Source organism: Schistocerca cancellata, chromosome 2 (assembly GCF_023864275.1).
Source record: "Schistocerca cancellata isolate TAMUIC-IGC-003103 chromosome 2, iqSchCanc2.1, whole genome shotgun sequence".
Lineage (NCBI taxonomy): Eukaryota > Metazoa > Arthropoda > Insecta > Orthoptera > Acrididae > Schistocerca > Schistocerca cancellata.
In genome coordinates, this window is record NC_064627.1 from 239,087,263 (window position 1) to 239,159,351 (window position 72,089).

The 72,089-nt window shown below is 41.4% G+C and overlaps 1 protein-coding gene across 1 annotated transcript; it reads right to left on the reverse strand.

Moving 5' to 3' along the window:
* Window positions 1-11,636: 11,636 nt before the first annotated feature.
* On the reverse strand, window positions 11,637-48,005 carry LOC126152715 (alpha-1,4-N-acetylglucosaminyltransferase-like). The gene is made up of 2 exons (XM_049916024.1): window positions 47,979-48,005; window positions 11,637-11,960 (listed from the first exon to the last, which is right to left on the reverse strand). The coding sequence occupies exons 1-2, from the start codon at window positions 48,003-48,005 to the stop codon at window positions 11,637-11,639; spliced, it is 351 nt and encodes a 116-aa protein (XP_049771981.1).
* Window positions 48,006-72,089: the final 24,084 nt, after the last annotated feature.

Sequence of the window (72,089 nt, forward strand, 5' to 3'; positions counted from 1 at the left end):
CCCTCTCGCAGTGTCCGGAGCAAGTATGGTGGGTATGACACACCGGTGTCAATGTGTTCTTTTTTCCATTTCCAGGAGTGTATTAGTCCTACAGAAATAATTAACAGTAACTTTTTTTTGCAGGAAATATAATCTACTTAAATTTTTTTACAGTGACAAGTTTTCCCTACAGGCCGTACATTTCAAGTTATTCGAAACGAACGTACAAAAGTGACCTTCAAACGCACCCCCACTCCGACAACCAGCGCCACCCCTCAGATTTCCAGTATGATGTTCATGGCACTCCCTCATACGGCTGTACATTCGCATCTGCACGAATTATTTCACAATTTCGACCTTTTTTTTGTTTTTCATTGATTACGCTACCGGCTTGGTCGAGCACTTTCGATGTGTGAAACTGACGTTTGTGTAAATTTTACATGTTAATTTTGTGAATTTTAAAAGTTTTAAGTAAACAGTAACATCGTTGTATTCGCCAGATGTCCTGACCACGGAATTACTTTGCTTGTAAGGGTCAAGTTTGGCTCGAATTGACAACGTAATTAATTTTAGCATAACGATCATAAATGTCTATTTTAGGTCATTATCCTCACGGGCACGTTTAAATGAATAATGTTAAAGAAGTGTCCGACTATGATTGTCGTGTAATAGCCCAGTCAACAGAGATTAAACAAGGTCAAATATTGGGAACAGTTCGTGTAGTCGGAAATTTTTGTACAGTGGTAAGGAAGAGTACCACGAACAGCATACTGTACTAGAAGTCCTGATTGGTGAGGGATGAGTGTGGTGTGGAGATGCGTTTGAAGGTCACTTTCGTGCATTTTTCTTGGATAACTGTAAAAGCGTGGCCACCACCGAAAACGTATTCTACTACAAAATTTAACTACATTAAATTTCTGTTTATCCTGAGATAGAAAACTGGGGTTCTACGGATCGGAGCGTGGAATGTCAGGTCCCTTAATCGAGCAGGTAAGTTAGAAAATTTAAAAAGGCAAATGGGTAGGTTGAAGTTAGATATAGTGGGAATTAGTGAAGGTCGGTGGCAGGAGGAACAAGACTTCTGGCCAGGTGAATACAGGGTTATAAATACAAAGTCAAATAGGTGTAGTGCAGGAGTAGGGTTAGTAATGAATAAAAAAAGTAGGAGCGTGGGTAAACTATTACGAACAGCATAGTGAACGCATTATTGTAGCCAAGATAGACAGGAAGCACACGCCTACCTCAGTAATACAAGTTTATATGCCAACTAGCTCCACAGACGATGAAGATATTGAAGGAATGTATGATGAGGTAAAAGAAATTATTCATATAGTGAAGGGAGACGATAATTCAATAGCCATGGGGGACTGGAATTCGATAGTAGGAAAAGGAAGACAAGGAAAAGTTGTAGGTGAATATAGAATGGGAGTTAGGAATGAAAGAGGAAGAATTTTCCACACGCTTAACTTAATCACAGCTAACATTTGGTTTAAAAATTGTGAAAGAAGGTTCTATACGTGGAAGAGGCATGGAGACACTCGAACGTTCAAAGGGCTCTTAGCACTATGGGACTTAATATCTGAGGTCATCAGTCCCCTAGAACTTAGAACTACTTAAACCTAACCAACCAAAGGATATCACACACATCCCTGCCCGAGGCAGGATTCGAACCTGTGACCGTAGAGGTCGCTTGGTTCCAGACTGTAGCGCTTAGAACCGCTCGGCCACCCCGGCCGGCACTCTCGAAGGTTTGGGATAGATTATATAATGGTAAGACAGAGATTTAGAAACCCAGTTTTAAATACATTTCCATGGCCAGATGTGGACTCTGAGCACAATATATTGGTTATGAACTGTAGATTAAAACTGAAGAAACTGTAAAAGGGCGGGAATTTAAGGGGACGGCACCTGGATAAACTGAAAGAACCAGAGGTTGTAGAGAGTTTCAGAGAGAGCATTAGGGAACGGGGGAAAGAAATACAGTAGGAGAACAACGGGTAGCTTCGAGAGATTGAATAGTGAAGGCAGCAGAGGATCAAGTAGGTAAATAATGAAGGCTAGTAGAAATCCTTGGGTAACAGAAGATATAGTGAACTTAACTGATGAAAGGAGAAAATATAAAAATGCAATAAATGAAGTAGGCAAAAAGAAATACAAGCGTCTTGAATCGTGACGAAATGTCACGGTTGGTTCTCTGCGTTTTCTCCTTGTCTGTAGGGCGTTCCTTTTGAAATTCCCGCTTCGCGCTCTGCTGTTTTCTTGCCCTGGCCAAAGGGCGCTGTGGCGTTGCTGCGGCCGGCTGCCTGCCGTGTTTGCGGGAGAGCGTTGGTCAGGAGAGAAGGAACTCTGATTGCAGACGTCTGGGAGCGTACATGAGGCCACGTCGTTTTGTTGATGGTTTGGCGTGACTCGTGTCAGGTATGATGCATCGTTAGAGCCGTGAAAGTAGCCAATGTTGCTGTTTTGGGCACAGGTGGATTTAAGGGGATGAGGCCTGGTTGTCCATTGAAACTCCTATCCTACGGATGTCATCGGACTCGAAGTAAGACGTTTTGACCATTATTTACGTATTGGCAAGCAACTGGGGATTCCGACGTCTGCAATAATTCGGAGAAGATTATTTGTTTCTTCGGTGTGTAAATGATTAAACAAGGAGCAGTTATTTAATCTTCACCTTATGCTCGTGTTCTGTGTGTGCTGCTTGCGAGTGTAAACTTGAGCCTCACCTCTGTCTGTTGACTGTAAGCGCATCGTCCAATACTGAATCCAAGTAATGACTTTCAGTTAATTAGCTGGATTCTTTCTTTCCTCGTCACGACACGTGTTAAATGGCAGAGTAGAATTGTAGACCTTAACTTGTTACCTGATTTGCTTCGCATCAATAACAGAGCCTAACTTGTTATCTAATTAAGGCTTGTGGTAAACAAAGGTATTTAAGTATGTTGTTTTAAAATATTACCTGAAATGTGTTAATGATTTATGTTGCGCTAGTTGACTCTGGGGTATGAACAAAAGTGTTGGCACGTCTGCCGTGTAAGGGAATCCTGCTAGTTTTGATTGATTTGGAAACTTTAATTGAGCGAGAAACTAGTGTGCTTTAGACTTGCCTTGAGTTTAGGCTATATTCGGGCTCTGGCATTTGTACTGCAAGCTGAAACATAATCCTGTTGTTTCATCGTTGTTTCGTTCGCAAACTAGCTGTTTGTCCTAAACATGCTTTGGGTAGGGCATTTCGCCCCTCAGCATTACACTTTGGTTTCAGCTGAGTGTTCAGCCTACTGACTGTCCATCGTACACCACATCGGTAATGGTCAACCTGTCATCAGTTGTTTCAATGCTGTCGTTAGTTGTAAATTAGTACTGGTTCCATTACCTTCGGACCAGGGTTCTTGCTCGACGCTTGTCTTTAAATACGCCGCCAACCTGGTTAGCGTATGTTGTGGCTAGCTTAAATTACACTGCTCAATAGCCCAACACAGTTTGTCGGCCGTCGGAAGCAGTGTATGTGTTATTTATTCCTTTATTCAAGTCACTCTAAAGCATGCTATTCTTAATTTTATTACTCTAGGTAGCCATTAAGTTGCCATTTTTGGGGTGTTTCTATGGAGTGCGACTCCTTTGAGTATATTTCGAATTTAGACTTTTTCCACCAGTTTTAATCGTGCTTATGCGCGCATATATATATATATATATATATATATATATATATATATTCGGTGCATTCTAAATTTTTTTATTACTATTGAGCTGTGATTATTGTCATATCGTAAAGAAAGGAACTTATTGGACGTTAACTGTCGCCGTAAAGTGTTATGGACGGTGCACTTTCCTGTTATTCACCTTAATGTTCTAGTCAATGTGTAAACTTGCCAATTATTTTCCCTTTAAAAGGAATGTGCCTGCCTTGATGTTATAAGTGACTGTTTCATAACCAGTTCTTTAACGCGCCTACGCGCAAGTTTATATTTATGGGAAAACTTAAATTGTGTTCGCCTGTAGAACTTTGACTAAAGGGCAGAAAACTGAATCAGGTGTTTATTATTGTTCTAGTGCTATTATCTGTCAAGTGTAACACGTGACATTTCCTTCGTCTGTTATCAAGTGTTACAATAAATGCAAATTGCAGTGAAGTGATGCGCTATTTCAGTTGTTCCCGTGATTTCCTATCTCCGCATATAATATTTAATTGTTTGATATACGACTGATTAAGCCTTTGTTGAAATATTGGAGGGAGGTACCCTCGTCTCACGTCTCAAAAATGAGACCAACAGTAAGTGCAAAATGGCTAAGCAGGGATGGCTAGAGGGCAAAGGTGAGGATGTAGAGGCACATATCACTAGGGGTAAGATAGATACTGCCTACAGGAAAATTAAAGAGACCTTTGGAGAAAAGATAACCACCTGTATGAATATCAAGATCTCAGATGGAAAACTAGTTCTAAGCAAATAACCGAAAACAGAAAGGTGGAATGAGTATACAGTGGATCTATACAAGGGCAATGTATTTGAGGACGATACTATATAAATGGAAGAGGATGTAGATGAAGATGAAATGGGAGATATGATAATGCTGAAGAATATGACAGAGCACTGAAAGACCTAAGTCGAAACAAGGCCCATTAGAACTACTGATAGCCTTGGGAGAGTCAGCCGTCACAAAACTCTATCATCTGGTGAGTAAGATGTATGAGACAGGCGAAATAGCCTCAAACTTCAAGAAGAATGTAATAATTCCAATCCCAAAGGAAGCTGGTATTGACAGGTGTGAAAACTACAGAACTATGAGTTTAGCTAGTCACGGCTGCAAAATACTAACACGAATTCCTTACAGACGAATGGAAAAACTGGTAGAGGCCGACGTCGGGAAGGATCAGTTTGGATTCTGGAGAAATGTTGGGACACGTGAGACAATACTTATCTTTGAAGATACATTAAGGAAAGGGCAATCTACGTTTCTAGCATTTGTAGACTTAGAGAAAGCTTTTGATAGTGTTAAATGGAATGCTCTCTTCCAAATTCTGAAGGTGGCAGGGGTCAAATAAAGGGAGCGAAAGGCTATTTACAATTAGTACATAATCCAGATGGCAGTTACAAGAGGCGAGGGGCATGAAAGGGAAGCAGTGGTTGGGACGGGAGTGAGACAGGGTTGTACCCTATCCCAGATGTTATTTCATCTGTTTATTGAACAAGTAGTAAAGGAAACAAAAGAAAAATTAGGAATAGGAATTAAAATACATGGAGAAGAAATAAAAATTTTGAGATTTGCCGATGGCATTGTAATTCTGTGAGAGGCAGCAAAGGACCTGGAAGAGCAGTTGAACGGAATGGACAGTGTCTTGAAAGGATGATGGACAGTGTCTTGAAAGGATGATAGAAGATGAACATCAACAAAAACAAAACGAGGATAATGGAATGTAGTCGAATTAAGTCGGGTGATGCTGAGGGAATTAGATTAGGAAATGAGACACTTAAAGCAGTAGATGAGTTTTGTTATTTGGGGACAAAATAACTGATGATGGTCGAAGTAGAGACGATATAAAATGTAGACTGGCAATGGCAAGGAAAGCGTTTCTGAAGAAGAGAAATCTCAACGTATTTGTATGGAGTGTAGCCATGTACGGATGTGGAACATGGACGATAACTAGTTTAGACAAGAAGAAAATAGGAACGTTCGAAATGTTATGCTATAGAAGAATGATGAAGATTAGAAGGGGTAGATCACGTAACTAATGAGGAGGTACTGAACAGAATTGGGGAGAAGAGGAGTTTGTGGCACAACTTGAGTAGAAGAAGGGATCGGTTGATAGGACATATTCTGAGGCATCAGGGGTACCGGAGGGCAGCGTGGAGGATAAAAACCGTAGACGGAGACCATGAGATGAACACACTAGCAGATTCAGAAGGATGTAGGTTGCAGTAGTTGCTTGGAGGTGAAGAAGCTTGCGCAGGATAGAGTAGCATGGAGAGCTGCATCAAATCAGTCTCAGTACTGAAGACCACCACAACAATAACAACATTATTTTCTGAGGATCTCATACTGTATCATCTTGTTGTTATGGTTCAAGCTCATGTAAGATCCGTAAAATCCAGATACCTTGCACAATCCGTCCCTTCCACATTAATTTTGTTCTGCTGTGATCAATGGATGAGGCATTGCTCATTCAAATGGTTCAAATGGCTCTGAGCACTATGGGACTCAACATCTTAGGTCATAAGTCCCCTAGAACTTAGAACTACTTAAACCTAACTAACCTAAGGACATCACACACACCCATGCCCGAGGCAGGATTTGAACCTGCGACCGTAGCAGTCCCGCGGTTCCGGACTGCAGCGCCAGAACCGCTAGACCACCGCGGCCGGCGCATTGCTCATTGCAGTGCAAGACCACAACAACAAGTTTCCTAAAAAATCTTGTAGATTTTTGTATTGCGTAGCATCAGAATATTAAGATGTCCCGCATGGTTTTTCAAGGCCACATATAACACGGCGCGCTGCTTAAAACGAGAGCTGAATCACCCTGTAGAGCATATACTGAGTGATTCAGATAATCGATTCTCCGCTTCGTGCGTGGCAGTCCGAGGAGTGAGAGTGCGGACGGTTGCAAGCGAACTAAGAAGCAAATCATCGTGTTGGAAATAAAGAAGCGATTTGAAACATTTTCGATCTGATAACGTTCTCTAACCATACATTAGCTCCCCTCAAAATCCACCCGGGTAGGATTTTTCCGTGCAGCACCGATCAACACACCCATCAGAGCGACGTAACCCACCTTCGGGTCCTGTCACCGCCAATGCAGGGCGCCAATTGAGCGGCTTTCACCGCCATCATAAGCGGCACCTGCCGACAGCAGCTCCAAGCGGAGCCCTCTAATAGAGAGCCTGTATAGGGAGACAGTGGCCAACAGGACGATACGGCGGTCATTTTTCTGCCAAACTGCGAGCGGGACTTTTGAATGGCCAGTAGTGGAGTACACACTCAACGAATCAAAAGCACAAGACAGTATGGCGAAATCATTCGTTAAATGCCTTTGTTTATAAGAATAATGTGTTATAATAATTTTCACACAGCCAATCTACAGGTTTGTTTTCAAATTTAGCTATGTATATTGCAAGTTGTTTTATATGTAGTAAAAAGCAAAAACGACTTACTTCGCATAGATAAGAGTACTTGTTTGGTTTCCACAAGGCTCCTGTTTATGTCAGCCCTGTTGACTGCGACTGCCCACTGCTTTCGTCTTTCTTCATTGCGTGGAAATGTTAACATGCGAAATCCACCTTCGCCTCTATTGGAACAACCAAATGCAGTACAACCTGGCATCGTTTACGAACGTCTGCAGAACGAATTACACATGTCAAAAACAATACTGTACAATTACTAACGTGTTTACTTCAAACACGTAGGCATACCGACTTCATCACAAAACGCTTCATTATTTCAACTCGTACACTCCTGGAAATTGAAATAAGAACACCGTGAATTCATTGTCTCAGGAAGGGGAAACTTTATTGACACATTCCTGGGGTCAAATACATCACATGATCACACTGACAGAACCACAGGCACATAGACACAGGCAACAGAGCATGCACAATGTCGGCACTAGTACAGTGTATATCCACCTTTCGCAGCAATGCAGGCTGCTATTCTCCCATGGAGACGATCGTAGAGATTATGGATGTAGTCCTGTGGAACGGCTTGCCATGCCATTTCCACCTGGCGCCTCAGTTGGACCAGCGTTCGTGCTGGACGTGCAGACCGCGTGAGACGACGCTTCATCCAGTCCCAAACATGCTCAATGGGGGACAGATCCGGAGATCTTGCTGCCCAGGGTAGTTGACTTACACCTTCTAGAGCACGTTGGGTGGCACGGGATACATGCGGACGTGCATTGTCCTGTTGGAACAGCAAGTTCCCTTGCCGCTCTAGGAATGGTAGAACGATGGGTTCGATGACGGTTTGGATGTACCGTGCACTATTCAGTGTCCCCTCGACGATCACCAGTGGTGTACGGGCAGTGTAGGAGATCGCTCTCCACACCATGAAGCCGGGTGTTGGCCCTGTGTGCCTCGGTCGTATGCAGTCCTGATTGTGGCGCTCACCTGCACGGCGCCAAACACGCATACGACCATCATTGACACCAAGGCAGAAGCGACTCTCATCGCTGAAGACGACACGTCTCCATTCGTCCCTCCATTCACGCCTGTCGCGACACCACTGGAGGCGGGCTGCACGATGTTGGGGCGTGAGCGGAAGACGGCCTAACGGTGTGCGGGACCGTAGCCCAGCTTCATGGAGACGGTTGCGAATGGTCCTCGCCGATACCCCAGGAGCAACAGTGTCCCTAATTTGCTGGGAAGTGGCGGTGCGGTCCCCTACGGCACTCCGTAGGATCCTACGGTCTTGGCGTGCATCCGTGCGTCGCTGCGGTCCGGTCCCAGGTCGACGGGCACGTGCACCTTCCGCCGACCACTGGTGACAACATCGATGTACTGTGGAGACCTCACGCCCCACGTGTTGAGCAATTCGGCGGTACGTCCACCCGGCCTCCGGCATGCCCACTATACGCCCTCGCTCAAAGTCCGTCAACTGCACATACGGTTCACGTCCACACTGTCGCGGCATGCTACCAGTGTTAAAGACTGCGATGGAGCTCCGTATGCCACGGCAAACTGGCTGACACTGACGGCGGCGGTGCACAAATGCTGCGCAGCTAGCGCCATTCGACGGCCAACACCGCGGTTCCTGGTGTGTCCGCTGTGCCGTGCGTGTGATCATTGCTTGTACAGCCCTCTCGCAGTGTCCGGAGCAAGTATGGTGGGTCTGACACACCGGTGTCAATGTGTTCTTTTTTCCATTTCCAGGAGTGTATTTAAGATCGCAAACGCTAATTACGTACTAAAAACGATATACAACTAAATCTAACATGCATGCACAACGAATAACAAGTCTCTCAATAATTCAAATACCTTTTTAATCGTTTCCAAAAGTCCTCTGAACTTCAATTCAACTCAAAAGCACGGCGAACATGGGAAGCGCGAGATACGTTTGGCCGTTTTTCTGCCAAAGCTAATCAACCAATCACGGGAAACTTCACCTGTGGCCACTCTCACTGTATACAGGCTCTCTACCCTCTAACTGCAGATAGTGCCGCGCAGCGTGTGCCTCGTGACTCACAAGGACCACCGCTTATCTGCAGACGCAGCGACGAGCGCAAACGACGAGTCGCGTTCAGCTCAAATGTTTAAACAGCCGCGGAGCACCCTCTCGGCCCCTCCCGCGCAGAATAAAGAAATATTTCCTCTAGGCGCCATTAGTTGGCTGGATACCCGCGGGCATGTACTATAGAGCCACCTAAGCCAGCACACCCAACAAGTACGATGCCAAATCGATACCACAGCGAAAGATGATAGGCTTTACGGACATGATCCAGTATTCTAAAATGGCGAAAAGCAGCAGAACAGAGCCTCACGATCCGCAGCCTGCCAGGGGAAGACGACATTCGAAGCCCTTAAACCGCCACACTTCACATTCACTCACAGAAGTACCCTCGTCCTCCTCTCCACCTTCGGCCGCTCGGGGTAGCCATGCAGTCCAGGGCGCCTTGCCACGGTTCTCGCGGATCCCCCCGTCGGAGGCTCGAGTGCTCCCTCGGGCAGGGGTGTGTGTGTCGTCCTTAGCGTAAGTTAGTTAAAGTTAGATTAAGTAGTGTGTAAGCTTAGGGACCGATGACCACAGCAGTTTGCTCTCATAGGACGTTACCACAAATTTCCCATTTTTTCCTCCCGATGATCATTCCAGTAACCCGAAATAGCGCGCAAAAAATGAATTCAAGATTTCCAACCTCCTAGCCAATACTACCAGAAAATCCTTGGCAACCATCCCAACCAGTCAGGCCAAACAGTCAGGCCAAACAGTCAGGCCAAACAGTCAGGCCAAACAGTCAGGCCAAACAGTCAGGCCAAACAGTCAGGCCAAACAGTCACGCCAAACAGTCAGGCCAAACAGTCACTGTCATCTTGACAAGAGACGGCTTTCATTACCACAAGCATAGCCCATCAGACCATTGATAGCCAGAGGCTACTGCGTAATGCTAACCTCACAGCAGTTAGCACACCACCTACTACTAAGACAGAACCACACGCCTTCCCCAAACATATGCTTCTCCCTGACCACCTACAATGAGTGTGATAATTAAAAAAGTTCCGGTTCAGTATTGTTCAGAAGATGTCATGCAAGGGTTACATACATCAGTATACAATGGGTTCAATACCTGGCGGGTCTGGTTACGTGAAATGGGGAAACCTGCCTTGCAATTTCGCGGCCTCAGCAGCTGACACAGTCGAACGTCTATTCCACTACAGGGTAAAACTCTTCCTGCACCACCACCGGGTGGAACCCTCACATCTGCTCTACTGCCAGCCCAGAACCTCCGCTGCCTGTCCTTCGACCATCAGGAGGAGGACTGTCAAAGTCAAGACTTTGTACGGTACAACCAAATTTTCAACACTAAAGTAAATTTTGAACATAAATATCAACCATTAGAACACAAAACCTTACATTTACATAGCAGATGAAACGTAGAATCAAATGCGTTGGTTCTTAATTGCAAAAACAACCACACTTGATACTTGTCTATTACAGTACCATCTACCACGAATGGAAAACAATTGTTTGAGTAAGCCGACCATCGTTTTTGGCGAAGAATCCGAATATACAGTACAAATTTGGGGGCGGGAGAAGGGGAATTTTCGATTTGAGAACACGAAGTTGACCCCGCACATGCAGAAGGTGTGGTTAGGAGATGGCCAGTTGTAGCGCAGATAGATGTCCCCTTCAGTGCTATTAACCTTTCATCTAGAACATTGTTTTCGTACGAGGCATCGTTTTTGAGATATTTGCCAGTCTCAGGTTCAAACCAGCACCATGTATATCTTCAAGATTATCTTTCCTAGTATTAACACAGTCCGCCAACATGTCCACCTGCGATGTTTTCTCCTTATTCTGTGCATATCTTAATCCACAGCTGGTAACTTACATTTAGCACAAATCGCTATTCTTGTGCTTTTTCGTCTGCCACTGCTCTATCATCAGTTAATCGTATTGTGCTGGTTTTACGTCTTTCCTAAACAATAACTGTCCACGTGGTGCTGGCAGAGTTCTTACGCGACAAGCCACTATACACTCCACTCATCCAAATCCAAATGAAGCTGCTTCAGTGTATAGTGCCACAATAAACTTCGAAATACGACATAATTTATATTGGCAAAGTGCTTCACCGCTCAATATACACAATTGTTTCGCGCTATGTTTACATATGCCAGCCACTGGGAGGTGGTGCAGTAGCGCAGTTGCAGAAAAACTGTAGGAGTTCCATGAGTCATTATCTTGGACTCTGGTAGAACGTTCAAGTACTTTCACGAAACCCCTCCTTCAGCCACGGTATATCGGCCACTAGATAAACTACATACGATTCCAGGCGTCAGACTTTCGTGGCTAGCAGTCACGTGGTCTAGTCACTGCAGGTTTGAGGAGGGAAGGAAGGGGGCGGGGTCCCTAAACCTATGATGTTCATAGTCTCCGCTATCCTTGTCCAGTGATTTGAAAGATATGAGCACATGTAATATTCTGCCGATGCGCTGTAGCTAAATAGTCGCTTTCTCACCTCAGTACGACGAAGTCCAGGTCCAGGTAGAGGCCACCGTACTTCCAGAGCGCGACCAGCCGCATGACGTCAGAGGCGTGGTGGACGGGCCACCTGCTGGCGGCGAGGGCGCCGTTCTCTATGAGTGGAGTGTAGAGCGGCGTGTCGCGTAGGAACTCCTCCGTCGTCACGTGCACAGCTGTGGCTCCGGCCGGCAGCCACATGCCCGAAGCGGGCGCTTCGCACGTGTGCAGCACGTAGATGGGTCGTCCAGGGTTGTGGCGGGCCGCAGACTCCACGGCGCATGCCTGCCGCGGGCGCAGACCCGACCACGGCACGTCCTGAAACGTACAGTGCGAGCAGCTCTGTACAAATAATAAGAACAAAGGCCCTACACCCCTACGGTTAGAGGTCTTAATTCTGTCCTTGCTGCTGATTTCGTTCTCGTAGGTATTTCCGGTTTCCTCATTTGGTAACTAACATTCAACTGCTTGAGAATTCGTCTCCGCCTTCCACTGTCTTGTTAAAAGTCTGCTGTGTGCAGCACGTTTAGCTTCCGTTTACGAGAGAATCCTTTTTTATGCTGATGTGTTGCAGTGCAGCATTAGTCCATGCATGAGCACGGATTTGTATTCCAGTAAAGGGTTGTGGTTCAGTCGTGTGTTGTAGATGCAGGTAAGTAATCGCTAGACTCAAAGATTTGGCCTGTGTCACTGTAGCGGCCATTACAATAAATCAGGATCACTCCAGTCCATGACTACCCCAGTGACACTGGTGCAGCAAACGTAATAGATCTTTAGAACAGAAAAAACAGTCTTGGTTGTACAAGAAAGAAAAAATGTAATCTTCACATGCGACGCGTTTCGCCTTTTCTAGGTATCATCCGACAATCGATAACATTTTGCCAATCGTAACCGAGACGTCGAATCTAATTAAATCAGTCCCAAAGAACTGTTACCTCCCAGAAGGAGAGGTAAGGATTAACAAGTTAGAACCCTGCCTTCGTAGCGAAGATATCGGCGCTCGAGGATGTAGAAACAGCATGTGCAGTAATGCGACTGCAATCGCTGCACGCTGCAAAAAGAAAAGCAAGAGGAACAGACCATGTCCGACAAAGTAGCTTGGAAGGCGTTCTACACACGGCCATATTAACATGCTAAGATAACATGCGGAAGAATCAGATGACTATCGGCGTAACTTAAGAATGAACTACGAATCTTTAACGAATCCGTGAACAACGTTACCCCCTATGTGCTCAGAAAAGATATTTTTCATATATTCTCTGGATTCCATTTTCGACAATCCTGCAAGCGAATTATAAACATGAAAGATGTAAAATACATTGTTGTAGAGGATCTTTAGGTATGCCGTTATATACTTCTGCAATACGGTACATAATCCATGGTTCTGAAACTAACAAATAAGCCTCGGCAGTGTTAAGTCCCTACACATAAACAATTTCGTTGTATATTTCTACAGCTGTTCACTGTCAAGCGTAAAATTTGTGACAAAACTATTCTCCTCACTGCATTTCAGCTAACGATTCCTGCCATGTGTCTTTCCGTATGTACTCATATTGACATGGCGTCGCTGTATCACTTGGTTAAACGTCCAAAAATCAAGAAGTCGAGCAATACCAGCCCTTACACGGAACAATATATTGTGTAACACATTAAGCGAGCGTCAACATTTTTAAAGCTCTTCAGTCTCTTTCAATATCCTGCGCAGACCGTCGGTACCGCTCTCAGACCGTTAATATTATTGCGAAATATTCAGTGTTCTGCAATAAATACTGAGCGTCAGAAAGCTCATTGTGACGCTATCTCTAAGCCCACTAGAGGTATTGATTGTTCACAGTAATACGCTCAATTGATTCTCGTCGTCAAAGGACCGTAGCTCATCTCTGAATCAGCCATATTGCCCTGATTGTCGTTTTTGCATATTAAGGTACAATAGTGGAGTCAATGATAGCAGAATATGAATAATGTACGTTTACCTTTTCTTTGCAGAGTACTTTTTCTTCACATATGTTGTAAGTAGGCTGATTAGGTATTTATGCTGGTAGCGCCACGTAGCTCTCTGTATGAAAATCACTGACTGTGTTGTGTGCAGTCTGTGGCTAGTTGGCATTATTGGAATATTCTCTATGGTCAGTTGGATGTGAACAGTGCGTAGCGTTGGGCAGTCGGAGGTGAGCCGCCAGCAGCGGTGGATGTGGAGAGAGTGATGCCAGAGTTTTGAGAGGTTGCTATAAGCGGACGACCTGGACCTGTGTCCGTCAGAAAAAGGAAATTTGTAAAGATGGATGTCATGAATTGAGATATATATATATATAATGATGACTTTTGAACACTATTAAGGAAAATACATTGTTTGTTCTCTACCAAAATCATTTATTTGCTAACTGCTAACTGTGCCTATCAGTAGTTAGTGCCTTCAGTAGTTAAAATCTTTTATTTAGTTGTCAGTATTGCCGCTCTCTGTATTGCAGTAGTTCGAGTAACGAAGATTTTTGTGAGGTAAGTGATTCGTGAAAGGTATAGGTCATTGTTATTTAGGGCCATTCTTTTGTAGGTATTATTGAAAGTCAGATTGCGTTGAGCTAAAAATATTTGTGTCAGTTTAGTGATGATCAGAATAAGTAAAGAGAAAACTGTTTAAGTACGTTCAGTTTTTGCCCAGCTATTTGTAAATCAAATAATGTAAGAGGTTTTTCAGCACTGTCATTTATAAATTTTTTAAGGGGACGTTTCATATGACGACCTTTAGCCGAGGGTACCTCACTGCAATCTACTGGTTTTTTCTTGTAGCCTGTGTAATTAGTGAAGCTATTGTTTACTGCTAGCGCGTAACTGTAGAGAGAACCTCCTTTGTAGTTGTAGTTTTTCGTTGTTGTAGTGTAAAACAGTTGTGGCATGCATGTAGATATTCACCAAATATTTCGCAGCTGTGCTTGCAATTAATTAGATATTATTTTCAGTGCTATGTTAATGTGTTTTTTTTTAATTTTACTCTTCAAATTGCGATTTTCTGTGTTATCGTGTGAAATATTGTCAATTATGGCGTGTGACCCCCCCCTCCCCCCATGAACAATGGACCTTGCCGTTGGTGGGGTGGCTTGCGTGCCTCAGCGATACAGATGGCCATACCGTAGGTGCAACCACAACGGAGGGGTATCTGTTTAGAGGCCAGACAAACGTGTGATTTCTGAAGAGGGGCAGCAGCCTTTCCAGTAGTTACAGGGGAAACAGTTTGGATGATTGACTGATCTGGCCTTGTAACACTAACCAAAACAGCCTCGCTGTGCTGGTACTGCGAACGGCTGAAAGCAAGGAGAAACTACATCCGTAATTTTTTCCGAGGGCATGGAGCTTTACTGTATGGTTAAATGATGATGGCGTCATCTTGGGTAAAATATCCCGGAGGTAAAATAGTCCTCCATTCGTATCTCCGGGCAGGGACTACTCAACAGCACGTCGTTATCAGGAGAAAGAAAACTGGCGTTCTATGGATCGGAGCGTGGAATGTCAGATCCCTTAATCGGGCAGGAAGGTTATAAAATTTAATGAGGGAAATGGAGAGGTTAAAGTTAGATATAGTGGGAATTAGTGAAGTTCGGTGGCATGAAGAACTAGACTTTTAGTCAGGTGAATACAGGGTTATAAATACAAAATCAAATAGGGGTAATGCAGGAGTAGGTTTAATAATGTATAAAAAAATAGGCATAGTGAACGCATTATTGTGGCCAAGATAGACACGAAGCCCAGGCCTACTACAGTAGTACAAGTTTATATGCCAACAAGCTCTGCAGATGATGAAGAAATTGATGAAATGTATGATGAGATAAAAGAAATTATTCAGGTAGTGAAGGGAGACGAAAATTTAATAGTCATGGGTGACTAAATTCGAGAGTAGGAAAAGGGAGAGAAGGAAACATATTAGGTGGATATGGATTGGAGGGAAGAAATGAAAGAGGAAGCCGTCTGGTAGAATTTTGCACAGAGCATAACTTAATCATAACTAACACTTGGTTCAAGAATCAAGAAAGAAGGTTGTATACACGAAAGAACCCTGGAGATACTAAAAGGTTTCAGATAGATTATATAATGGTAAGACAGAGATTTAGGAACCAGGTTTTAAACTGTAAGACAATTCCAGGGGCAGATGTGGACTCTGACCACTATCTATTGGTTATGAACTGTAGATTAAAACTGAAGAAACTGCAAAAAGGTGGGAATTTAAGGAGATGGGACCTGGATAAACTGACTAAACGAGAGGTTGTAGAGAGTTTCAGGGAAAGCATAAGGGAACAATTGACAGGAATGGGGGAAAGAAATACAGTAGAAAAAGAATGGGTAGCTCTGAGGGATGAAGTAGTGAAGGCAGCAGAAGATCAAGTAGGTAAAAAGACGAGGGCTAGTAGAAATTCTTGGGTAACAGAAGAAATATTGAATTTAATTGGTGAAAGGAGAAAATATAAAAACGCAGTAAATGAAGCAGGCAAAAGGGAATACAAACGTCTCAAAAATGAAATCAACAGGAAGTGCAAAATGGCTAAGCAGGGATGGCCAGAGGACAAATGTAAGGATGTAGAGGCTTATCTGCTTATCTCACTAGTGGTAAGATAGATACCGCCTACAGAAAAAATTAAAGAGACCTTCGGATAAAAGAGAACCACTTGTATGAATATCAAGACCTCAGATGGAAACCCAGTTCTAAGCAAAGAAGGGAAAGCAGAATGGTGGAAGGAGTATATAGAGGGTCTATACAAGGGCGATGTACTTGAGGACAATATTATGGAAATGTAAGAGGATGCAGATGAAGATGAAATGGGAGATACGATACTGCGTGAAGAGTTCGACAGAGCACTGGAAGACCTGAGTCGAAACAAGGCCCCGGGAGTAGACAACATTCCAGTAGAACTACTGACGGCCTTGAGAGAGCCGGTCGTGACACCATTCTACCATCTGGTGAGCAAGATGTATGAGACAGGCGAAATACCCTCAGATTTCAAGAAGAATATAATAATTCCAATCCCAAAGAAAGCAGGTGTTGACAGATGTGAAAATTACCGGACTATGAGTTAATAAGTCACAGCTGCAAAACACTAACGCGAATTCTTTACAGACGAATGGAAAAACTGGTAGAAGCCGACCTCGGGGAAGATCAGTTTGGATTCCGTATAAATGTTGGAACACGTGAGGCAATACTGACCTTACGATTCATTTTAGAAGAAAGATTATGAAAGGAAAACCTACGTTTCTAGCATTTGTAGACTTAGAGAAAGCTTTTGACAATGTTAAATGGAATACTCTCTTTCAAATTATGAAGGTGGCAGGGGTAAAACACAGGGAGCGAAAGGCTATTTACAATTTGTACAGAAACCAGATGGCAGTTACAAGAGTCGAGGGACATGAAAGGGATGTAGTGGTTGGGAAGGGAGTGAGACAGGGCTGTAGCCTCTCTCCGATGTTATTCAATCTGTATATTGAGCACGCAGTAAAGGAAACAAAAGAAAAATTCGGAGTAGGTATTAAAATCCATGGAGAAGAAATAAAAACTTTGAGGTTCGCCGATGACATCGTAATTCTGTCAGAGACATCAAAGGACTTGGACGAGCAGTTGAACTGAATGGACAGTGTCTTGAAAGGAGGATATAAGATGAACATCAACAAAAGCAAAACGAGGATAATGGAGTGTAGTCGAATTAAGTCGGGTGATGCTGAGGGAATTAGATTAGGAAATGAGACACTTAAATAGTAAAGGAGTTTTGCTATTTGGGGAGCAAAATCACTGATGATGGTCGAAGTAGAGAGGATATAAAATGCAGACTGGCAATGGCAAGGAAAGCGTTTCTGAAGAAGAGAAATTTGTTAACATCGAGTATAGATTTGTGTCAGGAAGTCGTTTCTGAAAGTATTTGTATGGAGTGTAGCCATGTATGGAAGTGAAACATGGACAATAAATAGTTTGGACAAGAAGAGAATAGAAGCTTTCGAAATGTGGTGCTACGGAAGAATGCTGAAGATTAGATGGGTAGATCACATAACTAACGAGGAGGTATTGAATAGAATTGGGGAGAACAGCAGTTTGTGGCACAACTTGACAAGAAGAAGGGACCGGTTGGTAGGACATATTCTAAGGCATCAAGGGACCACCAATTTAGTATTGGAGGGAAGTGTGGAGGGTAAAAATCGTAGAGGGAGACCAAGAGATGAATACACTTAACAGATTCAGAAGGATGTAGGTTGCAGTAGGTACTGGGAGATGAAGACGTTTGCTCAGGATAGAGTAGCATTGAGAGCTGCATCAAACCAGTCTCAGGACTGAAGACCACAACAACAACAACATGGCGTGTGACAAACGTAATACTAGGTTCCAAACTAAACTGAGAAATGAGAGTGAAGACGAGAGTTTTGTGTTAGCGCCACCGTGTAATGAATTAACTAATGTTAAACATAGTAATTTGGTAATTGTGCATAGGGGAATGGACCAGGCAATAAATAATCATGTAGACAGGGAAACGCGTAAAGATTTAAGTGCAGGGTTACTTAAAATTGAATCTAAATGTCAAAAAATCTGTAATGACGTAAAAACACAAATTTGTGAGCATTTTCAACCTATTTTTTCGCGTCATGAAAATGCATTACAGAATCACGAAGCAGCCATAAGAGCTGCAAACTATGAAAAACACGACAACTTGCAAGCTAAAATTGACTCAGTTGCATCTACCGATTCGGTTACGCAACTTGCAAAAACTCAGGAAAACTTAAAGGTCACAGTAGATACGCTTTCAACACAAATGGGCACTCTGAAACTTGGTTCAGAAAAATACACTGAAGAAATCAGTTCATTATTGGAGAAAGTAGGCGAACTTTCGGATCAGTTCACTAACTTATCTACAAAGGTACATGATGATTTGAATGACCCAAGACCAGTAGCCTTTGCTGACACAGAAGGGTACAAACAAATTAGAAAATTCAAACAGAATCAGAATCAAATTAATACGAAACATACAAGAAAAATCCGGAAAGTACAAGATCAGTTGGCACAGGTATTAAAAGAATTACATATTTCAGCGGAGACTCACGCTCCGACACGGGAAGAGGGATTCAGAAATAAGGAAACGTCACAAAGTAATAACACATAGTATTTTGAAAATTATGAAATAAATTGGCATTGTGCACCGAATTTTGAGGTGGAACCGCCGACACGACGTAACAGTGACCGATATACGACTCGCTGACACGATAACTTTGACTACAAGCTGTTCATTACTACAAGTAAATTCAAAACATTTCAGAATTCCGGCAACGACATTCATCCACAAGCATGACTTCATCAATTCTCTTATTGTTTTACTCCCAACTGGTCATTATAGCACAGTCTGGAAGTTGTGTGTGGCTATTAGGAAAATGAACCTGCTGTAAGATCGCGTTCGATCATTCGCGATTGTCACAGTGAAGGAGAATGTTATCATAGCTTCTTCTCAGCATATTGGTCTAAAGCTACTCAAGACCGAGTAAAACATAGTATCATAATTATGAAACACTTTGAACAACCTGAATTCTCCAGTCTTGACAAATATTTTGAAGACATGTTGCACAAAAATCAATGCCTGTCAAACCCATACAGCCTCTCAAAACTCATTCACATTTGCTTTATCAAATTGCCTGAACATTTGAGACATATTATTTTGGCAGGACGTTTCAAAGACGACATTGGAGCTTTTCAGGGACTCTTACAAGAATTAGAAATTGACACACAGTCACGGGACACGAAACCAGGAGAACAACAATGACAAAAAAAAATTGTTCAAATGACTCTGAGCACTATGGGACTTAACTTATGAGGTCATCAGTCCCCTAGAACTTAGAACAACTAAAACCTAACTAACATAAGGACATCACACACAACCATGACCGAGGCAGGATTCGAACCTGCGACCGTAGCAGTCTCGCGGTCCCGGAATGAAGCGCCTAGAACCGCACGGCCACCGCTGCCGGCTAACAATGACAGGTCACATCCATCACAGTACCGTGACGACAGAAATAATAACTGGACTCGACAAAGCTCTTCTTACAACGCAAGTCGTGACCAAAACAGACACCACCCGTATGACAACCGTTGGCAGAGTAATATTAATTACAGGGAAAGCTCACCTCCCTGTAGTAATGACTGTGACAGAGACAGAGAAACAGACAATAGGTGAACCAAAATAATTATTATCAAGGGAGACAGAATAACTTCAGACGCAACAGTCCACCGTGCAGTTATGACTCAAGGAGAAATTCTCCACCACGTGACTGACAAGAAAGAAATTACAGAAACTACCGACATGACGACAGACGATATAATCTTAACAATAGATCAGAATTTAATCAGACCTGGAGGGATTCTTACAGGGCAGGGCCCTCTCGACAAGCTGAAATTGTAGAGGGTAGATCTCCAAATTCCAATAACGACTCGCGAGAACAAATAGACAGAAGACAATGACCCACACCGCTGGCAGCCACAAAAATACTTATGAAGCTGACGACGCAGCTGCCGTGGCTATTAATTACGTAAAAGTGGAAGACATTAGGGACAACTTACTCGAGGAACACGACGTAAAACATAACAACACTGCCAATTCTGTAATTCACATTACAGTAAATGACATAAAATTTACGGCAGTACTTGACTCTGGCAGTCCCATTTGAGTAATTAGTGAAATAGCCTTTAGAAAATGCAACAAATCGAACAATCGCCCCACACTCCCGTTTATGTAAGATTAAATTACAAGGTGCAATCTTTGGAAAAAGTGTAGATGTACGCCAACAAACCAACATAGAATTCTGTTGTCAAAACCACAGATTCACTATGAACTTTCTTATCGTTCCATTAATGTCGACAGAAATTATATTGGGAGTAGAATTTTTAATGAATACAGGTCAATCTTAAACTTGCTGAAACGATGCTGAAATTAGTTGAGAGAACGAAGGTAAGTCAATAGCTTTGAAATTTGAAGATTGGCTCTCAAACCATGACGAGGGAGTTAATCGGGCTTACGTCTTGTTAGACAACAGTTCGGAACTTTCGATGGAACTTGACACTAACGATCACTCGGCAAGTATTGACAGGGATGATATCGACGGCGTATTTAATACTAATGAGTTAATTCAGAATCAAATTCAAACCATTGAGAATTGTAATGACACTGATAGGCAGGAACTTTTTGAGAATTTACAAGCACATTCCACAGTTTTTACTCACAAAACCGGAACAATCAAGGGATATCAATACCAATTTCGTGTTCGTGAGCATACTAAATTTTGTGTTAGACCATACGTAATTGCGGCACATTATAGGGACCGTGGTAGAACAGAAATACAATCTATTCTTGACGAGGGCATTATTGAGCCTGCAGTAAGCTCATACAATAATCCATTACATGTTGTTCAGAAGAAAAATGGATCAGTTGGGTTTGTCTTAGATTCGAGACAAATCAATACTGTCATCATTCCTGAAATAGACAGGCCGCAAACGTTGGAAGAACCTCTTCAAAATTTTAATGGCGTAAAAGTGTTTGTCTTCTATTGATCTCAGATACAGCTTTTTTCAGATCGACTTCATCCAGAATGTAGAAAATACACAGCTTTTCTTTGTTTCAGCGTTTGTTGTCAGTTTCGGAAACTTCCTTTTGGATTGAACATTTCTTCGGCAGCATTCATTCGTGGGCTAAATTCCATATTACCTGAGTTCTTAAAACGTCACATCACCTTATACGTGGACGATATTCTAATAGCAGAATCCTCATGCGAACAACATAATCGCATCCTCAACAGAGTGTTACGTATTTTTGAAGAATCTGGAATTACAGTTAACTTGGAAAAGTCTGAATTCGGTAGGACAAAGGTGAAGTTTTTGGGACACATTATTTCTTCTGAAGGCATTCAGCCGGATCCTGAAAAGTTAGAAGCAATCCGAGCCACTCCAGTTCCATCCACAAAAAAATAAGTCCACAGTTTTCTAGGCCTCGTAAATTTTTACAATCGTTTCCTGAATATGCAAATTCTAGTTACACCAAAACTTTGTTCTCTCACTGGAAAAAAACACTATATGGAACTGGGACGAACTGACACATTTGGAACTCAGTTCTTTGAAAGAAGCGTTACTTAAAGCGCCAATACTAGCTCATCCAGATCTGTCACAAGACTTCTAATTTAGCACGGATTCTTCTAAAGTCGGTCTTGGTGCCCATTTATTTCAAGAATGCATAGAAAATGACACTATTATTCAGAAAAAATATTGATTTTGCTGGTCGCATACCAATAAAATCTGAAAAAACATTATTCCATCACTGAATTAGAAGCTTTAGCTATCATTGGGGTATTTAACAAATTCCGTTTCCTACTTTCTGGTAAGCACGTAAAAGTATACAGTGATCATAGTGCATTACAATTTCTTATGTCTTCAAAATTAAATCATGATAGGTTAAAATGTTGGGCATTGTTTCTGCAAGAATTCCACTTCACAATAGTCTATATTCCCGGCAAGGAGAACATTGTTGCGGACGCACTATCACGTGCACCGGCTGGGCTTGAGGAAAGTAACAAAGGCAACCTCGAAAAAAATTTCTGTATTCTTTACATTCATAAAGTCGCCTTTGAAAACTTCATCACTACATTTTTAAAGCACAAGATAAAGATCCGATTTGGAAAGACATCAAAAGTAAATGGCATAGAAAGACACACACACACACACACACACACACACACAGATTTGGCATTATTATCTGGTTAGTAACTACATATTCTTCAAACGCTGTACTGTCGATGACAAGCTATGAGTACTTCGCATTCCTGACGATTTTGTTAATAAGCTCATTTGGTACATTCATTTCAGCTACACACATTTTGGTCCACGAAAATGTTATCATATTCTTCGGAAGACTTCTTATTTTAACAATGTGGAAAAGAGAATTCGAAGAATCTTGTGTATTTGTAAACCTTGTCAAAAGGCTAAACCATCTACTATCTCACACCGTGCTCAGTTGTTTCCTATCATTCCTTCTAAATTAAAAGAATTTGCTGCTGTTGATCTCTTGGGACCCCTTGACAGAACATCGAATGGATTTTCGTAGGTTCTAGTTGCTGTTTCTTTCACAACATTACGTAAAGCCACTGGACGGTCTGTATCCAATGCCTTTGTTAAAAATTTCTTAAGTGAAGTTGGACACACCAGTAAAGTCATTTCAGATAACGGACCGCAATTCAGATCTGCTGTTTGGTCACGCATGCTTCAGAATCATAAAATCAAACCTGTTTTTATTTCATTGTACTCACCACATTGTAACCCCTCCGAACGGATTATGAAAGAAATCAATAAGCTTTGCAGACTTTATTGTCACAGAAAGCATCAGCATTGGGATAGATATTTAAACCATTTCAAAATGTGCTCAATGAAATGCCTCATGACTCCACTGCTTTACACCTATTCTTGTACTGAAGAATGAAGAACCACCAAACAGAATCAGAGAGCTTGTACCTTTTCTGAATACACGTAAACTTGGACACAAATACGTAATTGGTTTGGCTATTAAAAATATAAATTCTGCAGCAGGCAAAAGGAAAAAACTACACACTAAACAAAATGCAAAGAAACTATATATTGGTCAGAAAGCTCTCATTAAAGCTCATTCATTGTCACATGAGAAGAAACACTTGAATCACAGATTATTTCTGATTTACAATGGACCTTACAGAATCCAACGTATACCACATGATAATTGCCTTGAAGGTGAAACTCTGCATATTAGGAAGAGTAAAGGATTGCACCATATTTCACATGTCAAACGGTTCATTGAGAGATAATCTGCTTTTTAACTTAGACTTTGCCATAATATTTTTCACTTTACTTTAATAGTACGCTTTATCACACTTAGAAACTGTTAACATGCAACAGTGTTTTGATGTCAACTATCCAGGGAAGAACCTAGGGAACATATTTAGACAGTAATTACGAATGAATCTTTATAGTGAACAGACGACACAGTATTATTTTGTGTACATTCTTGCTTGTTGGGTTGCACGATTACATAACGACTATAAGGATTACATGTTTGGAACATACACTGCTAATGAGATTTTAATGCAACATTTTGGATTACTTGAAAATACATTCTGGGTTTAAAGTACTTTCTGTGAGATTACAGATGACTTAGTATTTGGTTTATTTGACAGCTACACGATTATATCACGATGCTACTAATGAATGACACAATTTATATTATTGCTTTTGCGCTGAATCTGTTTTATATCTGCACAGTTTTTCTGAATTCTTCTGGAAAGTAATATATGTTTTAGTAGTAGCTTTTGTGGCATAGCTACAATGAGACAGCCTTTTCTGTAGCACAACAATACATTGCAGCATAGTACTTTCTTGATCACGGCAATAAGCGTAATAACTACGATATCTATACTCAAAGCATTTCACTTTTGTTTATGACAAGGTAAGTACACTGACTTCTGCAGAACTTTCCTTACAGAGGACGGTAACTACGACACTTGGCATATTTTTAGCATCAAGTAATGACAGAAATTATCTTACACCAAGACGCACAGTTCAGCTCTACAGGACACTCATTTGAGTGATTAATTTTTGTATTAAAAACATTTATTTTTAATGATTTTTTGAATTACAAAGATACAGAGAGGGTTTTCGGTGATACATTTCATTCCATTGCTGTAATGTGTAACACCTGAGGGTGTAATTACATTAATCCTCAGGGGGTACACGTTTACTTGTGTACTAAGCTTGTGGCAAGCGCTAGGAGCCCTAGCTAATATGGTATTTGCATATACAACATTACACATTGGTACCATATTTCTCTAACACAGAATTCCACAGCTATCTGATCATATAAGAAAGACAAACATTTTTTTACTACATCAGTGAATTCACACTTACGAAATTGTATTTTGTCTGTGCTTTGTGAACTGTTCATATCGTTTTTGGAACCAGTGTGATACTATGAGAGCTTTGAATGATGTATTTGGTATGATCATGATTTTTGAAGTACGTTTGAGATAGATGACTTTACTGAAACGAGCAGAGAGCATTTTTTATAGGTTTTGAGATCATTGGAGGAAGCTACGACGATTTTGAGATTTGACTGATGTGCTATGATGATATTATTATGACTATGATGTGTATGTAGAATGTAGTCAAATTAAGTCGGGTGATGCTGAGGGAATTAGATTAGGAAATGAGACACTTAAAGTAGTAAAGGAGTTTTGCTATTTAGGGAGTAAAATAACCGATGATGGTCGAAGTAGAGAGGATATAAAATGTAGACTGGCAATGGCAAGGAAAGCGTTTCTCAAGAAAGGGAATTTGTTAACATCGAGTATAGATTTAAGTGTCAGGAAGTCGTTTCTGAAAGTATTTGTATGGAGTGTAGCCATGTATGGAACTGAAAGATGGATGATAACTAGTTTGGACAAGAAGAGAATAGAAGCTTTCGAAATTTGGTGCTACAGAAGAATGCTGAAGATTCGATCGGTAGACCATATAACTAATGAGGAGGTATTGAATAGAATAGGGGTGAAGAGAAGTTTGTGGCACAACTTGACTAGAAGAAGGGATCGGTTGGTAGGACACGTTTTGAGGCATCAAGGGATCACAAATTTAGCATTGGAGGGCAGTGTGGAGGGTAAAAATCGTAGAGGGAGACCAAGAGATGAATACACTAAGCAGATTCAGAAGGATGTAGGTTGCAGTAGATACTGGGAGATGAAGAAGCTTGCACAGGATAGAGTAGCATGGAGAGCTGCATCAAACCAGTCTCAGGACTGAAGACCACAACAACAACATGATGTGTATTATGCTGCTGAGGTATGTTTATGATCAATAAGATAATGTTATATGAGGAATTTGATTACGTGTTTATATGTATATGAATAATGAGAACAGGTTAGGGACATTGGTTTGTGAAAAGGATGTTGGAAACCAAGAATTGTACTTTAAGAGTTATGATATGTGTGAATGTATCACAATGCTGGCGGAAATTTTTGGACACTGTTATATTAATGGGATTTTGTTTCTACACATATGTAACCTAAATTTTCAACCTGTGAAATTTTTATATAAGACTGTCACTGTAGCAGAAACTACTTCTGTAAATATTTCGGTAAGGAAGGTAAGTGACCTTAATGTAACGCATTGTGGGCGCCCAGCAATGCGACAGTTGCCTGAAAAAAAGCCATTAGGTGGAGAAAAAACAGGCCATTAACCTCGCTATTGACATTTCTTTGTAGAAAGCACCTCAAATACGACGCGATCATACTTGAAGACGTATAATTACACTTTGGAGCTCGTGATCGCTAATATTTACTAAAATACCATACGGGTAGCGAATGACGTTTCATGCCTTGCCTTATGTATATATTTGCTTATTTTGTTTAATATCTAGTTTCTAGCTGCACTGCAGCATTGGTTAAAATAAAATTTAACAATGATTTTATGAACTACTTTCTTAAAAAAAAAGACAGCACAAATAGACATTTCCCTTCACAGGAATTGCATACATTATTTTTTCAACGATTTGGTAACTTGTTTGGTAGAGGTAAGTTATTGTGCTGCATCACTCTAATGTTAAGATGTGACATAGGTACTGAACATTTCCTATATTTACTGTAACATTTTTTCTGCTTGAGCTTCATCATATTTAGGTATAAGTTATTACCAAGCGAGGTGGCGCATTGGTTAGCACACTGGACTCGCATTCGGGAGGACGATGGTTCAATCCCATCTCCAGCCATCCTGATTTAGGTTTTCCGTGATTTCCCTAAATCGTTTCAGGCAAATGCCGGGATGGTTCCTTTGAAATGGCATGGACGATTTCCTTCCACATCCTTCCCTTACCCGAGCTTGCGCTCCATCTCCAATGACTTCGTTGTCGACGGAACGTTAAAAAAACGCTAACCTATAAGTTATTGCATTTGCATGGCACAGTTATACTGAATTTTACATTGTATTAAGCCAGTTTTACTATTGATTTATTTTTCTTGATGCTGCACATTGGCTCATTTTAGTGGTAATGTTGCATTTGCTTTGCTAATTTAGATATACTGTTACTTGCTTTGCCAATTTGCATTTTTTTGGTCATTGCTGTTTGTGTTAATTGTTTTGTGCTGCTGCATTGTTTCGTTTTCTAGTATGAGCGTCACTCCAAAAGAAATGCATACTATTTTTTTAAGTTCAACTTTTATTCTACATGTTCGAAAGTTTTACAGTGTGTAGATACATCCTTTAGGAACAATATTTTCATTTCACCACATCATTTCCATCCCTCTCAACTGCCTTATACAATCTCGGAACCAGCGCCTGTACACCCGCATGGTAAAATTCTGTACCAACCTGTTGGAGCCACAGTTTGGCAACGTGCACAAGAGAGTCATAATCTTCGAACCTTGTTCCAGGAACAGAGTCTTTCAGTTTTCCAAAGTGATGATAGTCACTTGGAGCCAGGTCAGGACTGTAAGGCGGGTGTTTCAGTGTTGTCCTTCCGAGTTTTGTGATCGCTTCCATGGTTTTTTGACTGACATGTGGCCATGCATTTTCATGCAACAGCAAAACATCCTGCTTTTGCCGATGTGGTCGAACACGACTCTGTCGAGCTTGAAGTTTCTTCAGTTTCATCACATATGCATCAGAAATTATGGTGGTTCCACATGGCATGATGTCTACAAGCAAGAGTCCTTCGAACCGAAAAATACTGTAGCCATTACTTTTTTAGCAGAAGGTGTGGTTTTGAATTGTTTTTCTTGCGTTAATTTGCATGATGCCACTCCATTGATTGCCCCTTTGTCTCTGGTGAAAAACGATGGAGCCATGTTTCATCACCTGTCACAATTCTTCCAAGAAATTCATCTCCACCATTCTCGTACTGCATACCGCTTTTCTTGTTTCTTTGTGAGCCACTGTCAACATCCTGGGAACCCACCTGACGCAAATCTTTTTTAACACCAACGCTTTCAGTATTCTGCAGACACTTCCTTCCATTATCCCAATGTAGTGTGACAATTAGTTCACTGTAATGCATTTGTCAGGAGTCACCTATTCGTTAACTCTCTGCACATTGCCTGCAGTATGTGCAGTACGAGGCCTGTCACTGCAAGGACAGTCCTCAATATTACCGAGCCCCCTTTCATCACGTAACCTGTTTGCCCAAAGACTGTACTGCGATCGACAGCAGCATCTCCATACACCTTTTTCAACCTCTTGTGGATGTTTCCCACTGTCTCTTTTTCACAGCACAAGAATTCTATGACAGCACGTTGCTTCAGACCATCGTCAAATGTAGCAGCCATCTTGAAAACATGCTGTGACGGCGCCACTCACAGAAACAGGTTGAATTAAATTTGAAAACAAGTGTGAAAGATGTATCTACACACTGTAAAACTTTCACACATGCAGAACGAAAACTGTATTTTTACAAAAATAGTGTGGATTTTCTTTGGAGTGACCCTTGTATATATATCTGAGCACAGTAGGTTTAAGTTAGCTTATGAGGGGGCAGGCTATATAAGAGAATAAGTTGTGATGAATTGGAAGAAATGCATTGAGAAGCTATATGAAAACGGTTTGGCCAAACATGTAGTGTACAATGAAGAGTAATTATTTTGAAAGATATAATTTGCATTAATAATATGTTATTTACTTTGTAAGGATGTTTAGACACAATTTATTCTGTTCTGTTTTGATGCTCATGTGTGAAGTTAATGTTTCGAAAGCTCTTCTCATTTTTTATTTATTTACTTATGTCATAATTCCTGTACCACTGATGTATATGTTTATTTCTATTCTTTAGTAAAGCCTGTATTACTACAAATGCTATCTGTATTATTATGTTCTTTAATGATGTTTTCTGTATCTTTGTAATTGTACTCCCGTGTTATAAAATTGTAATTGACACCAGATCATCAAATTAAGTAACTTTTAGGGATTCATTTCAGTGGACACATTTTTGTTGGTCATAGTATATTCACAATGTGTGGGAAGTTAAAAAAAAGGGACTGTTAGTGCTCGTACATGGGTTGATAACTTAGCAAGGGACTGGTTAACAGCATTGCTGGTTCTAAGGACATTCCTAAAAGTTTGTGAGTGCACAAGTGGTGGTTCATGGACTAGTTATACTATCCGTAAGATTCTCCGATGGTGATTGTGCACCCACATAGTTGCAACAGATGGCTGCTAGCCATCTCTACAAGGACTACAGTGGGTCTGCATCTTTGATGGCCCACCAATACCATTATCTCTACAAGGACTACAGTGGGTCTGCGCCTCCAGTGGCCTACCAATACCATAATCTCTACCAGGACTACAGTGGGTCTGCTGTGTGATGACCTACCTACGAATATTCTTCAAAACTTCGACTGACTCTGCTGTGGTTTTGCTCTGTTACCTGTATGCATGACAAGAGTTAGCACTGACGTTCTGTTGGAAGGACAACACTACTTCTTCAAGACTGCATGGAAATCCAATACTTCCATGTGTCTTCTCTTTTGCTGATCAGACTTCGTGCAATGTAATTACTACTGTGATGAATGAGCAGGACAGTCTTGATGAGAACAATTTTTGCTTTTGACCAACATTGTATCAATAATTGTGCGCATTTGATACATTTGTTATCGTTAAGATAAAAAGAAGTTTGCAAATAATTATTGGGCACTGCCCAAAACAATTTGTAAATTTTTTGTGGGGACCATGGGGGCTATGTAAGTAGGCTATTTAGGTTTTTACGTTGGTAACGCCACGTAGCACTCTATGAAAATCACTGACTGTGCTGTATGCAGTCTGTGTCTGGTTGGCATTGTTGGAATATTCGTTATTGTTGTGTTGGGCAGTAGGATTTGAACAGTGCATAGTATTTGGCAGTTAAAGGTGAGCCACCAGCAGTGGTGGGTGTGGAGAGAGAGAGAGATGCCAGAGTTTTGAGAGATTGCTATAGGCGAACGAAATTTGTAAAGATGAATGTCATGAATTGATATATATATATATATATATATATATATATATGACTTCTGAACACTATTAAGGTAAATATATTGTTTATTCTCTGTCAAAATCTTTCATTTGCTAACTATGCCTATCAGTAGTTAGTGCCTTCAGTAGTTAGAATCTTTTATTTAGCTGGCAGTTTTGGCCCTCGCTGTATTGCAGTAGTTCGAGTAACGAAGATTTTTGTGAGGTAAGTGATTCATGAAAGGTATAGGTTATTGTTAGTCAGGGCCATTGTAGGGATTATTGAGAATCAGATTGTGTTGCACTAAAAATATTGTGTGTCAGTTTAGTGATGATCAGAATAAGTAAAGAGAAAACTATTTGAGTGCGTTCAGTTTTTGCCCAGCTGTTTGAAAATCAAATAATGTAAGAGGTTTTCCAGCACTGTCATTTATAAATTTTTTCAAGGGTACGTTTCAATGTCTACAGCTCTTTCGCGAGTTGAAAGTACTTTGTTTGATTTCAGCTGCATCATTTTCTCTACTGTACTCACCAATTCATAGAAGTACACGAAGTCTAAATGGAGGAGATAAGGGAAAAACCTGGATTTAAAATCGTCAACTGCAAGTAGTCTTGAACCAAACTCGAAAAATAATTCCGATATCTCACCATATCGTTCCCATTTCCGAAATATTCGCATAGTAAATTACTTTTATTTCCCTCAATGATCACAAAACTTTTGGTCCTTAGACTTCCGGTTTCGGTCAGCAATGATCATCTTCAGAGCTGTTTTATAACGTATCCTAATATAATAAAGCCACTGTCACATAATCACAAAATATACACACAATGGCACAATGGCTTTATTTTATAAGGACATATTATAAAACAGATCTGAAGATATAGGTGGACCCTTACATAGAAGATAGCAACAACCAGCCACTTTTTACAATGCTATTTATTTATTTAAATAGCGCAGTTAACGGTTTCTAACCGACAGATTCTTCTTCACATGGCTAGTTCACGTTACGTTAAATTTTACATCAGCTTTCGCTTTTTGTTTTCCCACCTGATGGAATTTCCTTGGGTTGGTGGTGCCCTACAACCAAAACAAGATGTCGGACAATGTCGTTTTCACTGTAATAGTGCCTCACAATGATTTTAAGTGATGCAAAAAATTATTAAAGAGAAGATGTTTCGGTTATTTACGATGAAAAATCCTCACTATTCTGTTCCAGTACAGACTACTTGTGATCTTGCAGCAACGAAAACTGTATGATGCACTTTAGACTATATATATATATATATATATATATATATATATATATATATATATATATATATATATATATATATATATATAAACCACCAATCACACGCTAAGAAGTTTCGCCACATGGAAGTATGTGTACAAAGATGGCGATATTTCAAACATGACAATGCTGAAGGCTTTCACTCTCAGATATATTTTGTTATATACATGTGACAGTAGGAATTTACAAATTACTATTGCTACATCACTCACCATTTACATTAAAAGAGAACAGATTAAAATTTAGATAAACAAATAAAGCAGTCAGTTTGCTATAAAGTGTTACTGCAGTGATATTACGTAAATATTATGGTATGCATTGGAACCAAAGTAAATGATAAGGGCCAGATGCACACAAATAAATATTACAGCTATGGGCATATGTAAATAGTATGGCATACACTGGAAGCACTGTAAATGATTTGGGATGGACATACATAAATAAAATTACAACAGTGGACATTTCATTGATTTTAAGATATAGTTAGATGGAAGTATTGGATGATAACGCAAGCTGTTATTTATTATTCACTATTTTGTGTTGGGTTAGTGACTGCATGTCATTATTGTGAGGGTAGTAGTGTTTACTTTAAACTGGGAAGCAGGTGAACGAAATTTCGAAGAAGGGCTGCAATGGCTAACTCGGTCTGTTCATTGACGAGATTTTGTGGTCATTTGCTTTTATGTGTATATATGCCAATCTCTTCAAGCAAATTCAGAAAGCTACCTTTCTCAACATGTTGCAAATACTTGTACATGGCCTTCAGTAGTCCTTAGTACATAATTGTTAGCAGCTGTGTGCATGGCAAATTTGGATTCTGAAATGTTGTTCAAATATATGGCATCTATATGCTCTTTGAACTGAGTCTCAATGCTTCTCCCAATTTGTCCTATATAGTAAGAGGGACAGCTTTGCAGCTGTGTTTGTATATGCCAGATTTTTTTTTTGTTGTTGTATGGGTGTTACCATTCTTTAAGTTGTGAAGTGCTACCTGCTGTAGTTTGTTGTTTGTGTGGAAGCTTATCGTAATGTTTGTGTTTTTAAATAGATTGCTTATTTTATAGGATATACACCTTAAGAAAGGTAGTGCAACATATATTCCGCTGTTTTCTACTGTTTCTTGTGTTAGCTGCGGGGTTGTCTGGTGTGCAGCTTTGTTGGCATCCAAAACGTGTAGGGGAAACAAAATTAGACTTCGTGGGTTGAGAGTGTGAGTGATTTTATTTCAGCGATTACGAAGTCGAGTCAAATTTACAAAATACTTGGCTGTATGACCCCCTTATCAATATGACATTGCAACCCCTCTGGCCTGGATGCATGACTATTTAATGTCGTTTATACAGAGAGAGTTGTAATCAGCATGTATAAGAGGATTTGATATTGTGTATACATCTATTGTTCTAGCCTTACGTATAGAAACGAACATGAAAAGTGAACAGTCAAGCTAATCTTAAGGTTATTATAAATTTTTATTATGCAGTGCATAGTATTCTGCAAAAGAAGTGTGTCAGCCATTAGGCCTGAGGTCGGCCGTGCCTGCCCTTTGTCATTTCGTTTCGTAAACTCCTTCTCTACAATGGGAGGTGAGCAGTAGGCTGATCCACTGGACAGTGCGATTTTCCGTTTTGGAAGCGCCTTTTCTCTAGTAAGAGGTGTGCTTCGGACAAACTGGACTATGAGTAACACGCTGGCAGTGAAAGTGGGTGGTCATATTGTGGAGCGTTCTGCAAGACATTGAGTATTTTGGCTAACACTAGTACGATTGAGACTTCCTGGCAGATTAAAACTGTGGTTGCCGGACCGAGGTTCGAATTCTGGACGTTTGCCTTCGGTGGACAAGTGCTCTATCGACTGAGTCACCCAATCAGGAGCCAAAACCCGGCCTCACATCTTTACTTCTACCAATACCTCCAAATTTCACTGAAATTCTCCTGTGAAACTTACAAGACTAGCACTCCTGGCAGAAAGGATTTTGTGGAGACATGGCTTAGCCACAGCGTGGGGGATTGCAACAAGTAATAACTAGCACTTCTGCAAAAGAAAGTCGCCACTACTGTATGGTTGCTGTGGGTGCAAGATTTTGCCAGGAATTCTTTGGTGTTGCAAATACTACACCATATTACTTCCAGTGTGCCGCTAAAGGGTAGAAGCTATGGTACTTTGGTCTATCCTATTTCTCAGAGACGTGAAGAATATACACGTTTTCCTCAGCATCAAGTCTTCATCTGTACTGCATCTGACAAGGCAATCTATGTAGAGAACAAGACTCATGTCTTATCAAACTTTGTGAAAAGTAGTTTTGAGTTAATATATTGACAGTGATCTACAACCATCATTAGCATATTATTTCAAGCACCTATTTCACTTTGCTTAAATCAAATAGTAATTTTAATAATTTCTGTTGCAAAGTTGCACCTTTAAAAGCAATGGCGTTGTGTATTAATGTAAGAAAAGGAGAAACAGAACTCTGACGGCTCACATTGTAGCAGTCTTTGCTTGACTTTCATATGATTAAATTCCCCCACTCGAAGATCGCAAATTAAAGTAGCTGATACCCAAAGACCACTGCTCACTTCAGTTTTGTTTACAAGTTTCTTAAAGTAATACTTGATTTCGAAGTAATATAAAGTCCGCTGGTTTCGTTATGATATAATAAATATTAATTACATTCATGAAAAAAATGTTTGAGTAACTGTCCTAAGTTGAACGAAGAAGCCGACTTTTCCAGGATTCGTCACTTTAGGATGAGGCGAACGTTTATAGCCGACAATACATTAGTTTTCAGTAGGATGTTCCTGCGCTATAACTATATGCTGTCATTCCGCTGTAGTGGAAAATTTCACCGATCAGGACGGTAAGAAGTGTGTAACTTGGATGCACAGCGTCCCCATAATTAGTCCACTAAATGCTTTGGGCGAAGCAAGATTGCCTATTAATTTTCAAAGAGCTACTTGATGTTCAAGAGGTTTATATTGTTTTAGTATCAAGTCCAACATTATAAGTAACTTAAGATAGCCAAGGTGGACGCAGTGTCATAGATGACACGACTGAAAACACATAAGACGATCGAAAAACGGTATATTTTACGAATGGTGAAGCGTGTGATAGGGTCGTTACAAGTTGTTCTCGGACTTGTACTCTGGAAGCGTACGTTTTCAGTTTGCAGCATCTTCCTCAATTTGTATTAGAACTATATCTACCTCAAAACAGCTATCGCCCGAATGAAGTTCTGTCTCGTGACACAGTACTAGAACCGGAAATGATGATGCCATGGCTTCTTTACTGACAAGGAAGTATTTGTCTTGCGCCTCGATGCAGGAAAACTTTGTCTCCCTGCAATAGCTCCTGCAAGGGCACGGAAGTCCTTTATGTATCTATCGCCTATATTGCGAGCACACTGCTGGTAAACATCTCGCATCATGATAGTGACTAAGAGTCGGAAAATCTCTGACTACTCATTTTATCTGGATCAGGAATGATTCCTTCAACTTTCACTATGTGTCTCAATATTTTTATTCCTTGGGCTATCCGGATTAGGTGGACACCTGCAATCTGAGCACACTTCATCATGGTTGTCAGTCGCCTTATATGTTTTTAAAATGTCTTTGATTAACGATGACGTCTCCAGATAACGAAGACACGTCATCTGTTTAAAATATCGAAGCAAGTTGTCTATCCCACGTTCGAAGGTGGTTGGAGCAACACATAGCCAAATAACATAACTGTGATCTCATAGAGGCCGTCAGGAGCTAGAAGGTAGTCTTTTCCCGGTCAGTCTCGTCAACTTTGATTTGCCATTAGTCTCTCTGCATTTACATAGTTGAGAAACAATTTTCTCGTTTCAAACAGTCTAGGGTGTAATCCAGAAGCAGACAGACTTTTTCTTGGTAATTTAGTGTAGTCGTTGGCAGTCGCTGCAGCGACACCATGTGCCGTCTTTCTTATTCACAAGTATCATTGGAGAGAACCAAGGACTCTGGAGGTTCAATGATGTCATCTTGCAGCATCTTCTCCACTTCCTCCTGGATAATCTGCCGTTCAACTGGCGATTATATGAGCGTTCGCTAATTGGTGAATCTTCGAAGGTCATGATACAGTGTTTTATCATGAGCCACTCATTTCTCCAGTCCAGATTTGCAACATCCGAAAATTAAGGCAGAGTGGTATTACTAGCAAACTTTGTTCCTTGGTCAGACAAGATCCTACTGGCAGTTCGATTGTAGTGGCCTCGCATGTGTTGCCGTGGCAGCGGTATACGATTTCGTCGATGACACTTCAAATGGTTCAAATGGCTCTGAGCACTATGGGACTTAACAGCAATGGTCATCGGTCCCCTAGAACTTAGAACTACTTAAACCTAACTAACCTAAGGACAACACACAACACCCAGTCATCACGAGGCAGAGAAAATCCCTGACCCCGCCGGGAATCGAACCCGGGACCCTGTGCTCGGGAAGCGAGAACGCTACTGCGAGACCACGAGCTGCGGACTCGATGACACTAACCTGCCCTTTCAGTAGTGGTTAGGATGTCCCTATGCACATACACTGATCAGCCAAAATGTTATGACCACTGCTGCTGGTAAGTTTTAGGGCTATAAGGTCGTGGTCCACGGAACTCTTCGTTTCCTAAAGTCTCATCCAGTACTGCGCTGGACACCTTCAGAGACGTTGTTGCCCCATTGCCGACTCAATGGAGGAACAACGCCTCTGAAGATGTCCAGCCCAGTTCTGGACGACACTTTAGTAGCGGAAGAGTTTCGTGGACGACGTCGCAACACCCTGAAAGGTTTACCAGCAGCAATCTCATCCGGTTGTGAAAGCCATCGTTCTGTCATTATGAGCACTGACCACTGCAAGGTTGGATGCCTCCTGGTGGTATTAAGGGCACTTGACGCAGCAAGAAAAATTTGCAAGCATAGCAGAGACGGATGGGAAATTACCCTAGCGAAGATATGCGCTGCAGATGCAGAAATTCACTATGATAAGCGACTTTGCCAAACGGCAGACCACCGAGAAGCTGCCATTGACACACAGAATACCATTTGTAAAATCTAAAAGTACTTTAATATTTCTACTGTGAGAGTGGAAATGCTCGAACAGTTCCAGGTTTTTGCAAATGTCAGTCACCGTCAGCTGCAGATTAGGTTTACAGTTTATTTCTTTGGACCAGTTTGAAAACGGATCTGCAATAGAGTGATATAAACTCAAGTGTACCGTTGATTCAGAGAGCAAACACTGTAGAAATCTATAGTGCAAAAATGTCTGATGAATATTTTAAAAGAGTGCAGCTGAAAAATTAAATTACATGAATAATTCCAAGGAAGAAGTTCCTAATAGATGAGATGGAACATTTAAAGTGTTGAAGGAAAAATACTTTACTCTAAGAGCCCTGGTTAAAATGGTAGAACTTGCTATGTACGCTATATAGTGTTACAGTCATGAGTTACAATTTTTACGAAGATGGGAAAATTGTAAAAGTATTGTCTGTGAAACTCCAGGAAATGAAGAGGATACATTGGCTGTAGCTGAGGAGCTTTTGCATACATACTCTATCTCATAATCAAGAAAGCAAGAACCAAGCCTTTGATTTCAAAAGTGAATCATTACTGATCATGCGCTATACCAAACTTCTGATAGAGCATAATTGCCTTTGCAATGATTTTCAAGTGTAATTTAAGAATTTCATTGAAACGTCCCCTTAGAACAATTTATACACGACTGTGCTTAACCTGACACAATATTATTTAGCGCAACGCAATCTGACTTTCAAAAATCCCTACAAAAGAATGGCCCTGACTAACATTAAACTATACCTTTCACAAATAACTTACCTCACAAAAATCTTCATTACTCGAACTACTGCAATACAGCGAGCGCCACTATTGCCAGCTAAATAAAAGATTCAAACTACAGAAGGCACTAACTACTGATAGGGATAGTTAGCAAATGAAAGATATTAATAGAGAACAAACAATGTATTTACTTTAATAGTCATAATATATATATATATATATATATATATATATATATATATATATATATATATATATATATAGCAGTTCATGACAAATTACAAAACTCCGCCATCTCTCTCCCCACATCCACCACTGCTGGCGGCTCACCTCCAACTGCGCAACGCTACGCGCTGTTCACATCCAGCTGCCGCTGCCCAACACTACAATGGCAGACAACAATGCAAACTAGCCACAGGCTGCACACAGCACAGCCAGTGATTTTCATACAGAGCGCTACGTAACGTTGCCAATAGGAAAATATAAACAGCCTACTTACATGATGTACGGTGTTGTACATAGATCGCTACGCCGTGAGCAGTTATGTGAGCAAATTCGCTCACTTGAAAAAATAAAAACAAAATTCTAGTAATATCAAGGATTTGTAAGTGTAGTGAACTTCAATTAGGGTATTAATAAACGTTGTTCTGAGGCAAAGTGCGATGGTACATGCGGGATTTCAAATAAAGGGCAGGTGGTTTTGTGGCCCTCAACTATGTACCCTCTGACTCAAAGTTGAAATATTAAAAATTTAGGCTGGTTTCGTTGTCTAGGGGCTGGGATACGTAGTTGCCGCATTACAAGCCAAATACTGCTGAGTCTACAGTATACCATATGAATATACACATGAATCGAATGGTCAAACGTTCCTATCACTCGGCAATTGCCAATGTTTATTGCAACATAGTAATTTATAAATGAAATATTGCAATTAAAGAAAATCTGCAGGTGCTATCTGAACGACTTTAAATGATGAGTACGATAGTAGTACTTTTAAGAATGCGGTATATTTCTGCAAAACACTTATTGGTGTCGATGGTCTAGCAATTAAATAAAATATAAGCTGAATAACAGGGAAACAATAGATTCCTAATGCACGTAATTAGTTATGAACAACAATATAACTCGCGAGATTTCACTTCTAAACGCATACTACGTCTTCGCTGTAGAAATCACGGAAATTCACAAGTTCACAAGTCGGCACTCCGAAGTATTTCTATCTCACGTGACCACGCGCAAACTGCCCCACTGTCCAAGTCTTCCTGCAACCGCCGGCCGGAGTGGCCGAGCGGTTAAAGGCGCTACAGTCTGGAACCGCACGACCGCTACGGTCGCAGGATCGAATCCTGCCTCGGGCATGGATGTGTGTGATGTCCTTAGGTTAGTTAGGTTTAAGTAGTTCTAAGTTCTAGGGGACTTATGACCACAGCAGTTGAGTCCCATAGTGCTCAGAGCCATTTGAACCTTCCTGCAACCGTGCGTCTGTCGCGCCGTCGCGTCCAGCACCTCCATATCTCATGTGCGACCGTCGCTCGCGTTTCACCGGTCCAAACTGCCCCTCCATTCACTTCGGTAGTGGCCTCCAATAGTAACGAGCGCTGTGATTGGCTACAGCACTCCCTCCATGCCTCCTAGCCAATGTACACTCACAAACCTTTTGAAACACATACGAAATACTGAATTTACATTTAAATAACTTGAAATTAAATAAATATCCCCATGGCTGGACCATAAAGACGCTCTAGCACACATTATTAAATACATAAACAAATCAAATAAACATATATCAAAGAAATAGCAAGCAAAAGGTAGGCCAGTAGCCTAATGTCTCTGTGCTTTCTAAAACACAGTAAATATTTAACCAATTTCTTCATGCATAGTATATATCGGATATAAACAAAGACATCAATGAATAAATATATTTATAAGCATGCTGCTACAGTTTTTTCGTGTAACTGTGGAGTGCTTATGGCCTGACGCGATCGATAGTAATCAGCCACTTTGACCTCCAATAATTCATGTACTACTTGTGGTGTCACCGCCAGACACCACACTTGCTAGGTGGTAGCTTTTAAATCGGCCGCGGTCCGCTAGTATACGACGGACCCGCGTGTCACCACTGTCAGTAATTGCAGATCGAGTGCCACCACACGGCAGGTCTAGAGAGACGTACTAGCACTCGCCCCAGTTGTACAGCCGACGTTGCTAGCCATGGTTCACTGAGAATTACGCTCTCATTTGCCGAGACGATAGTTAGCATAGCCTTCAGCTACATTTGCTACGACCTAGCAAGGCGCCGTATTTAATTGATATTGAGATTCTATTAATGTATCATCAAGAGCGATGTTCTACAAATGTGGATTAAAGTTAAGTATTCCAGAAGCTACGTACTTTTCTTTATAGCATTCATTACGTATCCTGTTTCAGACCTCACGCCAGCCTGCGTGAGTTTAAGCGCGTGCCTTTCGGCTTCCTCTCATTGTGTCCAGGCTGTCTTGTCTAGACACAACACTACTCAAGTTACATGCCCGTAATTTATAGCAATTTAGGTCTACACTAACAGCTTTAGAAAGTCACGTCGACTGACAAAATCGGATGAGCCGTTTAGATTTTAGAAACTCCTTGCTGAGTGTTACTTGTATAATTTATTGTGAGATACTAAACTTTAAACTAATAAAGGTATTGAAAATCTGACCACCCATCAGAATCGTCGTGCAAATAATGGTAATGTATATGTTTCTTTTGAGGTATCATGATTCATCTGGCTGCTATTAATTTCTATATGACCTGTGAAATGTCTGCCTTTAATGTTTCACAAAGTCCGCAGTCTTTGGCACTACCGGCATACAAATTTCCTTCAGCGACACAAAGTACAGTCCTTGTCACAGCGTCAGCACGGAATTCCCAGCCATGCGCTCCCTGGTCCCCGGCTAACGCTCGGCAACACGTGGCTGCCGCCGAGCCGCGGGCCCTCCCAAGAGGCCTTCGCACTGCCACGCCAACTCTGAACTTACGAGTATTTCCAGGGCGCCGCAACTCGCCCATAATCTCACACACCTCCACTTCTGAACATTCTGGCTGGCCAGCACCCTTCAGTTCATACAAGTACACTACTCGCCATTAAAATTGCTACAACAAGAAGAAATGCAGATGATAAACGGGTATTCATTGGACAAATATATAATACTAGAACTGACATGTGATTACATTTTCACGCACTTGGGTGCATAGATTCTGCATATTACTCCTCTGGCCGTAATAACGGCCTTGATACGCCTGGGCATTGAGTCAGACAGAGCTTGGATGGCGTGTACAGGTACAGCTGCCCGTGCAACTTCAACACGATACCACAGATCATCAAGAGTAGTGACTGGCGTATTGTGACGAGCCAGTTGCTCGGCCACCACTGACCAGACTTTTCAATTCGTGAGAGATCTGGAGAATGTGCTGGCCAGGGCAGCAGTCGAACATTTTCTGCATCCAGAAATACCCGTACAGGACCTGCAACATGTGGTCTTGCATTATCGTGCTGAAATGTAGGGTTTCGCAGGGATCGAATGAAGGATAGAGCCACGGGTCGTAAAGCATCTGAAATGTAACGTCAACTGTTCAAAGTGCCGTCAATGCGAACAAGAGGTGATCGAGACGTGTAACCAATGGCACCCCATACCATCACGCCGGGTGATACACCAGTATGGCGATGACGAATACGCGCTTCCAATGTGAGTTCACCGCGATGTCGCACAAACACGGACGCGATCATCATGATGCTGTAAACAGAACCTGGATTCATCGGAAAAAATGACGTTTTGCCACTCGTGCACCCAGGTTCGCCGTTGAGTACACCATCGCAGGCGCTCCTGTCTGTGATGCAGCGTCAAGGGTAACCGCAGCCATGGTCTCTGAGCTGATAGTCGATGCTGCTGCAAGCGTTGTCGAACTGTTCGTGCAAATGGTTATTGTCCTCCAAACGTCCCCATCTGTTGACTGAGGGATCGAGACGTGGCTGCATGATCCGTTACAGCCATGCTACCTGTCATCTCGACTGCTAGTGATACGAGGCCGTTGGGATCCAGCACGGCGTTCCGTATTACACTCCTGAACCCACCGATTCCATATTCTGCTAACAGTCATAGGATCTCGACCAACGCGAGCAGCAATGTCGCGATACGATAAAACGCAACCGCGATAGGCTACAATCCGACCTTTATCAAAGTCGGAAACGTGATGGTAAGCATTTCTCTTCCTTACACGAGGTATCACAACAACGTTTCACCAGGCAACGCCGGTCGACTGCTATTTGTGTATGAGAAATAGGTTGGAAACTTTCCTCATGTCAGCACGTTGTAGGTGTCGCCACCGGCGCCAACCTTGTGTGAATGCTCTGAAAGCTAATCATTTGCATATCACAGCATCATCTTCCTGTCGGTTAAATTTCGCGTCTGTAGCACGTCATCTCCGTGGTGTAGCAATATTAATGGCCAGTAGTGTACACATAAAACAAATTTCAAAGAACAGAATTAAGTGATTAAAACGCCAGGCCAATAGTATTTTCAAGATTTTTGTGGTGGTGTGGGAGCACCATGAATTTCGAAATAACTTAACTAACACAAATTATGAACGAAACGGCATATTAAATAAATGCCTGCATTTTAGTTATGGATAATCTAGCATGAATTTCCAAATAAACTAGCACAACTTATGAACGATACAGCATATAAAATAAATGCCCACATTTCAGTTATGCATAAATAATTTTTTGGGCAAGAAATAAAATTTTTTAAATGCACTTTTACTTTCGTGCGATTTTCTAAGCACTTCTTGTGCCACTCACTCAGCGCTAAGGCGCCTTCTTGCACTAAGTTTTCCGTCGCACTACGCACGCTTACACGGATTTTAGCACGAAGTGTTGATCAACTCACATCAGTCTTTTGACCAAATGCCTCGCAAAAATCGTGTCTGCCTCAGCATTCCGAGTTCCACCGTTTATCGTGACAAATCTGTCTACAACGAAAACCAAAAGCAGAAACCCCTAGACAAACCATTTCCCAAAACCAACCAGGATTCCCGCAAAAGATTCCCTCCAAGGGAAAACAATACTTTAGGAACAAAGTCACAAGACAATCGACTGAATCTCATTAAGCTCAAATTCCGATAAGTTCTATTTATTTGACTTTAATCAATCCTTCCTACCTACAAGCACCTAAAATTGCGTGCACTTACAATTACCGTTTTAATACCCTTCAAATTGACCACTAAATTCTTTGCCACACTCTTATACACAGGATAAATAAATACATACTTTACTTAAATCCACGAGGTCACTGACCTCCACGCACCCTCAGTGCCTAAACTTCCCCCTTTTGCACATGTACAGTGCCGCAAAAAACTAACAAATTACTCATGAATCCCCAAGTAAAACATATAAATTATCCCTCCAAAATTACTACCACTAATTACAGATTAGAACAGCTTTCCACTTACGCCCTTTCTCTATATACCCTTAGCCATTTTAAACTCCTCTCGTTTCCACATATGCGACAGCAACGACCTTAGCGTTCTACCGTACCAACGCCAATCAGTCTCATTAGAATCACACTCCTCCTTCATATACCAATTTGTACGAACTTCAATTACAGAAATCGTCCCCATCCACACCATTTACTTGAGGCCTCTCAAAATTTTCTGTTAATTCTTCCACACATTTCGCCGATTCACTACCCACAGCATGCACAACTTTACTGTTTTTCCCTTCGAAAATATCGACACTTGCAGCTTCATCAAAATTAACATCAATTCACTGTTAAACAATTTATCTTCCTGAAATAATACCTCGATGCCTAAGCCATCATCACCATAAATATTCATCTCAGCAACCTTATCTGCTCACACACCATTTAAATCACTACATAAATTCACATCAGAAACATTACTTTCCTCCGTCGACAAATTAACTTCACATGAATCGTACACAACTTTCTCCTCCACCGCTACATTACACAAATTGCTGCTAGCTTGTCGTACAATTTTGGGACTTCCAAACTTCCTACGTTCCGCTGTGATCGGACAAAAATCAGTGCACACTACCATTTCTACACACTTTTCATCCAGATTAACCCCGATCCTACTTTCCATACATTCTCACATTCACACTCTGACAAACGTTTTAGATCAACACATTCATCAATATATTTCGTTTCACCTTCATTTGTGACTAGAAACGCGTAAATTCCTTCCTTCGAAGTTTCAATACCAGTAGATTTTACATCATTACATGAATTACCGGTACTCTGTTCCTTGAAACAGAAATCATGTACCTCCGGAGATACATTTTTAACTTCCATTGCTGGCGAGACCAACGCTAAGCCTCCATTAGTAACATTGACGCTTTCCGCCGAAACACAATCACCCTCACTTGCAGCTGGTGAGACCAAAGCTACGCCGCCTTCACTAACATCTACGCTTTTCACCGACTCAACAAATACTTGTTACTACAACACCTTCCTTACTGCAATTTCTACTATTTGCTAATACCTCTTCAGAACTCTCCACACAATTTGCTTTCACAAAATTCCTCTCCTCTTCAACTTCTTTTTGAACCACTGAATCTTTCCATTCGTCACCATTCACTCACTCATTCATTACACATTCATAACTTACATCATTCCCCGCAAATTTATTCCCATTACTTTTACTTAAATCTCTCACAAATGTATGCTTCCTCCGTTCGCGCTCGCGCTTATTGAAACAGCCACATATATATAGCCTTCCTCTTTCATATACTCCATATTACAAGTTTTTTGTCTTTCTCCAAACCTATCAACATTTCTACCATTACCATTATCTCCAGTCCTTTTCATCGCCTGTTTAGATCGACATCCCCAGACCTGAGATGTTACAAACATGTTTCCCGACTGGTTGTTATGCAACTGCACTTCACCCGAATTACTCCCCTCAAATCTGCATTCTTTACTCTGATCCCGTTCACGGAAGTTATCACTCCTGCTCGTTCTCCGACCATTCTACTCATTCTAGCTACTATCTCCCGGAGAATTCCTTTCATTTCTCTCATGACTATAATTTTGGTGGTGATTATTTGGATTCCCATTTGGATTACTACCAACCGGTTTGCTCTGAGGTTTGAACTTCAAAGCCCTCTCTAATTTTTCTACAAATTCAAGAAATTCGTCCACGGAACCACATGGACTATGGACAAGATCCCACTGCAAATCTTCGGGTAATCACCTTTTTAACCTGGTGATTTCCGCTAAAACCCCCAACGGATTTTTCACATGCATAAACCTGCCAAGTTCGCGCTTGCAAAAACCTCTCATCGTCCCATTACCGTACCTGTAACTCGGCCTGTTCAAGAATCCATTTTGGATCCTCGATCAAAAAAACTCTTTTCTAATTCTTTTCTAATTCTTTTCTAATTCTTCGTACGATTTGCACGAACTACATTTAACATTTGCACAAGACTGTGGGCCTCCCTCCAAATGCCGTTTAACATATTTTATTTTCGCTTCGTCCAACGTGCTTTGAACAGAAGCGTCCTACATGCAGCCAAGAAATTTAGTGGGTGATATCTTCCGTCATTTGTGTAACATTTCACATATCCGGTATTTGCCCAAGGGATATTTACAACCGCCGTGGCCTGTTGGGAGGCTAACGAATTTATACCAATTTCTATCTGTTGCATTTGTCTTTCAAATTCATTTTCACTAGTGATACTGGACTCTATGCTATCTTTAATTTTGCCCACTTCTTTCTCTGCCTCACACGATTGGCAATGTCACTAATTGCTAAATTTATATTGATATTATGAGCATCTTGCGCTTTTACACAGTCGCTTACCTTGCCCCCAAGTTCTGTCTGTACCTCATCCATTATTTCCCCAATATCTTTTTCCACTGATCCGATTTTAGATTTTATTATTACAACTTCGTCTGTAATTTTCCTCATATCCACTTGGACACATCTTAATTTATCATCAGTTGCTTTTTCAAAGTTACCCATAATTTTTTCAACTTCATCTTTCACAGCAGAACCTATTTCAGTTCGCCATTGTACCCATATCTGTTCGAATTGTACTGATATTATTTGCCATTCCATGGATCATTTGCATTAGCTGATACATCATATTTCCCCCACATTCATTTCCCTTGCCTGAGTTCCTACTAGTCACACTTTCGCGCTCTGATTTCGGACTAACCGGCTCACTTCCGTTTTCAGGTGACTGTTTTATATTCGCGAGATCTATAAGTGGAGCTTGAACTTCAGAGTCAAACACTATCTCACTATTTGCGCAGGCACTTATCTGATCTGAGATGGTTCCCTCTGCCATGGTGATGCCATCAGTTGTAGTGTAAGTCAACACTGAAGGCTGCCCTGGAGTACTCGAAGAATCTGCCGTCGTACTTCTTGTTGATCTGCGTCCGCCACTGGAGAAGTCGCCTGATGTAACTGTAGCTGTCGCCCGTTACTGCATGTTCCATCCAATACCGCTGTCCATTAAACGGGCTAACCGCTACTGTTCCCTGCACTCAACTTACTTAGACTCTGAGCCCCCACGCAAATTGCCTTTAACGCGATATATTAGGACCTCTATCGACGGCATGTGTTAATTGTGAAAATTACTGCGTAATTTCACTATTTCCAGAAACCTACTAGCGGAAAATGTGGTGTCACCGCCAGACACCACACTTGCTAGGTGGTAGCTTTAAATCGGCCGCGGTCCATTAGTACATGTCGGACCCGCGAGTCGCCACTGTCAGTAATTGCAGACCGAGCGCCACCACACGGCAGGTCTAGAGAGACGTACTAGGACTCGTCCCAGTTGTACGGACGACTTTGCTAGTGACTACACTGACGAAGCCTTTCTCTCATTTGCCGAGAGATAGTTAGAATAGCCTTCAGCTAAGTCCATGGCTACGACCTAGCAAGGCGCCATTAACCATTTCTAGAGAGAGTCTCACTTGTATCATCAAGAATGCTGTATACAAGTTAAGTATTCCAGCAGCTACGTACTTTTCTTTATAGCATTCATTACGTATCCTGTTTCAGACCTAAGCAAGCCTGCGTGAATTAAGCGCGTGCCCTTTCGGCTTCCTCGCCCTGTGTCTAGACTGTCTTGTCTAGACACAACAGAAAAAAAACCGATCTGACACTGTGTTTTGTGACAGGTTCACTCTACAGACATCTCTACTAGTTTTGCAAAGGTTTTTACACTTCGCATAGTACGCTGAATAACAGAGAGCAAAGTAATTACCACTTTGCAGGACACAAATCCCGGACGAGCCTCCAATTGCGGCTTTAAAAAAAAATGTGAACTGGTGATGTTGTGGCCCTCAACCACGTACCCTCTGACTCAAAGTAGCTCCTACAAACCTGGTGACAGGAAGTGGTCTTCTGATGTCCTGGCTCTACAGTTCTGTTACAACAGTATTTCAGAAATTATTGATCAGTTGATCACAACCATTTCAGTTGTCTCGTATTTTAATGGGAAAAAATGGTAGGCTTAGCATCACCTTATTTGGGAGATTCAATCAGATATCATTCTGACAGTGTCTCCCGTGGAGCACTCGAAGTAAGTTGTTCTATTACAAGCAGTAAGAATTCTTGAAGTACAAATAACCTTACAAGTCGGGCAGCCACAGCTAAAAAACTTATACATAACTTAAAGGACAATCAAAGAATTTGAAACAAGACATGGTAAAGCAGTCAATATTAAAACTGAGTGAAAGTTCAAATCGGCAATAGATATTTATTGTGTTTTCACGTACGATGACCGGTTTCATTCCCTGGACGTGTATCTTCAAGAAACATAACACTAATAGTTCGTGTGCCACAAATTTCAAGGTACAAGTGTGGTTAAAAACATGTCATCTGTCGATAGAACTTTTGATTAAGCAACAGATGGGTATCCGATTCGAACCATGCATCATCACTAACGCATCTCCAAAATGGAGTCAGACGACGAGCCCGTACAGCGCATGGTAATCCACGTATGATAGGATCTAATCATCGTCAAAATCCGCGAGAGAAACAAAGAATTAAAAGACACACAATCCTTGGGAGTCAAACAGAACTATAGGCTGTAGCGCCAGTCACACGTCCCGCGTGCTAAATAGCGCTGAAACGTGTAATTCTATTTGACGCATTAAAATTAAAGGGAAATGAGTTTCTAATTATCATACTGATTTCAGTAACTGTTTCTATCCAAGTTAAATGTCAATTAGCATTTAATTTCTGTCAGGCGGTACATATTAAATGATAAGAAGAAGGATTAAAATTGAGCGAAAAGTAATGTTAATTCTTTGTTTGTTAGAATTTACTGCAAAATGGAAAAATATCGTTTTAAAAACTTACTGCGAGGAATTAAAATATGAACTATAAATCTAAATAGATCTACAAAAGAAAAAGGCGTTAAAGTCACAAATCAGCTGCAAGTCGTTAATCTGCAAACCCAACTAACGAAGTTTATTGAAATAAAACTGCTATAGAGTCCAGGAACCATATTATTAGAAATCAGGCTCTTCAAATAATTTGTTTTGGTTAGTAAAATTTTAAATTCCCAGTTATTAACCGCAGAGCGACATTTTTGGGTTTAAAATGGCCAGTTTTCCAGTTCAATGGTTATTTACTCCTCAAAACGTAAGAGGTTCAAATCACTGATCTTAAATGGAGTTCCATCAGTTTTCTTTGATTTATTTACAGTTAGTTCATCATACAGTTGCTTATAATCAACCAAGTACCCAAAACTCATTCCTTTTCTTTGCATTTTTTATTAACATAACATGTTTACCATGAAAATAGATTGGATCAGATTTCTTCACGTTATTTACCGCTTGTTCGCTAATGCTGTGTATAGCGTCTCTTCATTGTGGGTGCACCCTCTGCACACAGGTACAGCGCAATGTAAAATGTGGAAGGAAAAACTGCAGTATCAGATTGGTAAACAATGACACAAAAAGCAGATAGAATGCAGTATTATTCGCGTTAATATTTGGCGAAGATTGACATAAAGTTCTCGTATATCCTTGTTCGTCTGAAAAAGGCACTTAGGTGACAGGACCGACTAAAATTTTCCAACTCTAGAAGACAAGGACAAGTGATACGACAACCGGTCCATTTTGCTTAAGATTAAGGAAATTCGTTAGGATAACTGAAGATGAGGCATTACACCAAAGTTTTGCGGACACAACCAGTTCGCGGAAGGATTCACCAAGTCCGTAGAAGGTACAATGTCGCTTCTCCCCTCTCACCTGCTTCAAAAGTTGTGTGAGCGTCATGCTGGCTGAAACACGGATCTCTGTGGTTACTTTCTTTCCGAGGCAAGGGCAGGACATTGTGGTATTTAATATGAATAAAGTAAATTATTCAAATAATAGTCCATGTTTTCTGGTCTGCAGACAAGGAGAAAGAATTGTTTGGTATTAAAATACGCCTGAAATAGCAGTAAATGCATCCATGCATGTCTTTGTACTAGACATTTAATATAAAATACAAACCTAATTCCTTCGATTAAATGGATTGAATTTATTTAAATACAAGATTCTTACAGGGTGTTTCAAAAATGACCGGTATATTTGAAACGGCAATAAAAACTAAACGAGCAGCGATAGAAATACACCGTTTGTTGCAATATGCTTGGGACAACAGTACATTTTCAGGCAGACAAACTTTCGAAATTACAGTAGTTACAATTTTCAACAACAGATGGCGCTGCGGTCTGGGAAACTCTATAGTACGATATTTTCCACATATCCACCATGCGTAGCAATAATATGGCGTAGTCTCTGAATGAAATTACCCGAAACCTTTGACAACGTGTCTGGCGGAATGGCTTCACATGCAGATGAGATGTACTGCTTCAGCTGTTCAATTGTTTCTGGATTCTGGCAGTACACCTGGTCTTTCAAGTGACCCCACAGAAAGACGTCACAGCGGTTCATGTCTGGCGAATAGGGAGGCCAATCCACGCCGCCTCCTGTATGTTTCGGATAGCCCAAAGCAATCACACGATCATCGAAATATTCATTCAGGAAATTAAAGACGTCGGCCGTGCGATGTGGCCGGGCACCATCTTGCATAAACCACGAGGTGTTCGCAGTGTCGTCTAAGGCAGTTTGTACCGCCACAAATTCACGAAGAATGTCCAGATAGCGTGATGCAGTAATCGTTTCGGATCTGAAAAATGGGCCAATGATTCCTTTGGAAGAAATGGCAGCCCAGACCAGTACTTTTTGAGGATGCAGGGACGATGGGACTGCAACATTGGGCTTTTCGGTTCCCCATATGCGCCAGTTCTGTTTATTGACGAAGCCATCCAGGTAAAAATAAGCTTCGTCAGTAAACCAAATGCTGCCCACATGCATATCGCCGTCATCAATCCTGTGCACTATATCGTTAGCGAATGTCTCTCGTGCAGCAATGGTAGCGGCGCTGAGGGGTTGCCGCGTTTGAATTTTGTATGGATAGAGGTGTAAACTCTGGCGCATGAGACGATACGTGGACGTTGGCGTCATTTGGACCGCAGCTGCAACACGGCGAACGGAAACCCGAGGCTGCTGTTGGATCACCTGCTGCACTAGCTGCGCGTTGCCCTCTGTGGTTGCCGTACGCGGTCGCCCTACCTTTCCAGCACGTTCATGCGTCATGTTCCCAGTCCGTTGAAATTGTTCAAACAGATCCTTTATTGTATCGCTTTTCGGTCCTTTGGTTACATTAAACCTCCGTTGAAAACTTCGTCTTGTTGCAACAACACTGTGTTCTAGGCGGTGGAATTCCAACACCAGAAAAATCCTCTGTTCTAAGGAATAAACCATGTTGTATACAGCACACTTGCACATTGTGAACAGCACACGCTTACAGCAGAAAGACGACGTACAGAATGGCGCACCCACAGACTGCGTTGTCTTCTATATCTTTCACATCACTTGCAGCGCCATCTGTTGTTGAAAATTGTAACTACTGTAATTTCGAAAGTTTGTCCGCCTGAAAATGTACTGTTGTCCCAAGCATATTGCAACAAACGGTGTATTTCTATCGCTGCTCGTTTAGTTTTTATTGCCGTTTCAAATATACCGGTCATGTTTGAAACACCCTGTAGATAGCTTAAGTTTATACAATATTAATTACGTTTCAGTTTCACTTCGAACTGTGGTTTACAAATTATTCTCTGAGATATTCCTGTCATTTTAAATATTAAAACACGAATTTATCTTGTCGATTTAAGTCAGAGCATTATTTGACACTGCAGCTACGGAAAACTGGTACCTCTACGGATATTTATATAATAACTCCTGGTCTACAAAATGCATGATTGTCTAAAAAATTATCACAAATGGTTAAGGAATCTGGACACACACCTATAGCTATACTTAATTATGTACTGATCAAAATCTATATACGCTTCAAATCTTTATCCCTACTTTTTGTGTTTGCGTATTTCTCTGCGGTAGCATTATTCTTCGCACATGTGAAATAATAATCACAAAACACAAAAGAAATTTCTTTACTTTTCATTAAGTAACTAAAGACATTATTGCACGACAGATATAAGTGCTCTGCAGCTTTTGATACAATTATACTGGTTCTGCCTGCTGATGTTATAGCACTAAACATCATTCAAAAGACCGTCCTGTCACCAGAAATTTCAGTTACTCCTAACGTTTTGTCAATTGAAATTTTCTCTGTAATTAACATTTTTTTTTTTTTTTGCTGTTTCCTGTGACATCACTAAAAATCTTTCTTAAGCCGCGAGAGACATCGGATTTCAGTGAGCTAACGAACATGAAATACGTCTCTCTTTTTTCAACCATTGACGTATCCATTTTTTCGCTTTGCTTTTTTTTTACTGTCACAGTTAGTAAAATGGCTGCAAACGCTTAATCGTTCTTCGACGTCTTGCTTTACCTAAATCGGGTGTCCAAATGAAAAAAAAAAAAACTGATATAGCTATTGATGGTGTGATGATGGTCTCAATATATTATGTTTATTGTTAATAAACACTTATCATATGGAGGTGACTTATGTACTGGCGGTGTAGGGAAAGAGGTGGACACGACGCCTTGAAGGCGGAGATTTGAGCACACCGCCAGTTCAAGGAAGGTCTTCCCTCCTATCGAGAGATATCTGCCCAAATAACCTGACACAGGTGGTGCCCGCATATCTCAGCGAACCGTGATGTCCGAATATCTCTGTGCCCGTACTTCTTCAGCATTCTACAGGACAGGGCCTTCTTAGTTATAATTATTACACTAATACTTTGTTTCCAAACGTAACGCGGAGGTGTATCTCGTTGACGATCTAAATTCATATTCAATCATGAACTACTAGGTCGTCGTTAGTAGAACATCCGTTTTTCAGATCTGATAGTAAATAAGCTGTAAATATAATCTATCTTTGAATACGGTGAAATTTGTTAAGTAACACACTCATCAGTTACACCCTATGGAAAAATTCAGTTTCACAATTATTCCCTGGTTCCAGGTCACATTTTCATATTGTGCCTTTGCTGCTACACCAAAAACAAACGATACCATCGATATTATCGTAATACATGTGAAATTCATTGTGCCGCCATTCACGATTGTACGCCAGCAGTAAGAGTTTATTTTGAAATGGGATAGTGTCAGTTTTTTTATCGTCATTAGAGCCTTCACCATTCTACAAATACTTCCTACTGTGACTAAATAAATTATAAATTAAAATGCCTACAAACATAAAAAAATCTGGTGCTGAAATTACAGAACTGCTTGATCTCTCAGAATTAGAACTAAAACATAATTATTTTAAATTTAATGGTTGAACGTAAGTGGAACTAATGGTCTATCCATGGTCTGTAGCTTATCCAGCTTGTTAGCATAGCATGTTGTTTCCTTAGAGACCTATAACCTTAAGTTCTTTTATCTATCCTCTGACTAAAAGTATTATGTATTACCGTAGATATATGGATGACACAGTAATGCTTTCACAAGGGACAGACATTAAAAATATATGCAAGTTGTTCAGTTCCCAATATGAGAACATTAAATTTATAGGATATGAATATAAATAGACAATTAATTCCTTCTGCCCCAATATTAGAAACAGAGTTAATAGATAGTGCGTTGATGCATACAGGAAACTTACCAGCACACAAGCTGTTACAAATAACAAACGACGCCATCCCAATTCAAATAAACTTGCTTTTTTCAGATCCATGATATAAAGAGTTATCGAATTATAGTCATGTTCAATAGATTTTAAATGTGAAATAAACACTGTTATCAAATGCAAAAAGTAATGGGTACGCTTCACACAAAATACATTCCCCTTACCAAAAATTGTGTAAAAGAGTTGCACAATGTTTACAACAATGACCTGCCATGTAAAATAGCAATCATTTTCAAAAAATTCAGTATAAACTTTTGTTACATAAAAATTTATCATTTCGGACACTAAACAAACCAAAAGAATCGGGCAAGTTAGCACATTTTGGAATGTGTAAGATGAATTGCCACAACTACGACCATTTATACACAGGTCGAAGTGGCAGGAGTGTTAGAATCAGGTTTAAAGAATACCTTGCAGCGTTTTACTTCCAAAAGTCAAACAAATCTGTAGTAACTGCCCACTTGCTTGAAACTCAGCACAATGCTGACATTATTCAAAATGACTCATAGATCCTACATGTACAAAACGAAAGCCAAAAACTGGATATCGTAGAATCTTTAAAAATTTTAGCCATAAAACTGTGCTGCGAAAGCACATATTATCCAAAAAACAGGTATCAGAGTTCTCAGTGTTGTCGAGTAATTAGGGCTTACTCTTACATTAGCTTATCTTCTTTTGCTCCTTCAAAAATTAACTGATTACAAAAAATTATGTACGACCACTTTCACCATGATTTATGCAGTTTTTCGTCTTTAACCGTAGTCTATTTTCTTCCATGTACCAGGTCTATAGACTAGATTTACCTTAAAAGAAAACATTTGGTCACGTAGAAGTTTATTGTCATTGTATTCATACATATGTTTGTTGACAATTTATGCGCAATGGAATTTAGATAACTTGGAGGGATTTTGCAATGGGTCATCAGTGAACGGTTTCTCACAGTATGCAAATGTTTTATAGCACTGTACATTACTTTTACGAGCGAGCATATTTTTAGTATCGATACTATAGTGTCCGATTCCTTCATCAGACCATGGCGGAAAGACTGATTTGAATCTTAGAAATCCCAATGACGCAGCTTTCGCTCCAAAATACATATCTGACTTAAAACCTTGAAACATTGATATACAGTCGACGGATTTTTAGCCATAAAATACACATCTTCCACTGTTTCCTTGTGCCACGTTAATCCATTATGGATTCGTTGGACAGAAAAAAAAATCTACTGAGGCATGGCAAATACTTGAAGACTTTTTTTCGTTTCGGCGCTGCCACCTGGCTAACATATCGTTGGTCATCTTATTTTTTCTTCCTTTATGTATTGCAAGACATTTTTACCCTCACTTTCCCTGGAAGCATCTGAAGCACAAAGACTCTGCCGTGGAACGAGTCACTGCAACCTTGGATATGTAATACACAGAATTCTGAATAGATACATATCAATAAGAGAACAATAGATCTACGACAATATACAGCACGAGGCACCAAGCTACTGCATGGAACGCAAATTGCCGGAAAGAAGAAAAGCTTTCGAACTTCTGGCGGTGTGGCAGCAATGAAATTCCGGAACACGTCATCTTCTGGAGAAGTGGCCAGACACTGCGTAAATCCTCTCATTTCTATGAGAGACGACCGCCCACTCTCCCAGACAAGGGACGACGGAGTACCACGGCGGGGCTAGCAGAACGCGCAAGTGCACATGTATGACCCAACTCGCGTGACGTCATACGCTGGACGCGTTATCACTGTGCAGTCACTGTCACGGGATTCCGCACCGTACTGAGCTTGTAGCCTCCGTCCTTATCGACTAGTCTTACTAATTCTTTTTTCTGCAGACTCGTCTATGCCGCTTATCCTATTGGCCCAGTCAACGAAGTCAGCAAAGGACGAATAGGAAAAATAAGTACTACAGTCGTAAATTTTGCTTTAGTGATAGCGGACAGTGCCACGAATAACACACTAAAAATCCTGACCAACATGAATGAGCACTTGGGTGGCGATGCATTTTAAGTTCACTTTTCTACGTTTCCCTTTAATAACATCAAAACAACGGCTTCTAGTGAAAACGTGTCCCAATGCAAAACTGAAGTACATTATATCTGATACAAAAAGGTTCTTTTGCATTTTTCTCTATGATCAACTGTTTGCACGCTCTTTGCACGCTCCAGGGAATTGAAAAATCGGAGATTATTACTGAAGATATTGTTTTAATGGCATATAGTTAATGTTTACTAGAATGAACAACGCTCCTCTCACAGCACGAAATATGTTCTGGGCAGATTTATGGAGGTAAAAGAAGGGAACTAGCTCTTCGTTGCATTGTGAAGCTTCAAAGACTTTTAAATCAAAACTTTTAATCCACCCTCAGAAATTTTGTCCCTCAGAAAAACTTTTTTGACTATTATATATATGCTTTTAAGTCAGATGATATTGCACTGAAGAGCCAAAAAAACTGGTACAGGTGCCTAACATTGTGTAGGGCACCCGCGAGTACGCAGATCTGCCGCAACACGACGTGGCATGGACTTGACTAATGTCTGAAGTAATGCTGGAAGGAACTGTTGCCATGAATTCTTCAGGGTTGTCCATAAATCAGGATGAGTACGAATGGACGGAGATCTCTTCTAAACGGCACGCTGCAAGGCAACCGGATACACTCAATAATATCTGGGGAGTTTGGTGGCCAGCGGAAATATTTAAACTCATAAGAGTGTTCCTAGAACCTAGCAATTCTGGTTTGCGATGTCGCATTGTCGTACTGGAATTGTCCGAGTCCGTCGGAATGCACAATGGACGTGACTGGATGCAGGTGATAAGACAGAATGCTTAAGCACGTGTCACTTGTCAGAGTCGTTTCTAGGCGTATCAAGGGTCCCATATCACTCCAACTGCACATGTCCCACATTATTACAGATCCTCCACCATCTTGAACAGTTCCCTGCTGACATGCAGGGTCCATGGATTTATGAGGTTCTCTGCATACCCGTACACGTCCATCGGCTCGATACAATTTGAAACGAGACTAGTCCGACCAGCCAACATGTTTCCAGTCATCAACAGCCCAGTGTCGGTGTTGACGTGTCCAGGCAAGGCGTAAAGCTTTGTGTCGTGCAGTCATCAAAGCTACGAGGGTGGGTCTTCGGCTCCGAAAGCCCATATCGATGATTTTTGTTGAATGGCTCGCACGCTGACACTTGTTGATGGCTCAGAACTGAAATCTGCAGCAATTTGCTGAAGCTTTCACTTCTGTCACGCTGAACGATTCTCTTCAGTCGTCGTTGGTCCCGTTCTAGCAGGATCTTTTTCCGGCCGCAGTGATGTCGGAGATTTGATGTTTTACCGGATTCCTGATATTCCTCGTACACTCTTGAAATGGTCGTACGGGACAATCCCTACTTCATCATTACCCCGGATATGCTGCGTCCCATTGCACGCGTACCGACTATAACACGACGCACAAACTTACTTAAATCTTGATAAACTGCCATCCTAGCAACAGCAACCTAAGAAGTGCGCCAGACACTTGCTGGAGCGCCATATTCTGCCTGTTTACATATCTCTGTATTCGAATAGTCAGGCCTATACTAGTTTCTTGGCGTTACGGCGTATATACTGTTTACTGTGGCTGGTGAACCATCTGCATTTTTGGCACAGAATCAGTGACTTCAGCCTACACATTACAAGATGCGGTTGTGCCAGTACTTTGCAGTTAAGAGAGCTCACTGAACTGGGGAATGGGGTTAACTCCTAAAAGAAAAGCGCAAATGTGTTAAGATGTTTTCTTTTAAATGTCTTTGAAACTACCAGATCAATTGAAAAACTAGTTCCTTTTACGTCCATTACTCTGCCCAGCACATATTTGCTTTTTGTGCTATGATACGAACAATTTTCATTTCGGTTCCCAAATTTTACTATACCGTAATTATGACACTATTCCGCCATACTTGGCAACCGATGTATATTTTTGTTGACTCTGATCCGATATAGGTTTCTGATATTGTCTATCGAAACACGTTGCTTCTGTCGGTGCAAAGGATAAAACTTGCACAAAACAACGTGACGGCCATTAATTACATGTATTTATCTAACTTCTTACAAAATTTGAAGGGATTCGCACGTGTTTGAAACATAGAATTGTGACGAATCAGATAACTCTCAAAAAACGTACTTTTTTCACATGAAATCCCGCCTCCCCCCAAAAAAATCGTGATTCTGGTCTCGAACTTTTCATCCATGTTAGAGCGGTTCCGTTAGAGAGCTTCTGTTAGAGCGCTTCCGTACTGTAAAGATGGTTAGTAAATGAAGTGGCTTAAGAACAAACATTAAATATGGATACGGCATCGACGTGCAGTTGAGCGGTATCAAGGGATAAAGTCTGTTTTTGGGATATAATTGGGTGGAGGGTGGCATATCGTCAGAATGTTGTCAAGCACGTCCCTCCTTTGGGCGTCTGAAAACTGGAGAGCGAGTACCCACTCTGTCCACCCTACTACGTCACAAGAAGCAACCACACACGATTCCACAAGGTTATGCACATTATACTGACCCTTCTACAGCACGCCTTATAAATTATTGGCGACCCAACATACAGCTACACTTCGAAGGTGTTAATTCTCCACGTAACGTGTTAACACCACATAGAATACAGATATTAGGTACTAATAATACTGAAGCAAGAAATGATACGGACAGAATCTACGTAGATATACGACACGCGTAAAGCTGAAATACTAAACACTTTTTTCCAAAGCTGTTTCACAGAGGAAGACTGCATTGCAGTTCCTTCTCTAAATCGTCGCACAAACGAAAAAATGGCTGACATCTAAATAAGTGTCCAAGGAATAGAAAAGCAACTGGAATCACTCAACAGAGGAAAGTCCACTGGACCTGACGGGATACCAATTCGATTCTACACAGAGTACGCGAAAGAACTTGCCCCCCTTCTAACAGCCGTGTACCGCAAGTCTCTAGAGGAGTGGAAGGTTCCAAATGATTGGAAAAGAGCACAGGTAGTCCCAGTCTTCAAGAAGGGTCGTCGAGCAGATGCGCAAAACTATAGACCTGTATCTCTGACGTCGATCTGTTGTAGAATTTTAGAACATGTTTGTTGCTCGAGTATCATGTCGTTTTTGGAAACTCAGAATCTACTATGTAGGAATCAACATGGATTCCGGAAACAGCGATCGTGTGAGACCCAACTCGCTTTATTTGTTCATGAGACCCAGAAAATATTAGATACAGGCTCCCAGGTAGATGCTATTTTTCTTGACTTCCGGAAGGCGTTCGATACAGTTCTGCACTGTCACCTGATAAACAAAGTAAGAGCCTACGGAATATTAGACCAGCTGTGTGGCTGGATTGAAGAGTTTTTAGCAAACAGAACACAGCATGTTGTTATCAACAGAGACGTCTACAGACGTTAAAGTAACCTCTGGCGTGCCACAGGGGAGTGTTATGGGACCATTGCTTTTCACAACATATATAAATGACCTAGTAGATAGTATCGGAAGTTCCATGCGGCTTTTCACGGATGATGCTGTAGTATACAGAGATGTTGCAGCATTAGAAAATTGTAGCGAAATGCAGGAAGATCTGCAGCGGATAGGCACTTGTTGCAGGGAGTGGCTACTGACCCTTAACATAGACAAATGTATTGTATTGCGAATACATAGAAAGAAGGATCCTTTATTGTATGATTATATAATAGTGGAACAAACACTGGTAGCAGTTACTTCTGTAAAATATCTGGGAGTATGCGTGCGGAACGATTTGAAGTGGAATGATCATATAAAATTAATTGTTGGTAAGGCGGGCACCAGGTTGAGATTCATTGGGGGAGTCCTTAGAAAATGTAGTCCATCAACAAAGGAGGTGGCTTACAAAACACTCGTTCGACCTATACTTGAGTATTGCTCATCAATGTGGGATCCGTACCAGATCGGGTTGACAGAGGAGATAGAGAAGATCCAAAGGAGAGCGGCGAGTTTCGTCACAGGGTTATTTGGTAACCGTGATAGCGTTACGGAGATGTTTAACAAACTCAAGTGGCAGACTTTGCAAGAGAGGCGCTCTGCATCGCGGTGTAGCTTGCTCGCCAGGTTTCGAGAGGGTGCGATTCTGGATGAGGTATCGAATATATTGCTTCCCCCTACTTATACCTCCCGAGGAGATCACGAATGTAAAATTAGAGAGATTAGAGCGCGCACGGAGGCTTTCAGACAGTCGTTCTTCCCGCGAACCATACGCGACTGGAACAGGAAAGGGAGGTAATGACAGTGGCACGTAAAGTGCCGTCCGCCATACACCGTTGGGTGGCTTGCGGAGTATAAATGTAGATGTAGATGTAGATATCTGCATACTGATCTACGTGGGTCACTCCAAAAGAAATGCACACTATTTTAGTAAAAATACAGTTTTCAGTCGGCATGTGTGAATGTCTTACAGTGTGTAGATACATCCTCCCCGCTTGTTTCCAAACTTAGTTCAACCTGTTCCCATGAGTGGTACCGTCACAGCGTGTCTTCAAGATGGCTGCTACACTTCACGTATGTCAGAAGCAACGTGCTGTCGTAGAATTCCTGTGCTGTGAAAACAAGACAGTGGGAAACCTCCACAAGAGGTTCAAAATGTTGTATGGAGATGCTCCTGTGGATCGCAGTACAGTTAGTCGGTGGGTAAGCAGGTTACGTAATGAAAGCGGGCACGGCAGTATTGAGGATTGTTCTCGCAGCGGCAGGCCTCGTACTGCACACACTCCAGACAATGTGCATAGAGTTAACGAATTGGTGACTGCTGATACATGCATCATAGTGAACTAATTGTCACGCTACATTGGGATAGGGGAAGCAAGTGTTTGCAGAATACTGAACGTGTTGGCGTTAAAAAGGGTTTGAGCCAGGTGGGTTCCCTGGATGTTGACTGTGGCTCACAAAGAAACAAGAAAAACGGTATGCAGCGAACTTTTGGAACAGTACGGGAATGGTGGAGATGAATTTCTTGGAAGAATTGTGACAGGTGATGAAACATGGCCCCATCGTTCTTCACCAGAGATGAAGAGGCAATCCATGGAGAGGCATCATGCAAATTCACCCAAGAAAAAAAAAAATTAAAAACCACACCTTCTGCTGGAAAAGTTATGGCTACGGTGTTTTTCGATTCCGAAGGACCCTTGCTTGTGGACATCATGCCAAGTGGAACCATCATAAATTCTGATGCATATGTGACGACACTGAAGAACTTTCGAGCTCGACAGCGTCGTGTTCGACCACATCTTCAAAATCAGGATGTTTTGCTGTTGCATGACAATGCACGGCCACATGTCAGTCAAAAAACCATGGAAGCGATCACAAAACTCGGATGGACAACTCTGAAACACCAGCCTTACATTCCTCACATGGCTCCATGTGACTATCATCTCTTTGGGAAACTGAAAGACTCTCTTCGTGGAACAAGGTTTGAAGATGATGACTCCCTTATGCACGCTGCAAACAGTGGCGCCAACAGGTTGGTCCATAATTTTACCGTGCGGGTATACAGGCGCTGGTTCCAAGAAGGCATAAGGCAGTTGGGAGGGGTGGAAATTATGTGGAGAAATGAAAATATTGTTCCTAAAGGATGTATCTACACACTGTAAGACTTTCAGACAAGTAGAATAAAAGATGGATTTAAAAAAAATAGTGTGCATTTCTTGTGGAGTGACCCAATCATATACTGCTAGGTGGAAAATTGACTCTTCGTCATCTTCTGTGGAGTTGTAGCACTCTTCCAGTCCAGTTCTCTTATACGATTAGACGAAATAACTTCATTGTGCTCGTGTCTATACGGTGCAGTAACTGTCAGCCTTACTTGCAGTCAGTGCTTGGTTTGTGACGGTTCGCACCAGTACTTCGTATCAGTACGTAAGACGACAGAAAATCAGAAATTAGATTCCGTTTACAACTATCATCAAGACAGTTCTAGTGTCATCTAGTGAATGTGAATCTGATCATTATTGACGGCGGAGCCCCTTTGTTAACAAAACCTGTACCTTCACTACTTTTTCTGAAGCGTAAGGGCCCACCACTGACTCGTTTTGACTCTCCAAAGCACTTAGAATCCTAGCTACTTCATGGGCGGCACTCCGCTATGGAAACCAACTACAAGAAAAGAGAGAGAGAAGGGATGCACAACTAAATCCTCTGAAAACATTGGACAGTAATATGAAGTTTAAGCCAAAGCATTCCAGATTTTTGTCTGGTTCAATATGCTGTAGTTCAAATTTACGTGTGTTTACCTTGTTGTATTTCTTTTTTTTTTTTTTTTGCAACATATCGTAAATTGAGGAATAATGCTTAACTTAATAAAACATGCATAAAAGATTTTTATGCACTTGAGAGTTTTATGTTTTACCCTTAAAAATCAAAATGCTCAGAAAAGAGTTAAAACAGCGTTTTAAGAAGTCTAAATTTTAAAACCACCATCCGGAAGGTCACAGCAGAGGAACCTGAGTGTCGATACGGGAAAAGTAGAATTATTCATTCATTGCAATTTGAAGTTTGCAACGTGCTATTACCAAATAGTTAAGGCTCACAAAAATGTGTTGAGAGCTGTAACTAGCAATAATAAATATAACTTTTAATGTTTTTCTAGGTGTTTTATTGTGTTCACTCATAGTCCTCAGCTCTGCAAATCCTTTCGCCAAGCAATGTTTGGCGATTTTATCAATTTAAACTGGCAACCCTCCTCTTAATAATGGACAATTGAGGCGTCTGCCCAATGAATTTGTAAGCATACAGTCATTTCACTTTTCGCTGCCAGTATCAGTACCGCTCTTCCTTTGACAGTGCGAATGAAATATTGGTAAAGGCAGCAGTTACGATTAAATAGTTGTTACTATTGGGACAAGATTGCCTCGGAATGCACTAACGGGCTATGCGTCGTGGACGAGAAAATCATCTCCGAACAGTGGCAATAAGGCTGAATGACATGATGTTGAAATATAGGATATTTGTGGTTCGCCATGAGCAGGTGTACTCATTGTTATTATACTTTACTTTGCAGTACGTCTGTTGTGTGTGGACACCAACACTCACGATAGACGGTTTCGGGAAATGTGAGTACACACGGACTTAACTTTTTTTTATGCGAAAGTTCAAGTAGTTGAATGTGTCTGTCAAACGACAATATTTCACGAGTGATTTAACATTCGCTTCGTTACATCTACGTCTACATACATACTCCGCAAGCCACCATACGGTGCATGGCGCAGGGTACCCTGTACCTAGGTTTACATCTGTAATTTATAGTAACGTATTGTAGTTTATTGCAGGCAGTTGCCCTCTATACTTTAAGAGAACAATAAAGTACATGAAAACACTTTATTTCACACAGTCCGATCTTGTGTACGACTGATCTTAAGTAAATCGTCAAAAGACCACAAAATTTGACCGTAATTTTGATTAGAATTGATCGGCTTAGTAACTGAAACACAAAATGACTACTCGTTTTTGAACGCAACCTAACTTCAGATGTCAATATTGTCGATGTTAAAAGTTTCTTGTCGAAGATTCAGTTGGGAGAGGTAATTCATATTCTTTTCAATTATTAAGTATCGCTTACGAGTCTGCAAGACGATGTGAAGTAAGTAAACATCTCTTTGTGGATTATTTATTTCACGAATAGCTAGCCGGAGGCATCCAAAATACTGCTCGTTACAAATCGGCACTGTCCTCAACATTTCGTGTCCTTACCATCCGACTGCTGCCAACCTGAGCGGTCTGATAGTTGTGCACTATTGTAACGTGGCAAACGCTCGTGCTGCGCGTTTCAACTTGTTTTGTGTGAGGCGGATTGAATGCAGCTGAGCTCGATTATTCGGCTTTATATTTCATGTAACAGTGAAACGTGGATAAACACAACTGTAGCAGGTATACAGGTCATGCTGGGTGAACTCGACATGCGGCTGCCAGAGACTGTTTGTCTCGAGTCTCACTGGCTGACCCCACATTTTTCGGTGCCTCACCCACACAGACTCTCTCAAACTACTGGATACATTTGATAATGTTTCCAAGTGACTTGTACATTTTGTCATTCGCAGTAAAGTAGCACCTGAAATGGCGTTTGTCCTGAAATCCTTTATCCAAATAAAGGAACTTGGAAATTTCAATTGCGGTGGATTTTATTCATTATGAACAATCGGAGTAACAGTTGTGAGTGCCCGACTGAGAATATGTGAGACATGGAATAGTCAGTCGAATACGACTGCGTGAAAGGTCGAAGGAGATTATGTCGAAAAACATAAAATTCTCGTCTTTTGATTTGCAGCTCCTTGCATTGGCCGCGTTTGCAGTTAAAATTGTTGGATGTGAGGTCCGCCAGTAATGAAAAACATCGTTTTTCTCAGTACCCAAACATGTTTCGGCACCACTGTGCCATCATCAGGGAGTTTTCGTTTTTATTTATTCTGCAATGTGAACATTTTTGTTAAATGATTATAAAATTATGTGCATTTTTAGTTTAAACAACAGATCGTTTCTTTTTGTAAATACCTTTACATTTGGTGTGCATGAATTTTCTGGATCACTTTTGTGTTAATTACTACAGCTAGCTTGTCATCTGCAACTAAAAATGCACATAATTTTATAATCATTTAACAAAAAAGTTCACACTGCAAAATAAATAAAAACTAAAACCCCCTGATGATAGTACAGTGGTGCCGAAACATGTTTAGGTACTGAGAAAAACGGTGTTTTGCATAACTGGTGGACCTCACATCCTACAATAAAATTCTCGTGTGGATTTTTAAAACAAAATATGATGCATTTCGTTTATTCTTTACTCGAAAATGCTACGTGTCATCTTCAAGTGAGTGGCAACAACAAAGTAGCTGTTGAAAAATGTGGGAACATACGTTTTTATAGGTCTCGTATTTTTGTACGTAACTATGTGATACCAGGGGAGAGTGAAGTGAAAAAAAGTGTGTTAAACAGTGTACATAATTACAAACTACAAGTAAACACACTTGAAATATCCAATACGACGGGGAACATAAAGTCTGTCAACCCATAAAAGCAACTCAATGTGTAGAATTCCTATTTACAATTAAAAATACATAAAAGCAACTCAATTTGTAGAATTCCGTATTTCCAATTAATCTAGTTAATAAACCAAAATATACCTACTGAGGATAATACATTGGTGGTGAAAACAGTTTCGGTAAGGAACAGGAAAAAGAATAAGTTGTTTTTATAGAAGGGAGTTTTTTAAAAACGCGAAAAATATTTAGCAAACGAGGAGTGAAACGCCTACGGTGAATCGTTTCTTTCGCCCGTGCCTCAGATCTTTCGTGTTGCAATGCGAAGTCACAGTAACGGCCGCGGTGTGGATCCACAATTTCCTGGCGATGAACGGCGTCCGAGACAAGACAAATTGCTCGTCGTGTTGTTCCGAGGGTGTAATTGGAATCGTTGGTTGTCGGTCTTGAAATAATTTTCTGCACTGCTCTGTATCAAAAACTAGTTTAAATAGGCGTCATCAGCCTTACTTTGAGCTACGAGAATAAGTTAGTCTTATTACTCCCCAAAGTCGGTAATTAATACTCTTTAGCCATCCAACGACTATCAGAAGGATTCTGAGACCCAAACAATTGATTGGAACAGCTGATCGACTACCCAATTTCATGAGCCAATCAGAAACAGAAGCGGAACGTAGGCATTTTCGTTGACCATTTCCCGCCCCTCCCCCCGCCCCCGTCTGCCACAAAGTTCCTTAAAAATCATGTATGATTCTCATATTTTTTCAGCTAATATAAATAATTCACCTTTATTGCACTGGGGTAAAGATTATTAAGCGCACTGTGGCAGTAGTGAATAAGATCCTGGTCTCTGCGTTTCGTTTTATTTACAGTTGACTTGTTTCCCAGTCAGTGCTGCAATGCTGACACATTCTTATTGAGGCACAATAGCGAACAGTTGAGTTTTTCAGAGAAAGAGATCTGTTATTTGCGAATCTGGGAGAAATTATGTGGAACGATTTATTATGGAGATAAAATCTCATTTATAATACTTTTTTGTTCTTTATACTGATGGAGAAGAAGGAATTGGAAAGGTATGTTTGTAGTTTCTATGTGATGAGAGAATTTTGTAATTGTTAGAGTCTTCCTATGTTGTGCAGTCTTTTTCTCAGTAAACGTTTTGTCAAATGATTTGTATCTTACGCAACACGAAGTCACAGATCGTTTCTAACAAGCAATAAGAGCGACAACAGTGAGTAGTCGTAGTTTATTTTCCTGTAGCTGCCGCATCTGCTGAAATGTATTTGCTTTCGAGAACGTCAGTAAGCCAGGCATAAAAACAGCATGCTGAGCAAGAGGAAAGTCACTTTTATTTCAGGGTAGTACGCATCTTGTTTTCTTGAGCAAACGGTGTGTAGTCAGGAATGACAGCTATCGTGCTAGCAAGCAGATTAATTTTCAGTAAACAGTGTTGGTAATTTCAAATAGTTATTTTCTTCCGAGTAAAGTAGTAATTTATTTTTGAGAATATTCCAAGTCAAACATTGATCTACATCTACATGATTGCTCCGCAAATCACATTTAAGTGCTAGACAGAGGGTTCATCGAACCAACTTCACAATAATTCCCTATTGTTCCAACTCGTACACTGCGCGAATAAAAACGGACACATCTGTATTTCGGTGCGAGCTCTCATTCCCCTTATTTTATTATGGTGATCGTTTCCCTGTATGTAGGTCCGCGTCAACAAAATATTTTCGCTTTCAGAGGAGAAAGTTGGTGACTGAAATTTAGTGAGAAGATTCAAAAATGGCTCTAAGCACTATGGGACTTATCATCTGAGATCATCAATCCCCTAGACTTAGAACTACTTAAACCTGACTAACTTAAGGACATCACACACATCCATGCCCGAGGCAGGATTCGAACCTGCGACTGTAGCACGAGCGTGGCTCCGGACTGATGCGCCTAGAACTGCTCGGTCACAGTGGCCGGCCGGGAGAAGATTCTTCCGCAACGAAAAACTCCTTTGTTTTCATGATGTCCACTCGAAATCCTGTAACATTTCAGTGACACTCTCTCCCCTTTTTCGCGATAATACAAAACCTGCTGCCCTCTGAACTTTCTCGATGTACTCCGTCAATCCTATCTGGTAAGGATCCCACACTGCGCAGCAGTATTCTAAAAGAGGACAAACAAGTATAGTGTATGCAGTCTCTTAATAGTTCTGTTACACTTTCTAAGTTTCCTGCCAATAAAACACTGTCTTTGGTTAGCCTTCCCCACAACATTTTCTATGTGTTCCTTCCAAATCAAGTTCATCATAATTGTAATCCCTAGTTATTTAGTTTAGTTTACGCGCTTTAGATTTGACTGATTTATCGTGCAACACAAGTTTAACGGATTCCTTTTAGCACTCATGTAGATGATTTTTGTTTCTCTTTACTGTACTTGAAATTCTCCATCAGGGGAGGGGTAGCAGCAGCATAGGCGCTGCTCATCAGCTGAGAGACATCACAAGTAGAAAAGAAGATATTTAAAACAATGTAAAGAAGAAAAATACGGCGGAACATAGAAAAAAAGGCGGAACATAAGAGAAGAAAGTATACGAAAAGCGTCGACTGTGAAACTGGGGTAAAAATCTAAAAAAGCATTTTACACAAAAAAAAAACACACTGTATGGATTAAAAGGCACCAGGAAAAGTACGGCTGGAGCATAAAAAGTCGCAGAACGATTAAAACAGCTACGTGACATATGGCGTAGCACGGAACAAACATGGACTATATACAGGTCGAGCACACAATTAAAACCACATCACTTGATAACTCTGGATAACGGCACTGAACACACCACTAACGCAGCACACTTGAGAATGAACAAAAACCTGGGAGGATCTGCCAGGAGTGGGGGACAAGGAAGAAGGGAAAAGGAGGCGAGAAGGAGGGGAAAAAAAGGGGGATTAGGTAGGAGGCACGCGAAAGGGGGGCTGGGGAAGGAAGGCATGGGAGAGAAAAACAGTCGAGGAGAGGGTGGACTCACGGGCAGAAGGAGGAAAATCTGCTTTGGGGGAAGTAGGGGAGAGGCAAAGGGGGTCGCTGGGAAGGGGAGGAACAAGGCCAGGCTACAGTTGGTAGTAAGGGTAAATGTCATGGTGAAGTTCAACATCTGGGACGGGGTGCTGGAAATTGCGCTGACGAAGGAGATGGAGTGTGTGGAGGTGGAGAGAGGGAGGGATACAGCGACAGAGGCACAACAATTGGTTGGTGGGGTTGGGAGGGATCAAGCTTGTGACAGTGTAAAGGATGTAGAGGTGTTGGAGGAAAAGGAGGAGGTGAGGGAAGGGGATGAGGTCATACAGGAGTCGTATGGGGGAAGCAAAGCGGGTATGGAAGGCAAGGCAGAGCGTATGGCATTCTAGGATCTGGAAGGCCTTATAAAAGCGTGGGGATGGGGAGGGGGGGGGGGGTAGATCCACAGGCAATGCTGGTATAACAGAGGATAGGACGGATGAAGGTGTTGAGGATGGTGGAGAGATGCAATCCCCATGTCCAGCCAGACAGGAGTTTCAGGAGGCAGAGGCAGAAATGGGCTTTCCGCTGGATGGTCAGGAGATGAGGGGTCCAGGTGAGGTGATGGTCGAGGGTGGAGCCAAGGTATCTCAGGGTGGGTGTGAGCTGGATGGTATGGCCATAAATGATTAGCTATAAATCATGGAGACAGAAGGAGTGGGTGGGGTGGCCAGGTTGCCTGAGTTTTGGAGGGGTTGATACGAAGGAACCGCTGCTTACACCAAATGGTGAACTGGTCAAGGTGGGTTTGGAGGGTGCCTTGGGACCATTGAATGGTAGGATAGAGAGCCAGGAAGGCGGTGTCATCAGCATGTTGGAGAAAGTGGGCAGGTGAGGGTGGCTTGGCATATCGGCTGTGTACAGGAGATAGAGGAGAGGTGAGAGCATGGAGCCCTGGGGACGCCAGCAGTGGGATAAAAGATATGGGAGTTGGTGTAGTGGAGGGTTACATAGTAAGGTCGGCGTGAGAGGAAGGAAGCGACCATACAGACAAAATTGATAGGCAGGGAGTATGTTTGGAGTTTAAAGAGGAGACTGGGACGCCAGACGCCATACGCTGTCGTAGGGATTTTGGGGGTCGAGGGAAACAAAAACGGTGGAGCGACAGGATTTAAGTTGGGAGAGAAGGTGGATGAGATTAAGGAGTTTGTCTTCGGTGGAGAAGGAGGGTTGGAAGGCACACTGGGTATGGGGGAGGAGGTGGTGTTTATGGAGGTGGTGATGTGTCGATGACGTTACACTTTTCGTTATTTAGAGTCAACTGCCAATTTTCGCACCATACAGATAATTTTCTAAATCGTTTTACGATTTATTTTAATCTTCCGATGACTTTACTATTCGATAAATGACAGTATCATCTGCAAACAACCTAAGACGACTACTCAGATTATCTCCTAAACCGTTTATATACACTGCCATTTGTGAAAAGTGCAACACCGAGAAGGAATTACCCGAATAGCACCACACTTGGTGGAAGTGGTGACGGGTGTGCAAGCAATACGTGATACGTTTTGGAGCGAGATGGAGTACACGTAGTCCGAGCAGAGACCTCTCGTGTCGGTCCGACAGGGTCGGTGCTGGGCCTAGTGTAGTCAGTGCAGAGCTGTAACCCAAGGTGGAAACAGTATAGTGAGTGCCAGTGTGCCTCGCCTACATCGAAGGGAGCCATATCGGCGTGTGAGCGAGTTCGAACGGGGCAGAATGATCTATCCCTGGGAAATGGGGTTGTCATACCGTGACATTTCAGCTCGCACAGGGCATGCTGCTACGACAGTGATGCGTGTGTGGAAGCAGTGGATAGAGGAAGGTCGCACACAGCGATGAGCGGGAACTGGACCACGGAACATGACCACAGCGCGGGATGACCGTCATCTTGTTCTCATGGACATTACGGGCCGTATAGCGTCATCCACAGTATTGGCTCGTCGCTGAACCACTGCGTCAGGTGTGAGCTTGCCTGCATCGACGGTTCGACGCCGTCTGCTGTAGGTTGGACTGGTTGCATGCATGGCATTACGTCGGCTTCCGTTGTCCAGAAACCACAAGCTCCTCCGACTGCAATTGGCACGTGAAAATCGTCACTGGGGTGCTGAGTAGCAACGTGTAATCTTTTCGAATGAGTCCCGCTTCAACGTGTCTTATAGTGATTGCCGCATACGTGTCCAGCGGTACCGTGATGAGTGCAACCTGGAGGCTGAATTGTGGAGCGGCATAGCGGACAAACCCCAGATGTGATGGTTTGGGGCGCCACTGTTTACATAAACCGATCTCGCCTCGTATGTATTGCGGGTACTTTGACCAGCACCTTGTACCTAACGGAGGTTGTGGAGCCTGATGTAGTCCTCCTGCTTCAGGCATGTCCACAGGCCACATTTCAACAGGACAATGCTCGGCCACATATGGCGAGGAACGTACAGACCTTCTTCGAAGAGGGACGGGTACCATTGCTTCCCTGACATGCACGTTCGCCAGACATGTGGCTCATTGAACATGTCTGGGATATGGTTAGTCGGCACATGGTGCGTCACGATCCTCCAGTATCTGGTGTCACGGATTTGTGGGCTTGGATACAAACTGCGTGGAGGGAAATCTCTCAGGAACGTATTCAGAACCTCATTGATTCAATGCCACGGCGTGTAGCAGATCTAATTGCAGCGCATGTGTGGCCACACGACAAGCTGAATAGCAGGGCTCAAAGGATATGTACAGATCTGAAAAGGTAATCATTTGTTACTTGTCATGTATCTAACCTGTGGTATTAAATTAATTGAATTCACGCATTTCCTTCTTGGTGTTGCGATTTCCACAAATGGTAGTGTACAAGAGCGACAGCAAAGGGCCTATAACACTACCTTGGGGAACGCCAGAAATCACTTCTGTTTTACTCGATGACTTTCCGTCAATTGCTAAGAACTGTGACCTCTCTGACAGGAATCCAGTCACATAACTAAGGCGATATTCCATAAGCACGCAATTTCAGTAGAAAGCCACTTGTGAGGTACAGCGTCAAACACCTTCCGTAAATCTAGTAATACGGAATCAATTTGAAGTCCTTTGTCAACAGCACTCAACACTTCGTTTGTGTATAGAGCTAGTTGTGTTTCAGAAGAACGATATTTTCTAAATCCATGTTGACTCTGTACCAATAGATCGTGGTCTTCGAGGTATTCATAATGTTCGAACACAATATATATTTCAAAACCCTGATGCACATGGACGTTAACGATGTGGGCCTGTAATTTAGTGGACTACTCCTACTACCTTTCTTGAGTATTGGTGTGACCTGTGCAGCTTTCCAATCTTGAGTACGGATCTTTCGTTGAGCGAACGGTTGTATACAGTATACGGAGCTATTGTGTCAGCATACTCTGCAATGCCTAAATGGTATACAGTCTGGACCGGAAGACTTGCTTATGTTAAGTGATTTAAGTTGCTTCACTATTCCGAGGGTATCTACCTCTACGTTACTCATGTTAGGAGCTGTCCTTGAATCAAATTCTGGAATATTTGCTTCGTCTTCTTTGCTGAAGGAATTTCGGAAGGCTTTGTTTAGTAACTCTGCTTTGGCAGATTCATAATGTAATTAGGTACTGAGTTTTAGTTATATAATGTTCATTGAGCACACAATTAGTTGCCCTTGGAATTTAGATGGATTCATTTTTTTTACTTCAAATTTTGCATTTCAGGGAGGTTAAAATTTTGTTTCTCGATACTGTTCACATGCGCAACACGGAGTTAGCCAACAGTCAGTTTTGCTCAACAATTAAACATGATATCTGAAGTACGCGTTACATGAGGAGAAGGTTTTTCAAATCAATATATTCAGCTTTCTCACCTACAGACAATATTTTTTTTATAGAAAGCTTAAATAGTCACCGTAAAATTTAGGAGGATTAGGGTAAGACAGGTGCATTATCTTCAGGACGAACAAAAGCCCCCTTCTCTATGAAGCTGGAAATTCGTCGATGCAACTACAATAGCGAACAGGGCTAGCACAAACGAGCGGCGAAGAGAAAGTGTTACAACAGGAGCTTCCAACTCCAGCAAGATAAATTCCCATTACCACGACAACTTTCGAGATCGATGTCGTCACAAGTTCTGCAGCTCTACTGCCTGTGAATGTGTGCGGAATAAAAATTATTCTATAAATAATGGAGAATAGAGAGAGGCAAAAATTTCCCTGAGTTCGCTTTAATTAAACAAGACTCTGACCCACACGATGCTTTCCTAGAGTCAACAGGCTACATATTTATGATTACTATAGCCTGTGCTAGTGTGGTTGCTGGAAACTAAGTTTATACAGGTGTTGATGAATTATACGAGTAATTGCATCTCTGCCAAAGCCTAATCTAAACTTCGTAGTCATTCCTTCTGAAGGTCCATATTAACTTCACCATGCATCGAAATTATCAACGATCGCATTAGATCAAATTATGTCTTTCCTCTTAACTGTAATTTCCTGCCGTGTTCATCTTATTTTCACAAGGCATGTGAATAGTAATACTTGAAACTTTTAACTTGTCACAACAGTTTTTTTTTCCTCTAGTAGCATGGAAGTTATTCCGCCATGTCTTAACAGATGTCCTACCATCGTCTCTCCTTATAGGTTCGTATTTTTTTGTATTTCTTGAATCATACGACTCAAATTTTATGTATTCCACTCTTGTTTTGCTAAAAGACACCAAAGATGTGCAGTCAATTACGTGCATTGCAATAGAATAACTTCAGGATCTGTGAAACAATGTCACATAAAAGTGTTAACATTAATTTTTTTAGTCAGAAACCTCTGATTTAAGAATGCCTGGAAATTGACGTTGTTCAGTTCACGCTTTAAGATTACTGTACGCGAAAGAGCACTTCAAACATATTGCTGACATGTGCAACCCTGAATCAGTTGGTTGCAGTTTTAATGTTAAACACTTGAATTATTGTAAGACATTGCTCTGCCTTGATCGTCATCATTTACATTATTGCTGAAATGGAAAGAAATGTCCGTGTCAATGAAGAGACGTGAAAATATCAAGCTGTTGTGCGGCTGTAACACCATATGCTTGTTCATCATCTCTTCCTCGTCCTCCAATGGAGCACGGAGGAAGTGGATTGATTCCAGCTTTCACCTGTCGTCGTATTAGATCCTGTTGCTATCATACTTTCTAAGAGCTTCATCCTTGAAGTCGTGCCACGGCGTCTCTGTCATCTTCCCTCCACCTCTCCCAAAGTCCGGGGACTAAACTCCCATGAATTACGGACTAGGTGGCTAACCAGATGCTATTCATGCAACAAGCATGTATGCACTGCAAATGTTGTATTTAAGTATAGTTTCCACAAAAATTCGATTCTGTAACTTAGTACATCATGGAGAAATGCTGAATAAATTATCTCCTTCTTTCTTAAGTCAACAATGCCGGTATAATCACGTGTACTACAAATATAATCGAACTGCCGGGCTTCGTTAAGTGTTTGATGTTGCTTTTCTGAATTGAGAGGACCTATTCGTAGTCCCAAATATTTAACGTTGTATTCTCCTTTAACTGTTTTATTTCGTTGTGTCAATAGGTAAGGGTTAAAATTTCTGTTCTTCTGGTAAAAACGACAATTTGTCTTTATTGAATGTTATCAAAATTTAATGGCAATCAGCTTGTACAGACTAGAGGAATGTTTTTATATGAAACTTGGGCTTTTCCCCGCATTCAGACTAATCAGTGAAATGAAGCCAGGTAGAATCCTCGAGAACAAACTGTTAGTATTTTAAAATGTTTGATGTTCTGTCATACCACAAAGAGAACTAGTATTATTTATTCCTATACTTATATCGTCTACAATAATGCCAAAATCTGAATTTCCGTTACAGTCGAATGTGACTGGAGAGTGAGAATGTTAACAAAGTATGAGGGGCAGTCAACTGAAAACCGAATACCCACAATGGGACCATGGAACAGTTCCATTCAAAATAGTCCCCACGCATGTTAAGAATTTATCCTACTGGGAGACGATACGATCAATTTCTGTTTCGTGGAATAATGTTGGCTGCTGACGAATCCACAACCGCACCAGTTCTTGCAGTTGCTCATTTGACTGAAGCCTTCGTCAACGCATATCTTTCTTCAGGTCACCAAAGCTGTGAAAATCACATGGTGAAAGATCCAGCCTGTACGGA

What these genes read in the sequence shown, in the direction of transcription:
- LOC126152715 (XM_049916024.1), bottom strand. Translation starts at nt 48,005, where the DNA reads ATGACGCTCACACAACTTTTGAAGCAG. An exon ending in TCACACAACTTTTGAAGCAG is followed by an intron (nt 11,961 to 47,978) that starts GTGAGAGGGGAG and finishes TGTACGTTTCAG; the next exon opens with GACGTGCCGTGGTCGGGTCT.